Genomic DNA, 72,089 nt, shown 5'->3' with positions numbered 1-72,089 from the left:
ATGCCTCCATCAACCCGCTGATTTCCTCTCACCCTCTCCCTCCCTGCCTGTCAGCTCCTGTGTGTGCGAGCTGTCTCCGCCCGAGTGCGTTCAAACTGGAGTGGTGCGCTTGCAGGATGGTAAAAAAAAGTCCTGCATGCAGCACCTTTGCAGCGCTGTAAGAGCGGTGCATACACCGCTCCTAAAGCGCCTCCGCCCATTGAAATCAATGGGGCAGTGCCGGTTAGAAGTGCCCCGCTAGCGGCCTAATAGCTAAAACGATGGTAAAGCGCCTGTAAAAATAGCGCCGCTTTACCGCCGACGCCCGTCCGCCCGCCCGCCCGCCACAGTGTGAAACTAGCCTAAAGGTAAAGAAATATTACTGCCAGCCCCTCTGTTCTGGCAATCCATCCTACACTGTGTAAAACGATGCCTGTAAATACCATATCTCATATCTTTTATGGCTGGTCAAATGACCTCTGGTCGCTCTCCTCTCCCATCAAAGGGCTGCAGCGGGAGGGGCTGAGCGGCCAGCACATCGATCACGTGACCTCCTCGGCTGACATCAGAGGGGGATCTCAGCCCCTCCCACTCTAGCCTTTAGATCGGAGAAGTTTAAATGTTTCCACTATATCAGAACATGGTAGGTGGTTGCCACATCCCTAAATAATAAAAAATTGGAGATTCCCCCTAGGGTGGGACAACAACACTACCAAAATGATATAATTTTGGTAGTATTGTTGCTGTTTAAAATCCCACCCTAGGTGGAATCTCCAATTTTCTTAGATCGGAGGAGGAGAGCAAACAGAGGCCACGTGACTGGCTATAAAAGATATGAGATATGGTATTTACAGTCATGGTTTTATAAAAAACACTTACACAGTGTAGGATGGATTGATAGAACAGAGGGACTGGCCAATATTTTTCTTTACCTTTACAACCACTTTGAAGCCTGACTTCAGATTTCTGTAACTTTAAAATAATTTGCTTGGACCAAGATGGTCCAAATTAACTATCACCAATACCAAGCCCTATGTGTCCGCTGTGAGCACTGTATAAACTGTATGTAGCATCAGCTACTAGCAGTATACAGTGATCTGTTCTAGCAGCAAGGCTTCCTCTGATTGGATGAGGTGGAGAGGCTGACAGATGGCATCACAATCTGTACCTCAGCCAGAGAAAGCCTTGTATTCAATCAAAAAATACAAGGCTTACTGTGAGTGGCTAAGCAGCACTCAGCCCGACTCGACTTTGTTCCAAGAGCAGCACAAGAAGTCCCTGAACAACTGGCAGAACACAGCGCTATATGCTGTATGTTGCAGATGCTACATACAGTTTATACAGCACTTACATCGGGTGCATCTGTGAAGGAATTAGCTTGATCCAAACTATTTTAAAGTTGCAGAAAACTGGAGGGCTTGGATTTGCATTCACATTTAGTGTTTTGTGTGCATGCCTAAAAACATTTTTTTTTTTTTAGTTTTTTTGCCACATGCATAGGGCAGCATATGGATTTCAATGATGTAGAGCCCCTACAAGTAAACCCAGTAATAGTTAAGACCAGGGCTTTTTTTCATCAGGAACTAGGGGGAACTCAGTTCCACCACCTCTGGCTCAGGTCTTCTGCTCTCTGCTCACCACTATCACTTGGACTGAAGTCCAGCTTCTGCGTTTACAAGTGATAGCTTATCTCCCAGTAACTCCCACAGGTCAGATCCCCTGTGCAGATCCCACTGAGTGCCGGACAAGGGAGATACAGAACAGGTGCCCAGGGTTCAGTGCAGTCATAGGCAGGAGAGGGTGTGTGGTAGGCTGCATCCTCTGTGGTCTCCATTTTTTCCCTGGTGACAAGTTGTTGATGCTCCTACTGCACAATCTCCCTTACAAGTGACTAGTATAGTATAGTATTCTGGGAGGTACTACAGCCGGATAGGTAGTTCAGCTTTATATTGCAACAAAGGTAAGACATATGACTGATGATGGAGCTTTTAAGGAGGGGGGAGAAGATTAGGGCAGTGCAGGGAGGGGGTTGTATGCAGAGGGAAGAGCTATTATTTTATTCCATTTGGCAGGTATGTGTGTGTGGCGGGCATGGTTAAGTTCCTGCACCTATTCTCTGAGAAAAAAAGCCCTGGTTAAGACTAAGCCTTAAATTACTTTACCCCGGCTAACGATATATATGTTTCTGGTTTACAGCAGTTACAAAGATTTGATGAACAAGGTAAAGTGGTTCTAATGCCTAAAGGTTTTTTGCCCTAATGTATTCTATGCATTTAAGTGGTTGTGAAATGTGAACAAAGCATATCCCTCTATAGTGTGTACTTGTCTCAATTAAAAGCTCTAATAGGGCGTACACACGGTCGGACTTTGTTCGGACCTTCCAACAACAAAATCCTAGGATATTTTCCGACGGATGTTGGCTCAAACTTGTCTTGCATACACACGGTCACACAAAGTTGTCGGAAAATCCGATCGTTCTAAACGCGGTGACGTAAAACATGTACGTCGGGACTTTAAACGGGGCAGTGGCCAATAGCTTTCATCTCTTTATTTATTCTGAGCATGCGTGGCACTTTGTCCGTCGGATTTGTGTACACACGATCGGAATTTCCGACAACGGATTTTGTTGTTGGAAAATTTTATCTCCTGCTCTCCAACTTTGTGTGTCGGAAAATCCGATGGAAAATGTGTGATGGAGCCTACACACGGTCGGAATTTCCGACAACAAGGTCCTATCACACATTTTCCGTCGGAAAATCCGACCGTGTGTACGGGGCATTACACACTGTAAACATACTGTATATAGCTGGTTGCTATTCGTGGGTTTCCTCCCAAGGTCCATACAAGGCCTTTCGGGTCTAGTATGGATTCGGAGGGAACCCCCACGCCAACATTTTTTTTAAAAACGGTGTGGGGTCCCCCCAAAATCCATACCAGACTCTTGTCCAAGCATGCGGCCAGGAAAGGCAGGGGACGAGCGCCCCCCTTGAACTATACCAGTCCACATGCCCTCAACATGGGGGGTGCCTTGCCCCCATGTTGAAGAGGGCAAGGGCCTCTTCCCGACAACCCTGAGCGGTGGTTGTCGGGGGCGGGGGGCTTATCGCAATCTGGAAGCCCCCATTAACAAGGAGGCACCCAGATCCCAGCTCCCCCTATGTGAATGAGTATGGGGTACATTGTACCCCTACCCATTCACCATAAAAACTGAAATGTTAACAAAATACAAGAGCCAGTTTTTGACAAATCCTTTATGAAATAAGACGCCTGGAGCCATCTTCTCCCGGAACTGTCATCTCCCGGTGTCATCTTCTTCTTGTGCTGTCTTCTCCTGCGGAGCTGTCTTCTTCCTCGCCACCGGTTACCTGCTAAAAAACAAAAAAAGCCGGTCTTGTCCTGATGCTGTCTTACTCTATTGTGATGTCCCCCCACTGTCTGGCACCTCTTATATAGCCATGGGGTGTGGCCATCCAATAACGTTGCCCGGAGAGCCTGCCCCTTGTGATGTCACGTGACATCGCAAGGGACGGGCTCTTCGGGTGACGTCATTGGATGGCCACCCTGCCCCAAAGCACCCACCCCCCATTTTGAGGACATGTGGACTGGTATGGTTCAGGAGGGGGGCGCTCACCCGTCCCCTCCCTTTTCTGACCTACTGGGCCCCATGCTCGGATAAGGGACTGGTATGGATTTTTGGGGGAACCCCACACAATGTTTTTTAAAAACATTGGTGTGGAGGGTTCCCTCAGAATCCATGCTAGACCCGAAGGGCCTGGTATGGACCTGGGGGGGAACCCCACGCTGTTTTTTTTGCAAATTTTTTTGCCGGCAATATTTTTTTTTTTTCTACATTCAGCTTTCAGTGGAGAAGCCCGCTGACAGCTGATGACTCATCGGTTGTCAAGGACGTGGTGGCCGGCTCCTCCTTAGCAACCAGCTATGTACAGTGTTTTAAACGGAAAGATAAAAACTGCAAAACGCAAAACACATCAAAAATCACATCACAAACACAGCACTTGCGTTTCTGGTGTGATTACATTGAAGTCTATTACAAACAAAACGCAGAAAAAAAGTCCCTGACCCTTGGTGGTGTGATCCACAAATGCACCAGCTGCAAAATGCATAGATGTGAACCTGTACCATAGGAAACCATTTTAAATGAACGATAATGCACTAAAAAACGCATAGGTGTGAACCTAGGGTGAAAGCTGGGTCCCGAAGTTACATAGTTACATGGTTACATAGTTGGTAAGGCTGAAAAAAAGACACAATTCCGTCAAGTCCAACCTGTGTGTGTGCTTTTATGTTAATATTACATTGTATATCCCTGTATGTTGTGATCTTTTAGGTGCCTAATAGTTTTTTGAAATTATCGATGATCCCTGCTGAAATCACTGCTTATGGAAGAGAATTCCACATCCTTACCGCTCTTACAGTTAAGAACCCAGTTTAAGGTTAAATCGATTCTCTTCTAATTTTAGTGAATGGCCGCGTGTCTTTTTAAATTCCCTTGCGCGGAAAAGTTTTATCCCTATTGTGGGGTCACCAGTACGGTATTTGTACATTGAAATCATATCCCCTCTCAAGTGTCTCTTCTCCAGAGGGAATAAGTTCAGTGCTTGCAGTCTTTCCTCATAACTAAAGTCCTCCAGTTCCTTTATTAGCTTTATTGCCCTTCTCTGGACTCTCTCCAGTTCCAGAACATCCCTCCTGAAGACTGGAGCCTAGAACTGGACGGCATACTCCAGGTGCGGTCGGACCAGAGTCTTGTATAGTGGGAGAATTACTGTTTTATTGTGTGTCCCGACCTCACAGCATGCTACCTGAATCTGCCACTACCTCTGCTGGTAGCAAGTACAGTCCATTCATAATTAAATCTCAGGACATTCATATGTAAAAGCAATTTTAAATATTGAGGTATTCATATGTAAATGATGTGCAGTTTATATGCAAATAGCACAGTATTCATATGCAAATTCCGTCCTCCCCCTGAGTTCCCACCCACCATCCCTTCCAATGAATGCTTCCCCAGACGTGGATGCAAACAGAAGCAGGCTTAGCAGGCCTGCCTGCCACTGCCACCACTGAATGTGCTGTCAAGTACAGCATTTAAACATTTCTGTAACACTGTGGCAGAGGTGGAAAGGGGGGTTAGCCATTTGGGTTGCAAAGGTGAGAAAAAAGGGGGACGGAGCACTGGGAATTGGGGTGCAAATGTGAGCAGAGGGGGCATATAGAAACAAGCAGAGAAGGGGGGTTGAGGTACAGAAATTAGCAGGGGGGATTTATGATGCAAAGAATGCAGAGATTATTGGGAAGGAGGGCGGTTAACAGATGGCTGGGAGGCAAAATGTCACCTCCTCACCATCTGTTTTAACTCGAAAATGCCACATTACAGCGTGGCAATCATGTGTCATGCATGTGGTTGCAGAGCAGTTGGGGCACATTAATCTTACAAGGCCTATTAATCTTCAGAGTAATGTCTTCTTAACATAATATTAACATCTACAAAACAATCTTAAAGTGTCCAGTGCTCTATATTTAAAATCATACAGTGTTCAGTGCTTCAACATTCCAAGGTGACCAGTGCCGTGCTTCATCTGCATTTGCAGTAGTCAGTGTTCCAACTTCACACTATTTCCTGGTGGGTGTCAATTTCACACACTGTGCTCCACAACACTCAGTGCCTCCTCTGTGCATCCACCTCTGAGAACTCACCAGAATGTCATGACCCCTTTTTTGATAAAAAAGTGGCTCTATTAGCACCATTATTCCCAAGGGATATATCCCTAATGTCTCTTCCACACGTTCTCTTTAATAAGCCTCATACCATATGTACATCACAGGGAAAGTCACAAAGCCCTTTATAGCATAAAAATGTTTATAAAAAATCACAAAACCAACAGATAAAATCTATAAACTCACAAATTGCCGTGCATTGGCCCAGCACTTGTGTATAAATGACTGCCAGCTCCATTCTCTCTCTCGCTGCATGTGCGGCTTCTGAGTGTGCTGGGTGGGATGACATCAATGAGGCTCCGTTCCAATGCGTTTTGTTTCTAGACGTCTTGAGGAAGATGTCTAGAAATCAGGATCCTGATCAATGTAAATTCTTCCTTATATTGTTGGTCAGTGCAGATATCCCTCATTATTTTGGGGCTGGTGTAAGGTTCCCTACATTAGTAGTCAATGAAGAAATCATTTGAGCCGGGTGGTGACAGCAGGACCACCCATGATTTTAATTTCAGCTGATTCGGCAGGAGTCATGTATAGCCAGTGTACCAGTTGTAGCTAGCTAAACAAATACATAAATACGTTTTTGCTAATGAACATGCCTTTTTAGCAAACCATTCAGTGTATACAGTATTTTAAGATTAAAGTAGCCGTAAAGCCTCAAGTTTTTTCACCTTAATGCATTTTATGCGAGGGAGCGAGGGAAAATGGGTTTTCGTGGGAGCACCAGATGAAGAGAAGGGGCCTGGAGCACTGGCGGGGGACCCCAGAAAAAGAGGATCGGGGCTGCTCTGTGCAAAATGATTGCACAAAGTAGGTAACTATAGGCATGTTTGTTATTTTTATTTTAAAAAACCCCAAGGATTTACAACCCCTTTAAATTGTTTTTAGGCTATTGATGGGGGATTTCTCTTTTAGAACCAAGCTCATTTTAAATGAATGCCCCACCCCTAATTACAGTACATTCTCTACTCACAATGGCTTTCTGGATGTACAGCATAAAATGTATCCCTGGAAATGTTTTTGAAATGTTGGCAACTATGAAATATCTGTAAAAGGCAATTAAAACTGATCACATAAATACTGATATGTGATAAAATGTGTTTTCTGATCTCCACCCATAGGTAAGGTTTCTAATGATTAAGATCTAATCAGACAGATATAAAATAGTAACTTTAGCGATTGATAAATACATAATACACTCTTTTGTCTTAAAAGTGTGCATGTGTCATGGTATCTTAAAAAAACACAAGGAATTTTTATTAAACTGAATTCCGGAAATATATATAACATACATGTTTATAGACTAACCTAAATTCTTGTTTAAGTTTTGCACTTTTTAGGAAGCGTGGGTAAAAATCTACCTAAGGTGTTTCATTTCAGGAAGGGCCATCAATAGGACTGTTCAGCATGTCAAAAGAGAAAAAAAAGTTTGTTCCCTGCTAGATTTCCAGGGAACAAAAACTTTATTTGCGTGCCTTTTTTTTGTTATTAATTAGGAAGCGGATAAAAACAATGGGCTCCAATCACAGACCCAGATCACGTGAGGTATTTACAGTGCCTTAAAAAAGTATTCATACCCCTTGAAATGTTCCACATTTTGTCATGTTACAACCAAAAACATAAATGTATTTTATTGAGATTTTATGTGATAGACCAACACAAAGTGGCACATAATTGTGAAGTGGAAGGAAAATGATAAATTGTTTTCCAAATTTTTTACATGTGAAAAGTGTGGCGTGCATTTGTATTCAGCCCCCCTGAGTCAATACTTCAACCCCCCTGAGTCAGTAGAACAACCTTTCACTGCAATAACAGCTGCAAGTCTTTTTGGGGATGTCTCTACCAGCTTTGCACATCTAGAGAGTGACATTTTTGCCCATTCTTCTTTGCAAAATAGCTCAATCTCTGTCAGATTGGATGGAGAACGTCTGTGAGCAGCAATTTTCAAGTCTTACCACAGATTCTCAATGGGATTTAGGTCTGGACTTTGACTGGGCCATTCTAACACATGATTATGCTTTGATCTAAACCAGTGGTTCTCAACTCCTGTCCTCAGGACCCACTAACAGGCCAGATTTTAAGTATTACCTTGGGGAGATGCAGACTAGAATGCTGCAATCACTGAGCAGCAAATAATATCACCTGTGATGTATTTCAGTTATCTTGCAAACCTGGCCTGTTAGTGGGTCCTGAGGACAGGAGTTGAGAACCACTGGTTTAGATCAAAGCATAATCATCAGTTGAGAACCACTGATCTAAACCATTCCATTGTAGCTTTGGCTGTATGTTTAGGGTCATTGCCCTGCTGGAGGGTGAACCTCCACCCCAGTCTAAAATCTTTTGCAGACTCTAACAGGTTTTCTTCCAAAATTTCCCTGTATTTGGCTCCATCCATCTTCCCATCAACTCTGACCAGCTTCCCTGTCCCTGCTGAAGAAAAGCATCCCCACAATATGATGCTGCCACCACCATGTTTCACTGTAGGGATTAGACAAGTGCAATTAGTTTTGTTTTGAATATGTTTTTCAACAAAATATGACAAATTCGTTAATTCGGAAATATTGGAATTAACGAAAACCCGTTTAACAAATTTTTCCAAAAACAAAAATGAAAAAATCTCTAAATTCTAAAATTCGGAAATTCGAAAATTCGAAAAATCCAATAATTTAAAAATCCAAAAATAAGAATGAAAATACAAAAATTCAAAAGAACAAAAATCCGAAAATAGGAACAAAAATTAGAAAATTTGAAAACCCGAAAATTTGAAAATCTGAAATAATAACTAATTAACTATTAGTAATAACTTTTAAATTATAGGTATTGGAATTTCCTTTCAAATTTGGCTGTTAGTGAATGTAACGAATAGGAATTTATCCGAAGTTACGAATTATCCAAAATACCGCATCTAAACAAATGGATCGTAGCAAATTAATAATAATAAATAAAAATAATAATAAAAACTTTTTATTAATATTATTTATTATTAATTTGTTATGTTCCATTCATTTAGATGCAACATTCATTATTTCGGATAATTCGTAACTTCGGATAAATTTGTTATGTTCATAAACAGACAAATTTGAAAGGAAATTCTAATATCTATAATTTAATAGTTACTTATTATTAGTTAGTTATTATTTCGGATTTCCGAATTTCCAAATTTTCAAATTTCCAAATTTACGAATTTTAAAATTTTCAAATTTACGAATACCGCATCTAAACAAATGGAACATAACAAATTAGAATTTTTCCGAAGTTAGACATTTATTTGAAATAATGTATTTCGATCATAACGAATGACACGAAAAACGAAAAAAAAACCTCAAACAAATGAAATGAAAGCGAACACATTTTTTGGCAGTGCACATGTCTAGTGGTGTTTAGGGTGATGTGCAGTGTTAGTTTTCCGCCACACATAGCGTTTTGCTTTGAGGTCAAAAAGTTCAATTTTGGTCTCATCTGACCAGAGCATCTTCTTCCACTTGTTTGCTGTGTCCACCACATAGCTTCTCGCAAACTGCAAAAGGGACTTCTTATTTTTTTTTATTCAACAATGGCTTTTTTCTTGCCACTCTTCCATAAAGGCCAGATTTGTGGAGTGCACGACTAATAGTTGTCCTGTGGACAGATTCTCCCACCTGAGCTGTGGATCTCTGCAACTCCTCCAGAGTAACCATGGGCCTCTTGGCTGCCTCTCTGTTTAATGCTCTCCTTGCCCGGCCTGTCAGTTTAGGTGGAAGGTCATGTCTTCGTAAGTTTTCAGTTGTGCCATACTCTTTCCATTTTTGGATGATAGATTGAACAGTGCTCTGTGAAATGTTCAAAGTTTGGGATATTTTTTCATAACCTAACCCTGCTTTAAACTTCTCCACAACTTTATCCCTGGCCTGTCTGGTGCATTCCCTGGCCTTCATGATGCTGTTTGTTGACTAAGGTTCTTTAACAAACCTCTGAGGTCTTCACAGAACGGCTGTATTATTATACTGAGATTAAATTACACACAGGTGGACTCTATTTACTAATTAGGTGACTTCTGAAGACAATTGGTTCCACTAGATTTTAGTTAGGGGTATCAACATAAAGGGGGCTGAATACAAATGCACACCACACTTTTCATATATTTATTTGTAAAATATTTTGAAAATGATTTATCATTTTCCTTCCACTTCCACTTATGTGTCACTTTGTGTTGGTCTATCACATAAAATCCCAATAAAATACATTTACATTTTTGGTTGTAACATGACAAAATGTGAAAAATTTCAAGAGGTATGAATACTTTTTCAAGGCACATTTTCCCTAATTATTGCATGCGATCCTGTAACTGTCAATTCATTATACCGGTTTGTGGTATTTACCAAAAACCGCTGAAAACGCTCAGTAAATACCACATGAACAGGCATTAAACTCAATTCTCAGAAGGAAATAAATAATTAAATGCATGCGGTAATTAAGTAGTGGTCCTGGCATGCGGTAATGATGGAAGTGATGACTTTGGTCATCACACCTGAATGGGCATGGCATGGAAATGTTAAAAAAGGACACCTAATCACAATCTAAAGAGCATTTGGCTAGTCTAACCTCATTTGCCAGCTGGACATTGCATTTCTCTCCCTATGTCCCCAATTGAGCTATTTGAGGCCACTTTGTTGGAGTTCCAGGCCATTCTAAGGAGGGTGAGGAGCAGAAGAAGTATGGTTGTCATACGTCCATGTTTCTTTAAGCAGAGGACCTTCCTGGATGATTTCCCTGTAGCAGAAGTGCTCTCTAAATTTCATCCATCTATGGACCTTATTATGCTTCTCTTTGGGAAATTGAGACTTTTTCTACAGTCCGCCAGACTGCGTCATGCCATACCACCCATGACCAAGTTGCTGGCTGTCCTGCACTTTGCGGGCAAGGCCTCTTATCAGATTGTAGCCGGACAGGTGGCGGGGGTATCACAGCCATTTTTCTCACGTTTGCATGCTAAGGCCCTGCAGGGTTTCAGGCAAATTGCCCCCAAATATATCTACCTGCCTAACACTCATCAGGGGTGAGATCAGATCAGATCACTAGCAGAAAAACCGGAGGCTGGATTCCTGGTAAGACACTTTTTATTAGCAAATAAGTCTCAACGCATGCCACATACATCATACATCATACATGGAAGTCTATGTTCATATGTTACACTCCTGTGTTCCCTCTTCACACCTTGCACACTAAATATACATAGCACAGCCTTGGCTGCCAAAGAAATGGCTAAACCAGATCCTTAACCTGGTGTAACCATTTCCAACTAAAGCCACTTTACATATGGCCTAAGGCCTCCACATTACAATCATGTTGAGCAATTAAGAACAAGATGTAGGGAGGAAATGGTCCTGGTATTACCCATTCATCATGATATGCTATTGCTGTCAAAAACATTTCATTTTCAAACTGTATTGTAGGTGTTTCTTGCTATCCTTGTCTGCCTGGCTTCTAACACCACTCTTGGGGTGTACAACATCTGCAGAATCTCGCTACAATGCAGCAATTACTAAGACAAGACATGTCATTGAGCAGACCTTTGGTTCTTAAAAGCAGGTTCTGCTGTATCTGCGCTATAGCCCTGGAAAAGTTGGTGTTTTTGGCCCAGGGGTAGGCAACCTCGGCACTCCAGCTGTGGTGAAACTACAGCTGGAGTGCCTGTGGTGAAACTACAAATCCCATCATGCCTCTGCCTCTAGGAGTTATGCCTGTGATTGTCAGGGTCTTGCAATGTATCATGGAACTTGTAGTTTCAAAACAGCTGGAGGGCCGAGGTTGTCTACCCCTGACGAGCCCATCGTGCATGATTGCTCCAGGAAATTAACGCTCAAGACACTGAGTACCCTGTTCCACCAATCCCTGAATCCTGTCACAATTAGCATGGCCATCAAGTCCATCAGTGCTTCATACAAAGCTATTTTCAAGGCATGCATCAGCTCTTACTCAGTAAATCTTACCAGGTAGTTTAATCTGTTTTGGTGAAAAGGCTGTGGTTGTTACAAAGGAACACAGGAAGTGGCCCCATATCTGACATTCTGCAACCCTCTTACTGCAACACAAGCTGCTGGTTTCACTCCTGTGGAGGCTCTAAGCCCTTGCTTGAACATATGTGACATGTACAGTACTGGCAATACAATCATTTTACACCAAGATCTTTGGAGATATCTTAGGCTTATATTTACGCCACACAAAACCATTCTTGTATGTTTGCTTACAAAAACCTTCATTAAAACAAATTAATAAAAACATAAACCAATATGTTGGCCAGCAATATTATTATTAGGCCAAACAACCAGTGTTAGACTAGAATGGTACAAATCCACTGTATTTACAAGACATAAGGTATATGCCAAAGAAATGTAGGTGTCCCATCCCACTTTGATATACACTGCTGAACATCTCCTCATCTTAATGATAAGGAGATGTTTAGGTTCAAAGAACTAGGCTCAACATTGTCTAGAACAGTGTTTTTCAACCTTTCTTCAGTGAAGGCACCCCTTAGAACTGCACACAATCCTGGGGCACACCAGTCTGAGGGCTCATTCACACAAGGAGGTGTTTTTTTATTAGGCTGCTCTATGCTTGTGAAACAGGCAAAAAGGTGCTGGCATTATTTTTAAATTGAGCCCCACAAAAATAAATGGCTACATCGGGGTGCCATTAAGAATTATTGGCACCCGCACACAACTGCAAAAGGCAACGCATTTTTGTGTGGTACGAGAAAATACATAATTTCACACATGTTACCGCACCATACCTGGTGTGAAAAAGCCCTAAAATGTAGTTTGCAAGGCAGATTTAAGTAGTCAGTAGGTTGTAAATCCTCCCCAATCCCTCCCTTCTAGTACAAATCCCCCCTCCTAGCACAAATCTCTCCCAATCCCATATCCCCCCCCCAGCACAAATCTCCCCTCCTAGCACAAATCCTCCTCCAAAATTCCCCCTCCTAGCACAAATCCCCCCCCCCCCCCAAATCCCTGCTCCTGGTACAAATCCCTCCTTCTTAGCACAAATCCCCCCTCCCTCCCAATTCCATATCTCTCCAGCACAAATCAGCCCTCCTAGCACAAATCCCCTTCCAAAATTCCCCCTCCTAGCACAAATTCCCCCCTCCTAAAGCCTCCCTCTTTGCCCTTGCCACAGCTAAATTACATACAGTCCTGTACTGTCTGATTATTATAGATTTCCACTGTTAACTTTTGTGTACAGAGGAGCAAGAGAGATCACATCCTGCATCCTCTCGGCTCTCTCTTCGTCTATGTTGGTCTGTACATTTGCAGACAAAAGCTATGCAAGCTGCCCGACCTGCCCTTAGCAACCGTGATGTCATCGGTTGGCAGGATGCGGGCGGCCGGTGTTCTGTCGAGAAGTGTCCCCATTGTGCCCGGGCTGAAGGGCACATGCGCAACACATGCGCCATACGTAACAGCACAACAGCTGATTTTAACATCAGCTGTTCTGACGGTGAGACAGCGCAAGCGCACAATAGCAGAATTTTTGTTTTCTGTCAGGTGGTGCCCCGCGCTCCCGTGGCGAGTTCATGTCCATGATGGGTGGATTGTGGGCGGAATTAGATGGCCTATGCTGCAAAGAAATCTAACTTTGTGACGGGCGGATTTTTACATTTCTTGTGGGTGGAATATCTAATTCCGCCCACAATCCACCCACAACGTGTAGAAATCTGCCCATCATGGACATGAACTCGCCACGAGAGTGCGGGGGACCGCGGGGCACAATCTGACAGACAATAAAAATTCTGTAGGCTATTGTTCGCTTGCGACGTCTCGCTGTCACAACAGTTGATGTTAAAATCAGCTGTTGTGCTGTTACGTACGGCGCATGCGTTGCACATATGCCCTTCAGCCCGGGCACTATCCGATGCGGGGCACTTCTCGACAGAACACCGGCTTGCATAGCTTACAGTTTTCCTGGCAAAAGTACAGAGAACACCATAAAGCAGAAGAGAGCCAGGAGGATTCCGAATGTGATCTCTCCTGCTCCTCTGTACACAGAAGTTAACTGTGGAAATCTATAATAATCAGACAGTACAGGGCTGTATGTTATCTTGCCACAGAACTCTTGGGGACTCTTTGTGGCACTCTGGTTGATACACCCTGGACTAGAATGACGATGGTGGAGATTAATAGTGTAACAGTGCAAAACTGATTTTTTTTTCCATTTTGGACACAGTAATGGAATGTTAGAACCCCTGTGAGTCTCTTGTTGCCATCTGGGTCCTGTTGGTGAGATTCACCCTCTCTTGTTTGGATGACAAAACAAATGTTATGTTTTTCAAGTCCTTTCACTCTCACTGATAAGGACAAACAGTGGGAATAGAGAGAGGGAATCTCCCTAACAAGGCACAGACAGCAAGAAAAAAGGGCAGATATTCTAACCCCTCTCTGTTGTATCCAAACAAAAAACATGTCACCTACAGTTACACTTTCTTGCAGTGCAATACAAAAGTCACATATAAAAAAGACACATTAGGCAAAAAAACAGTTGCTAGAGCTTAACTTTATAAATAGGCAACAATAGAGGGAGAGGCAAAATAAGGCGTTGGATTAACGTCACTGAACTTGTTCATCCACTGTCTGAGTAAATCAAGTTTCTTTTGTCAATACTCTGTAGTACTTGTAAAGAATTCCTCCATGCCCTAATTTTGTCTCCAATGGCCTTTAAAGGATCCTCTAAGATTTCACAATGTTCTAGCTGTGCCTGGTGGAACCTCTCACTCTGCTGTTGCTCATAAACAAGTTGCTCTCGGTCCAAATTAAGCATGCAACATATAGTACGCGCACATAGGATGTCTATGGCACGTGGCAATGGCGGTAATATCTACTTAAATTGGTCTATTTGCTTCGGGAACTTGAACAGGGTGGCAGAAGGTTGACTACCTCAACAATGACAGGCTGCTGTTTTTGAGACTGGCTGATGTCATAATTCTTGTCAGATGTACAACCAGCCTGCTGGATTCTCTTTTGATTATTGCTAGCGGCTGCTATAGCCGCTAACAATATTCACTGTCTTCTCCTGCCGCCCCCCCTCCACCGGGAGGAGACAATTGCTGATTCCCCTGTCTGTGTTGATGGGGGAATCATGCAAATTTATTTTCTGCAACCTGTGGTCACCACCACATCGCCACCATGTGACCTATTAAAATGATTCGCAACATTTGTTGGATGGTTCTTCTCAATATCATACACATGGTCATGGAGGCAATCCCGCAGCCTTCTTGTAATTCTGTCAGCATCTTGTATGTGGCAAATTTTGCAGGCGATCAAATATATCAAATGCTTCATGTTACAGTTATGAAGTCCCTAATACCATAATTCCCACCACTGACTGTGGACTTAAACCCCTTTCCCCTCATCAAACGCATGCAGCAGGGACATTGTTTCACTCTGCACCTATAGCTGCCTTTGAAACTAAGCCAGGTTGTTGCCTGCATGCTACTAGATGTAAAATAGCTGGAGGACAGGGGGTTCCCTAGAGAGGGGGTCAGACTCAGCTGGAGGCCAAATGGCAGTTTATAATGGTGCTAAATGTGCTACAACCATGAGCCAAGTGTTTGGCTCACAGTTGTGGCACGGCCCTATTGACTTAAATAGAATTGAGTTTGATAGTCAACTCAATGTGCCCCGTTACATTTTTCTACATTCGTGGCACAAAGTGCCATGGCCACGGCATGTGAACAGCCTCCTTCAGCTGTATTTTAGACTTTAAGTTGGTGGCCAGGGAGCAGTAAAACTAGGACTTAGCCGCCTATTTTACTGCTCCCTGACTGTTCATGTGAAAGAGGCCTTACAAGGGGTCAAATGATCTGCCTGCGAGCGCTGACCCTTTAACCACTTCAGCCCCGGAAGATTTGGCTGCTGAATGACCGGGCCATTTTTTGCAATTCGGCACTGCGTCGCTTTAACTGACAATTGCGCGGTCGTGTGATGCTGCACCCAAACAAAATTGATGTCCTTTTTTCCCACAAATAGAGCTTTCTTTTGGTGGTATTTGATCACCTCTGCGATTTTTATTTTTTGCTATAAACAAAAAAAAAGCGACAATTTTGAAAAAACACACAATATTTTGTACTTTTTGCTATAATAAATATCCCCATTTTTTTAACAGCTAATTTTTTCTCAATTTAGGCCGATATGTATTCTTCTGCATATTTTTGGTAAAAAAAATCGCATAAGCGTATATGGATTGTTTTGCGCAAAAGTTATTGCGTCTGCAAAATAGTGGATAGATTTATAGCATTTTTTTTATTATTATTTTTTTACTAGTAATGGCGGTGATCTGCGATTTTTATCGGGACTGGGACATTATGGCGGAGACATCGGACACCTTTGACACATTTTTGGGACCATTGGCATTTATACAGCGATCAGTGCTGATTACTGTAAAAATGTCACTGTCAGGGAAGGGGTTAACACTAGGGGGCGATCAAGGGGTTAACTGTGTTCCCTGTGTGTGTTTCTAACTGTAGGGGGAGGGGACTGACCTAGAGGAAATGACAGATCATGATTCCTAGCTATTAGAAACACACGATCTGTCACTCCTCACAGAAAAGAACAGGGATTTGTGCGTTTACACACAGACGTCCCTGTTCTGCCTCTCGTGCCCGCGATCGCTCGTGGCCAGTGGTCGTCGCGATCATTGGCCACAAGCAGCGGCACCCCCGCAGTGCAGCGCCGCACCGCCAGGTCCTCTTGCATGAAGAACCGCTAGTAGTGCGGACTAGGATATAGATCAAAGTATAGGGAGTGGCGCTGTGTTAGTAGTGTGAAAATTAACAAAAAGTTCAAGTGCATAAATTAATTATTATTTAAAATTAAAAAAATTGGTATGATCCAGAAATTTCTTACAGGAAATTCTGTTCTTATTTTAGTGAAAACACCTTAATAAGTGAAAAAATGCTACTATATGTGCAAAAAATCGCAAATATTAAACGACACCATTAAATAACATAAATACATCTTCACATTAATAAATATAAAGTGATAAGTGCCAGAAGCAGTGGTTGTCAAACAATAGTGCTTAAATGTGCAATAATCATACGCAATAATAAATCATTAATAGTGTGTCAAAATCGCAACTAAGTATCAAAAAACCATATGTTGTTTAGTGCAAAAATGTTCATAACAATAGTGCAGAGAGTTCTTCTTTGGTGATAAAGTGCCGTGCTGTAACAACTGGTAGTCCCCCCAATGTGGTTGCACTCACCGGAGCGCTCCACCCTTGCAGGGGTACGAGCGTATACTGTTGGTCCTGTCACTCCAGTCCTGTGGATGCCAGTTTCCTTCCACGCGTCCCAATCCCAAAGACAGCTGTGTACACACAGGGAGTTGGGGACTTCCTGTCCCTTGATGTATTAAAGGTCCCCACTGGATATCCACTTAAGTATTAAAAACATTAAAAGAAAGGTATCCACATAGCGTGATTCTGTTTAAAATGTATTCATTTATTTAGATAAAAAACAGTCCAGTCAAAGTAGGCTGATATCACACTAGCGGTTTAAAAAGTATATAAGTGTATCCAAATGGGAGAGAGAGCTCACAGTCTCCTATACTCTCCTCGTAATCCGGGGCCGCAGCGTCAGCGTGAACCGCCGCTTGCGTTCCACCGGTCGAATATCCGGAACCACGATCTGCGGAAATGACGTTGTGCGTGCCAAGATAGGATATAGCCTCTCCCAGCTCAAAACATCCAGTAGGAAAAGGAAGTCCTAAAAGTCCCACATCACAGCAGAACCCTGTGAGGAGGTATATGACAGCCTCAGTCTGGGCTCCAACCAGGCCATGCCCCCAACGTGTTTCAATCCGCCCCCAGAGCGTAATCATGGGGAACATGGTTAAGCTCTGGGCAGAGTAAAACTAGAAAATGAGCTCATTCACACTCCTGCAGAGACTGATGTTTTTCCACACTAGAAATATGTTGATCTCCACAAAGGCACAGAGAAAACAGTAGTTTTCTGTGTGCTCTGTTCACACTCAAACACAGCCTTTGGGTGAGTTGTGGTACTGTGTAGAAATCTGCAACAGGTCTATATTTTTGTCCTGCACTGCAGCTCGAGGGACTGTCCCTGATTTGGTATAAAGCCCTTCTGTCCCTCTTTCCTTCTCATTTGTCTGTCATTTTGGTCTGATCTATATAGTTGTATATAAAATGCACTTTTTATCTTTTAAAAAGTGTTTCCCAGTGCTAAACCTTTCATCCAATTTCTAAATTTCTGCATTTGTAAATTTCAAAAGCCAATATAAATGAATAGTAAAGGTAAAAAAAGCACTTATGGGTTTAATAAATAACTTTTTTGTAGAATTTTACTTTAAGGGGGTGTGACGTTGGGGGGGGGGGGTGTTCTATACCTACATACTTTTGCTAATAGGCGTCCCTCGTTCCCAACTCAGAAAGTTGGGAGGTACGTATAGAAATGAATAAAATATCACACTGAATTTTCAATAAAGTTTAAAAAAATCAAACAGTGCTCTGCTCTGGGTAATGCATCCTCCTCCACGGTAGAACATTGCATTTTACTGTGTGGGAAGTGTGACCAGCCATAAACAATAAACATAAAAGAAGACTAATAAAATATTCAACTCACAGTGTATTTCAGCTTAACCGCTTCAATACCAGACACTTTTACCCCCTTCCTGTCCAGGCCAAATTTCATTTTTTTCACAAAAATAGAGCTTTCTTTTGGTGGTATTTAATCACTGCTGGGTTTTTAATTTATTTAAAAAAAAAAAAGATCAAAAATTGTGAAAAAAAAAAGTTTTCTTAGTCTCTGTCAGAAAAGTTTGTAAATAAATAATTTTTCTCCTTCACTGATGTGCGCTGATGAGGAGGCACTGATGGGCACTGATGAGGAGGCACTAATATGCCGCACTGATAGGCACTGATAGGTGGCACTGATATGCGGCACTGATGAGCACTGATAGGCAGCACTGATAGGTGGCACTGATGGCATTGATAGGAGGCACTTAAGAGCAATGAAAAGCGGCATGGATAGGCGGCATTGATGGACACCGATGGGTGGCACTGATGGGCAGCACTGATAAGCGGCCACTGATGGGCACTGAAATGTAGCACTGACCGGCATCACTGATTGGCACTGATTGGTGTCACTGATGGGCACAGACTGGCATCACTGCTGGGGCTGCACTGATGGTCTCGGCTGTGAGGAGATGCTGCTGATCGGCTCTCTTAGAGTGTGAGGCGAGGAGAACCAATAAAGATCACTTCTGTATTTACATGTGACACAGCTGATCACATGGGTAAAGAGCCACTTCATTGGCATTTTTACCGAGATCGGGGTCACGCCATGTCCTAGGGACACTGTGCGCCCATGATTGCTGTGCTGCGCGCCCCCACGGGCGCGTGAGAGAGGTGACACTGGGGCAACCTCATTTGAGGTTGTCCCAGAATGAAAGGGGATCCCACCCGCTGTCATTTTACTATACGGCGGGCAGGAGGAGGTTAATGAGACACTGCAGTTTTTGCTAGAATTGATTATTACTATTATCATCACTACTGTATCTTATCCCTGCCTGTACTGAGATAAGTACAAGGCTGCCATTGCTGACCTCCTAAATATGTTAGTTGCCTGACAGAACAAGCCTGCAGCTACTGGCATGAGATCAAAGTCACAACTCCTGATGTACATACTTGTTCTTGGTTAGTGGTTTTAAAAATGTTGAAGAACCTGGGCCAGTATACCAGTCTTTTCATTCAAAGTAAGTAACAGGAGGCTGCCGGATTCCATCAGTCTTCACCATTTGTGTAGGGCTGTGTTTTGAGCATTTGTACAGGTGTGTTTTTGCATGTTTCGAAGGGCGTCTAAGGCGTAAGCATTTGTTTTTTTTGGTCAATTGAAAGCTAGTTACTATGAAAACAAATCTGCATGTTTGTGCATTCCAAAGATGCTCCCATTGAATTGTATTAGGGTTGAAAACACTTGAAGCTTGTAGCACACTAGGATCTAATGTACTTTTTCAAGCTACAAGCAGCACTACACTCAGGTTTGAACTGGCACAATTAAAAGCCATGGGATTTTAGATGTTGAGCGCTTTGGAGCTATGAGCTACAAAACACTCTAGTGTAAATGGGGCCTAAAGGGATTTCTAACCAGTACTAAATTTCATAATTCCCCTCTGACTCATACTATCACAATGTGCTCCATATGCAATCTAAACTAGTCAAAGCATATCTAAATCCAAGATCCAGAATTTTATATTTGTAACTTACAAGCCGTGGCCAAAGGTTTTGAGAATGACACAAATATGAATTTTCACAGTCTGCTGCCTCAGTTTTTATGATGGCAATGTGCATATATTCCAGATTAGAATGTTATGAAGAGTGAGCAGATGAATTGCAATTAAGTCCCACTTTGCCATTAAGATAAAAAAAAAAAAAAAAATTTCCACTGCGTTTCAGTCCTGCCACAAAAGGACCAGCTGACATCATGTCAGTCATTCTCTCATTAATGCAGGTGTCAGTGTTGATGAGGGCAAGACTGGAAATCACTCTGTAATGCTAACTGATAACAATGAAGGTGGTGCTTGAAATCATTGTTCTCCCTCTGTTAACCATGGTTACCTGCAAGGACATGTGCAGTCATCATTGCTTTGCACAATAAGGGTTCATAGGCAAGGATATTGCTGCTACTAAGATTGCACCTAAATCAACCATTTATTGGATCATCAAGAACTTCAAGGAGAGAGGTTCAGTTGTTGTGAAGAAGGTCTCTGGGCGCCCAAGAAAGACCAGCAAGCGCCAGGGCTGTCTCCTGCAGTTGATTCAGCTGCGGGATCAGGGAACCACCAGTGCAGAGCTTGCTCAGGAATGGCAGCAGGCAGGTGTGAGTGCATCTGCACACACAGTGAGGCGAAGACTTTTGGAGAATGGTCCGGTGTCAGGAAGGGCAGCAAAGAAGCCACTTCTCTCCAGGAAAAACTTCAGGGACAGACTGATATTCTGCAAATGTACAGGGATTGGACTAAGAACTGGGATAAAGTCATTTTCTCTAATGAACCCCCATTCTGATTGTTTGGGACATCCGGAAAAAACCTTGTCCGGAGAAGAAAAGGTAAGCTCTACCATCAGTCCTGTGTCATGCCAACAGTAAACAATCCTGAGACCATTCATGTGTGGTGTTGCTCCTCAGCCAAGGGAGTGGGCTCACTCACAATTTTGCCTAAGAACACAGCCATGAATAAAGAATGGTATAAAAACATCCTTTGAGAGCAACTTCTCCCAGCCATCCAAGAACAGTTTGGTGATGAACAAAGCCCTTTCCAGCATGATGGAGCACCTTGCCATAAGAGAAAAGTAATACCTAAGTAGCTTAGGGAACAAAACATCGACATTTTGGGTCCATGGCCAGGAAACTCCCCATACCTTAATCACATTGAGAACTTATGGTCAATGCTCAAGAGGTGGGTGAATAAAAAAAACACAAATTCTGACAAACTCCAAACATTGATTATGCAAGAAAGGGCTGCTATCAGTCAGGATGTGGCCCAGAAGTTGATTGACAATGACAACATGCCAGGGCGAATCACAGAGGTCTTGAAAAAGAAGGGTCACCGGAATGGTTAACACTCTCTCAATTCAAACTTATGATCCAACTAATAACGGCTGCAAAACAAACAGTGGCCAAGGCATGGAAATCTCCTACACTGGTACTAGCAGAAACAATTCACAGAATGAATAATACAATGTCCCATGCTAAGATGGTAGCCATCGATCAAAATCAAATTCCAAAATTTGAAAAACTTTGGCATCCTTGGATAAAACAACAGTTCCTGTCAAACTTCAATGACTCTGTCCTGTTGCCGTGGTAACAGATTAAATGACTTACAGAGACACCCATTCTAAGGCTTCAAAGAGAACTAAAAAGAATAATAAACTGACGAGCGGGACAACCTTGTGGACCATACCTCTACCTTTCAACCCTTTTTCTTCTTTCTCTTTCCTTTTCTCCACCTTACGATTAAAGCTCATTATCAGAATTTATTTGACCTATATACACTCTACTTGTAAACAATATGTATAGTAGGTATAAATCATTTAAATACCTACAAAAGTAACTAAGGAAATGATATATATCTTTAATTTAGGTTTACGTGAACCCAATGTTTAATATTTGAAATTTCATGATATTTACCTATATAAACCCTACTGTAAAACAATGAGCTTACTTTATAGATCCTTGTAAACTTACTTTATGTATCTTTATAACATTGTATACTCAATAAACTTCTTTTGACAAGGAAAAAGAAGGGTCAACGCAACAACATTGCAAATATTGACTCTTTCAGTGTTACCAACTGCGCATGAGCAGTGATGTGGCGCCATTGTTTGGATGGAAGATTCTGCGCCTCCAGTAACTCTCTCCTTTGAGTTCTCTCGCTGTTTTTTTCTGCTTCCTGTCTGGTATTGTGCTGGAGATTAGATGTGTGCATCACCCACAAGTGTACCTGGCTCTGCTCATTGATCAGAGCAGCGGGGGGCGGGAGGCTCAGATATGGGAGCTGAGGGCTGGACCACCGGGGGCACTGACAGGGGACAGCCCGACACTGACTGCAACTTGGGTGAGTGTCTGTGTGAGAGAGTGAGGGGCACCTGTTGGAGAGGAGAAGCTCCCTCATTAGTATGTCCATCCCATGATCGTCCTCATCTCCCCACACTGGGCTGCCTGCCTGCGACCAATGCTGGACTTTGACATCAACTTGGGGGGGGCTGACTGCATGGAGTCAGGCAGGTTCTGTGGACACATCACTTCTTGTGTCTTCAGTGGTCAACTCATACCGGCTCCCAGCAGTGCCAGTGCCACACTGACTCAGTAGCTCTGACTGCTTATGTGAAGATGGTAATGTAAAGGGGGCATGGGCGGGGGCGTGGCCTGGAACGCGATGGAGTAGGACGTGGATAGCGGGAGCTCCTCTTGCCGTTTCTCCTGCCTAACATTCTGACCACAAATCCGGACACCTACCTACCCGCAAAGCCATCCCCAGATACAGGGAGCAAAGGACAACATGTCGCCGCGGAAAAAGGTGACGGAAACGGCGGACAAATTAGCTAAATATCGCCGCCATGACAAAGACATGCAGGCCAAAGATGGCACCGACACATGTCCGGATGAGGAGCGCCATACAGCAGACACTGCTAAAGTGCTGGACGCCATAGCCACGCTTCAAGGCACACTCACAGCCAAAATTGATGAAGTGAAGATTGATATATCCCTTCTCTGGCAGGACCTTTCCAAACTTAAAGACAGGGTTACCAAGATGAAAACCCGCATTGGCACAGAAGAAGATATCCTACACCCTCTGTAGCATGCCACCGAGGACATGCAACGACAGAATCAACAGCTCCACTCACACCAAGATGACATGGGTAATAGAATACGCCAATGCAATCTCCGGTTCATAGGACTGCCAGAACGTACAGAAGGTAAAGACCCGGCCGAGTACCTGGAGCACCTCCTTATAACAACCTATGGCAGGGAGGCCTTCTCAGTCATGTTCATGGTAGAGCGAGCACACCTTATAACGGCGAAGCCCCCGCCAGCAGGAGCACCCCCCCCCGAACTTTTATTGCTAAATTCCTCAATTTCAGAGACCGGGACAATATAATGAGGCTCACCAGAGAAAAAGGTAATATACAAGTGGGCAACAGCCACGTGGCAGCCTTTCCTGACTTCTCTAATCAAGTGCAAAGGAAAAGATCCCAGTTTCAAGATGTCAAGCTCCGCCTCCGAGTACTACACCTCAAGTACGCCATGTTACTTCCAGCCAGACTCAGAGTGGCGGAAGATGGCCGGGTACAATTCTTTGAGGATCCAGGCAGGGCCGCGGCCTGGATAGACCGATGGGAGTGCCCAGCCTAGCTGATGTACAGACCGAACACCCCAGTGAGTACAATTGCTGCGTCCCCCTGAACACTGGTATCCCCCTGTGCTCCCCCCCTCCCCCCTCCCAATATACTAGATATGTCTTATTCTTTCCTTGTTTGGACTTGGAACCAGTGCTGCCATACAACAGCAGCCCAAACCTGGGCTGGGGGGATATATGTGACCCAGTCTATGTGGTATATGATACAGTATATATGTGACCCGGGGTCACATATATACTGTATCATATACCACATAGACTGGGATGCTCATATAAGATCTATTTGCAATTATGCTTGGACCGGCGGAGCAACTTTCTGTTCTCTCCTTTATGGCTTCTTGCCCCCTTCTCCCACAGAGCTGAAACTAAACCTGATGACAGGCTTGTCATACTGCATCTTGCATTTTGGAAGCAAGAGACTCACAGCAACGGACTCCCAAGGAGCATTGTTCTCCCCCCACTAACTTACCATGCACTGTGCAGTAAAAAACCACCCCCCTAGAGATGGAGCCCATCATTATTCTATACAAAATATCCCTTTTAAGATATGCGCCTCCAGTCAGGATAATCTGCTGGATGACTGTTTTCATGTTTGGTTTTGGGCACAATATGCTCCCACCAAATTGGGGAGGTATGGAGCTAGGAGGGAGGGATGTTGTCCGAATACGGGACCAAAGTACTGGAATGAACTGTAATGTTGAATGCGAGCTATGTTTTTGGGATGCACTTTTAAACAATTATGAGTACATTTATTTATGTATGTATTTTATAGGTATGTGTTTACTAAGAATGAAGATATTAACCTATTATGATGCTGCCCCCCTGGCCCACTTCTTTATATACCAACCAATACTTAAATGACCATGATTAAATTTATGACTTGGAACGTGAGGGGGTTTGCGTGACAAACTTAAGCTCACTGCAACCCTCACGTATCTTAAGGCACAGAGGGCAAATGTCATGGCGCTAACAGAGACCCATGTCACAGGACATTTGCAATCCGCTTTGAAGCGCCCCTGGATTGGATGGGTATACCATAGTACCTATTCAAATTTGTCCAGGGGGGTCTCTATTTTGGTGACTAAATCAACCCCATTTGAGTTAATATCATTGGTGTCGGACCGGCAGGGCAGATACTTGTTTCTACATGCAACCATAGGGGGATTTCCTATGCTGATAATTGCCTGTTATATCCCCCCCCCCCGTACAGCTCGGAGGTCGCCACAGCTGGTCTGACACTTATGGCTCATCACCTGCTGTATGGATGGAGGATTTCAATATGACCATGAACCCCTTTCTAGATAACCCAGTGCAGTCTGGGAGTCAGGTCAATGAGTCATGACAAACTAGGTCTGCTTTGGTGGATGTGTGGCGGCATAGACACCCTACCGCCAAGGTCAAATCCAAATATAACAGGCCTAAGACGGGGAGACTCCTGGGAAAAAATAGGCTTTTATGCAGACGATACCATACTCTATCTAGCAAATCAAGGACCTTCATTACAAGCAGCATTGGCTATAACAGAAAGGATGGGTGGGTACTCAGGACTACGCATCAATTGGGATAAATCTCAAATTCGTCCCTTGGACCACTTCCATCCACCCCTTATTTTTCTCGAACTACCCTTACTAGAGTGTCAGTGATCAAATACCTGGGAGTGATGGTTACCAGAAGCTTTAGGGACTATATTTCCCTTAATGTGGAACCCTTGTTTGCAGTCCTCAAATCCAAAACTCAAACCTGGTCAAGACTACCTTTGGGAGTGATGGGAAGAATAAATTTAATCAAAATGATTCTTTTACCTAAAATGTTATATATGGTTTGGCACGCCCCCCTATACACCCTCCTAAAAATCTTCAAACAGATGGAAGCTATCCTAAATTCTTTTGTGTGGGGACAGGGTAGACATAAGTTAGCCTGGCATGTTCTCAAAAACTCCACAATGAGGGAAGGGTGCACCCTTCCAGATATCCAAGATTACTATTTAGCTTTACAACTCTCACACCTGTATTATTTTAATACAATAGAGACCCAGCATTACAGAACTCTGGTCTGCGATAAACCAGGTCACTCAATATACACCCCTATCGAAACCATCCTTCGAGGGGGACGAAACAGTAACAGATCCCCCCCCCTATAATGTGGGGATGCTCTCACATCACCAGAGGGTATGGGAAATTGCACTAAAAAAACAAAATGTGTCACAGATCCACTCTCACACCCCACTATGGTTTAATAGTCATTTACCAGAACTAAGTACTGTCCCAGACCCGACACTGTGGGCTTCGTATGGTATATTATATCTGTTCCAAGTCATGTCTGAGTCTGGGCCTAAGACTTTTCAAACGCTCAAAGAACAATTATCACTTCCGAATCACTTACTGTTCAGATACCTACAACTTAGACACGCAGTGCAGGTGCAGTTTATGAGTATTGCTATCACACTTGATACCCCCCACAGTTCTAAACATTATTTTGGGATCAAACCCAACTAAACTCATATCTAACCTATATTAGCTGCTTAAACTTCAAAGGGCGAACACAGTTATCCAGACAGCTAAGATTGCATGGGAACGAGACATGGGACCCATAGGTGACCCAGACTGGGAGGAAATATTGGAAGAAGTCAAGACTGCATCTCCTAAACTCTCAGACAGACTGACACAACTGCACATTATACACCGTGCATATCTAACACCACTGAGACAAGCCAAGTTCCAACCCACACGTCCAATGTGTCCCTTATGTGCACTGGCCCCTGGCTTGTTTTATCATCTGATATGGAACTGCCCAAACATACAGACCTCCTGGATACAGGTGGTCCACTTTCTCCATGACAATATGAGCTCCCCAGTGGTCCTTGACCCAGAGCTATGTCTATTGGGCTTATTGCCTGACACGGAAGTTGACAAATACCAAGCTATATTTATATATGAAACCTTATTCATAGCACGAAAAGTTGTGGCAAGGGTATGGATGCAGGCACTACCCCCTACAATCCAGAGATGGAAGGAAGAAATCAATGATACCCTTACCTATAGGAAAATTATATATACACATAGAGGCTGTACACAAAAATATTCCAGAGTATGGGACAGATGGCTGGAGGACCGTGAAACTTGCACCTAATCAACCCGCACCTAGGTGTGGGAGAAATATAGGAATAAGGATATTGAAAAGAAGTTATACCTATCACACACACTGTAGAATTTAGTACATTTATGTTGACTGTACCTATGTTTACCATGTTTGCATCTCAATAAAGTTGTTTTTTCCAATTAAAATAAAGGGGGCACGGGCAGGCAGCGGAGGGCACACAATACTGTGGGGGGAGAAAGGTGCAGAGGATACTGTAACCGATGTGGAGATGAAGGGGGATAGTGAAGGACTCTACTGTGAAGGGGGCAGAGGTGAACATTGAAGTAGGTGGATGAATGGAGAATAGGAGGACACTACTAGGGGGGGTATATATGAAGGTGTACCATGTCTCCGAAGCCTCTAATCACCTCCTGTACCATGTCCACAGCCTCTAATCACCTCCTGTACCATGTCTCTGCAGCTTCTAATCACCTCCTGTACCATGTCTCTGCAGCTTCTGATCACCTCCTGTACCATGTCTCTGCAGCCTCTGATCACCTCCTGTACCATGTCTCTGCAGCCTCTAATCACCTCCTGTACCATGTCTCTGCAGCCTCTAATCACCTCCTGTACCATGTCTGCAATCTCTGATGGGGTCTGGAGAGGAATCAAGAGTGGGAGCACCACCGGGATGAGGGTCACGGGAGAAGTCAGACATGTGTGGACCAGAGCTGCCAAGCTGGAGCCGTCTGACTGAGCCCTGCACAGTGCACCTGAGAGGAGGTCAGTGACAGCACCGCCAGGCCAGTGTGAGGGGGGCATCACTGATGTAAGGGGAAGGTGAATACAATAATGTAAGGGGGCACTGATATAAAGGTTCCCCCTTATAGCAGGGAACCCCCCCTTACCTTAGTGTATTCACTCTGTAGAAGGTGGTCTCTGGTGACCAGAGTGCCCCCACATCAGAGTTCCTGGCATTCCTCTTTACATCAGAGTCTGCAAAAAGATTGCCCCTTACAGTGCAAGGGCAATGCTGCAGACCCTGATGTAAGTGGGAACCCTGATGTAAGGTGGTCTCTGGTCACCGGAGCCCCCCCTTATATCAGCGTTCCAAACTTAGATCATGATCTGCAGCGTTCCCCTTTACATACAAGTTCCCTTTCACTGTAAGGGGGAATCCTGTAGACTCTGATTTAAAGGGAAACGCTGTGCTGGCTGGGTTATAGTAACCTGACCTTCATGTAAATGGTGAAATATGGTTTTTGACTTTTGTTTAACTTAAACCCATTTCTAATAGCACTAGGTATATGTTTATAGTTAAAATATTGATATTTGCACTGTTTAGCACTGAAAACGGGCATTTTATGTACTTTTTTGTAGTGTCAGTAAAGAATGCGGCTCTGTCAGTAAAATGAATGATTTTTGTCAGTAAAAAATTGGTGCTTTTTTTAGCGTTCGGCCAGTAAATTTCACTTGGGGGGTTGGCAACACTGGACTCTTTGCATAAACTTAATGTAATTGTCAATAAAAGCCTTTGACACTTATGGAATGCTTTATAATTATACTTCAGTATACCATAGTAACATCTAAAAATAAGATCTAAAAACACTGAAGCAGCAGACTTTGTGAAAATTAATATTTGTGTCATTCTCAAAACTTTTGGCCATGGCTGTATATTAGTTTTTTTCCCTTTATATTTACCTGGTGATCTCCTCAATAACACCCTTCCAATGCTAAGGTGACAGGACTAAAATGCCACCCCTGCTACTCTTCTTTATAACATAGAGGGAAGGGGTTCTGTAGTCCTCGGATATAGTTAGGAGCAATGGTGAAGATTTACTAAAAGTGGAGCACTCAGAATCTGGGGCAGATGTGCATGGTAGTCAATCTAACTTCAGCTTCTTCCATTAAGCTTTGACAGCAAAACCTGGAAGCTGATTGGTTTCTATGCACAGCTGCACCAGATTTTACACTCTCTAGTCTTAATAAATAAACCCCAATATGAACACAGCACAGCCAGGTATTTTTTACAGATATTTTTACAGATATAACAAAACCCTTTCAATGTTGTATGTAACAGGTCAAAAGGGTGCAAATAGGAGAAGTTCATTGTTAGGGTGTACATACACTTTAACCACTTAAGCCCCAGACCATTTGGCTGGCCAAAGACCAGAGCACTTTTTGCGATTCGGCACTGCGGCGCTTTAACTGGCAATTGCGCGGTCGTGCGACGTTGCACCCAAACAAAATTGACGTCCTTTTTTTCCCACAAATAGAGCTTTCTTTTGGTGGTGTTTGATCACCTCTGCGGTTTTTATTTTTTGCGCTATAACCAAAAAAAGAGTGACAATTTTGAAAAAAAAAACACAATATTTTTTACTTTTTGCTATAATAAATATCCCCAAAAATATATATATAAAAAAAATTTTTTCCTCAGTTTAGGTTGATACGTATTCTTCTACATATTTTTAGTAAAAAAAATTGCAATAAGCGTATATTGATTGGTTTGCGCAAAAGTTATAGCGTCTACAAATTGGAGATAGTTTTATGGCTTTTTTATTATTAATTTTTTTTTTTTACTAGTAATGGCGGCGATCTGCGATTTTTATCGGGACTGCGACATTATGCAAGTCCGCCACAGAGACCACTTTTATCTTGTAGCTGACCGCCGGCCGAACATGGAGATACCGGGGTTATGGCAGCTGGCTGCTGCCATAACAACGATATCCGTCCTCAAATTGAGGACGTATATCGGCGTTCGGCGGTCGATAAGTGGTTAAGTGCCAAATTTGGAATGTAGATGTGCCATGACCCACTTGTATTTTACAAATGATATTTCTTGGGCATTATACAAGGCACATGAAAAACCACCTTCCATAACCTACAGCACTGCTATATTCAATATTTACTATTTTGAAATAGTGATCTTCTCTGGAAGCTTTCTCACACCATACTTCCTTATCCCCTTACCTCAAACATTGTTCAGTTGATTCCTCCTTTATTTACTAGTTGATTCTTTGGAAGTGAGAGTAACTAGAGATAGTTGGGAAGGTTGCCTTATCTCCAGATAACGCCAAGCCAGGAACTTGGCCCTGGAATTGCCTATTAACTTCCCCTATCTATCTCCATTTTTTGATTTACAAAATTTTTCCGAACCTTACTCTCCTTCAAACTTTATTATAAATTTTATTTCATCTCCTTATCTTTTTAACCCCTATTATTTACGCCTGTTACATCTGTTCGCTGTAACCACTACACATGGTAAATATGCTTAATGTAAATTTTATGTTGGAATTATCCTTACTTTTCATCTAATACTCTCTACGAGATAAGCATTACTATTATTGTATTTTCTTATTTTATCTCTCATAACATTATATTTACAGGAATGATATTGTTTTTCTTTGTATTTTTGAACTATGTTAAACCTTAAAAACAATAAAATATTTAAAAGAAAAAAACACCTTTTTTCAAGACATGCTAGAGTGATCAGGAATCTTTAACCACTTCAATACAGGGCACTTATACACCTTCCTGCCCAAACCAATTTTCAGCTTTCAGCGCTGTCACAGTTTGAATGACAATTGCGCGGTCATACAACACTGTACCCAAACTAAATTTTTATAATTTTGTTCCCACAAATAGAGCTTTCTTTTGGTGGTATTTGATCACCTCGGTTTTTGCTAAACAAATAAAAAAGACCTGAAAATGTTGAAAAAAATAAAAGTTTTGCTTTTGTTTCTGTTAAAAAATGTAAATAAGTAACTTTTCTCTTTCACTGATGGGCACTGATAAGGCGGCACTGACAGGCACTGATAAGGCGGCACCGATGAGGTGGCACCAATGAGTGGGCGCTGACAGGCACTGATGATGGGCACTGATATGCAGCACTGATGGGTGGCACTGATATGCAGCACTGATGGGCATTGATAGGTGGCACTCATGGGTGGCACTGGGTGGTACTGGTGGGCACTGATAGGTGACACTGATGGGCACTGATACGCAGCACTGATAGGCATCCCTGGTGGCACTGGCAGTGGTAGACATTGTGAGTGGGCACTGATTGGCAGCTGCCTGGGGGTCTAGGGGGCATACCTGGTGGTCCAGTGTGGATGGCCATCCTGGTGGTCCTGGACGGCTTCCCTGGTAGTCCTGGGCGGCTTCCCTGGTGGTCCTGGGTGGGATCCGAGGGGGGGCTGTGCTGATAAACAATCAGCACAGACCCTCCCTGTCAGGAGAGCAGCCGATCGGCTCTCCTCTACTCGCGTCTGTCAGACGTGAGTGAGGAAAAGCCGATCACCGGCTCTTATTATTTACATCGTGATCAGCCGTGATTGGACATGGCTGATCACATGGTAAAGAGTCTCCGTCAGAGACTCTTTACCTAGGTCGGAGTTGCGATGTGTCAGACTGACACACCACAACAATGATCGCCGCGATGCGCGCCCCCGTGGGGGGCGCAGCGGCTTAATATCCTGAGGACGCATAGTTACCAACTGTCCCGGATTTCCCGGAACATTCCCGTGATTTAGACTCCATTCCCGATTTTAATGTTTCCCGGGAAATGTCCCGAGAAATCCAGTTCCTCACGGATTTTCGCCGCCGCCTGCCGCTGCTAGAGGTCTGTGGCTGGCGGAGACATTGTCTCCGCCAGCTGCCATTTTAAAGAAGACCAGGAAGACGGCTAGGGGGGGTTGACGGAGCTCCTGCATCGCCGCCCACCCTCCGCCCCACCCCGCCTACCCCCTGCCCCGCTGCCGGTCTGTTATGGAAAGGGGCGGGGGTTATAACTATGCGGCCAGCGGATAGGAGACTAGGACATCTGAGGTAAGGGGGGGCACCGCTGGGGGCATCTGATGTAAGGAGGCTCCACTGGGGACACCTGATGTGAGGGGGGGCTGCACTGGGGACACCTGATGTGAGGGGGGCTCCACTGGGGACCCTGATGTGAGGGGGGCTCCACTGGGGACACCTGATGTGAGGGGAGCTCCACTGGGGACACCTGATGTGAGGGGGGCTCCACTGGGGACACCTGATGTGAGGGGGGGCTCCTTTGGGGACACCTGATGTGAGGGGGGGCTCCACTGGGGACCCTGATGTGAGAGGGGGCTGCACTGGGGACACCTAATGTGAGGGGGGCTCCCCTGGGGACACCTGATGTGAGGGGGGCTCCTTTGGGGACACCTGATGTGAGGGGGGCTCCACTGGGGACAACTGATGTGAGGGGGGCTCCACTGGGGACCCTGATGTGAGGGGGGCTCCACTGGGGACTCCTGGAGTGAGGGGGGGCTCCGCTGGGGACTCCTGATGTGAGGGGGGCTCCGCTGGAGACTCCCGATGTGAGGGGGGGCTCCGCTGGGGACTCCTGATGTGAGGGGGGCTCCGCTGGGGACTCCCGATGTGAGGGGGGCTCCGCTGGGGACTCCCGGTGTGAGGGGGGCTCTGCTGGGGACTCCTGGTGTGAGGGGGCTCCGCTGGGGACTCCTGATTTGAGGGGGGGCTCCGCTGGAGACTCCTGATGTGAGGGGGGCTCCGCTGGGGTCTCCTGCTGTGAGGGGGGCTCCGCTGGGGACTCCTGATGTGAGGGGGGCTCCGCTGGGGACTCCTGATGTGAGGGGGGGCTCCGCTGGGGACTCCTGATGTGGGGGGGCTCCGCTGGGGACACCTGATGTAAGGGGGGCTCCAATGGGGGCATCTGATGTAAGGGGGGCTCCGCTGGGGGCACCTGATGCAAGGACGGACTCTGCTGGGGGCACCTGATGCAAGGACGGACGGCTGGTGGCAGGCAACGTGGCAGGTGACACGCTCAGGGATCCCACTGATTCAGCATTATGGTGAGTTGAATGATTTCATTTATATTACAATGTAATAATAGAAATAATGCACTTCAATCATCCTGACACCATAACAACCATGGTGTGGGGATGATTGAAGTGCTAACACCAGGTGTTGGGAGTATCTTTATCTGCTGATGGTTAAACTTTCTAGAATACACATATTTCCATTGTTGTGTAGGATCTGGGGCTCCTATCCCTCTCCCCCCCTTTCCCTCTCCATCCCTCATTCATCTCAGACTCTAACCACACCCCCTTTGAGCCACTCCCATTTAAGACACGCCCACTATTTCACATAAACCACGCCCATTATTCGCCGTGGCACGCAAAGTGTGCCGCATTTTTGCTTTTCCCCTGTGCCACGCTCACAAATGCATGCCCCACCCCCTAATTATAACAAGACTCTGCCTACAGCCAAAAAAGTGTCCCTAAAATTTTTTTTTACAATGTTGGCAACTATGAGGACGTCATATGACGCCCAGTCAGGATATTGAAACCACTTTGCCGCCGTCATTCTGCTATATGGCGGGCGGCAAGTGGTTAAACTACGGCTCTCCAGCTGTTGCAGAAGTACACCCCATGATGCATTGTAAAACTCTGACATTCACAGACATGACTAGGCATGATAGGAATTATAGTTCCTGAACAACTGGAGGGCCGTAGTTTGAAGACCCCTGTGCTAGACCATTATTATGCCTCCAGAATTGGGAGTGTGGCATCTACCCGACTTCTCTCTGCTGGTGAACACAAGAACACACAATGAAGCAGGAAGCAATATACATTGGCCCGGAAGTGAATCTGTAGACAGGAAGTAGGTGTGTGTTTTGAGGCACCCCCCATCACCCCCCGATCACCCCCTGATCACCCCCCAATCACCCCCCCCCCCCCCGTCACACTGTCACCAAGCAGTTTTTTTTTTTTCTGATTACTGCATTGGTGTCAGTTTGTGACAGTTAGCGTGGTAGGGCAGTTAGTGTTAGCCCCCTTTAGGTCTAGGGTACCCACCTAACCCCCCCTAATAAAGTTTTAACCCCTTGATCACCCCCCATCGCCAGTGTCACTAAGGGATTGTTTTTCTGATCGCTGTATTAGTGTCACTGGTGACGCTAGTTAGGGAGGTAAATATATAGGTTCGCCGTCAGCGTTTTATAGCGTCAGGGACCACCATCTACTACCTAATAAAAGGTTTTAACCCCTTGATTGCACCCTAGTTAACCCTTTCACCAGTGATCACTGTATAACTGTTACGGGTGACGCTGGTTAGTTAGTTTATTTTTTATAGTGACAGGGCACCCGCCGTTTATTACCAAATAAAGGTTTAGCCCCCTGATCGCCTGGCGGTGATATAAGTTAGGTTTTAGGGTCAGATAGGGTCTGCGCTGCCCCAGGCAAGGTCAGGTTAGCTCCAGTAGCGCTAACACCCATGCACGCAGCATACACCTCCCTTAGTGGTATAGTATCTGATCCGATCAGATCTATACTAGCATCCCCAGCAGTTTAGGGTTCCCAAAAACGCAGTGTTAGCGGGATCAGCCCAGATACCTGCTAGCACCTGCGTTTTGCCCCTCCGCCCGGCCCAGCCCAGCCCAGCCCAGCCCACCCAAGTGCAGTATCGATCGATCACTGTCACATACAAAACAATAAACACACATAACTGCAGTGTTCGCAGAGTCAGGCCTGATCCCTGCGATCGCTAACAGTTTTTTTGGTAGCGTTTTGGTGAACTGGCAACACCAGCCCCAGGCAATGTCAGGTTAGGGCCAGTAGCGCTAACACCCACGCACGCACCGTACACCTCCCTTAGTGGTATAGTATCTGAACGGATCAATATCTGATCCGATCAGATCTATACTAGCGTCCCCAGCAGTTTAGGGTTACCAAAAACGCAGTGTCAGCAGGATCAGCCCAGATACCTGCTAGCACGTGCTTTTTGCCCCTCCGCCCGGCCCAGCCCAGCCCAGCCCAACCAAGTGCAGTATCGATCGATCACTGTCACTTACAAAACACTAAACGCATAACTGCAGCGTTCACAGAGTCAGGCCTGATCCCTGCGATCGCTAACAGTTTTTTTTATAGCGTTTTGGTGAACTGGCAAGCACCAGCGGCCTTGTACACCCCGGTCGTAGTCAAACCAGCACTGCAGTAACACTTGGAGATGTGGCGAGTCCCATAAGTGCAGTTCAAGCTGGTGAGGTGGCAAGCACAAGTAGTGTCCCGCTGCCACCAAGAAGAAGACAAACACAGGCCCGTCGTGCCCATAGTGCCCTTCCTGCTGCATTCGCCAATCCTAATTGGGAACCCACCACTTCTGCAGCACCCGTACTTCCCCCATTCACATCCCCAACCAAATGGAGTCGGGTGCATGAGAGGCATTTTCTTTATGTCCTCCCGAGTACCCCAACGAACCCCCCCAAAAAAGATGTCGTGTCTGCAGCAAGCGTGGATATAGGCGTGACACCCACTATTATTTTCCCTCCTGTCCTGACAATTCTGGTCTTTGCATTGGTGAATGTTTTGAACGATACCATTCACTAGTTGAGTATTAGCGTAGGGTACAGCACTACACAGACTAGGCACACTTTCACAGGGTCTCCCAAGATGCCATCGCATTTTGAGAGACCCGAACCTGGAACCGGTTACAGTTATAAAAGTTACAGTTACAAAAAAAAGTGTACAAAAAAAAAAAAAACACAAAAAAATATATACAATAAAAAAAAATAGTTGTCGTTTTATTGTTCTCTCTCTCTCTCTTCTCTCTCTATTGTTCTGCTCTTTTTTACTGTATTCTATTCTGCAATGTTTTATTGTTATTATGTTTTATCATGTTTGCTTTTCAGGTATGCAATTTTTTTATACTTTACTGTTTACTGTGTTTTATTGTTACCATTTTTTTGTCTTCAGGTACGCCATTCACAACTTTGAGTGGTTATACCAGAATGATGCCTTTTAAAGGCTTTTAAAAATTTATTTAGTTTGTTACCACTGCACGTTTGTGCGCAATTTTAAAGCATGTCATGTTTGGTATCCATGTACTCGGCCTAAGATCATCTTTTTTATTTCATCAAACATTTGGGAAATATAGTGTGTTTTGGTGCATTAAAATTTAAAAAAGTGTGTTTTTTCCCAAAAAAATGCGTTTGAAAAATCGCTGTGCAAATACTTTGTGAAAAAAAAAATGAAACACCCACCATTTTAATCTGTAGGGCATTTGCTTTAAAAAAAATACATAATGTTTGGGGGTTCAAAGTAATTTTCTTGCAAAAAAAAAAAAATTTTTCATGTAAACAAAAAGTGTCAGAAAGGGCTTTGTCTTCAAGTGGTTAGAAGAGTGGGTGATGTGGGACATAAGCTTCTAAATGTTGTGCATAAAATGCCAGGACAGTTCAACCCCCCCCCAAATGACCCCATTTTGGAAAGTAGACACCCCAAGCTATTTGCTGAGAGGCATGTCAAGTCTATGGAATATTTTATATTGTGACACAAGTTGCGGGAAAAAGACAACTTTTTTTTTTGCACAAAGTTGTCACTAAATGATATATTGCTCAAACATGCCATGGGAATATGTGAAATTACACCCCAAAATACATTCTGTTGCTTCTCATGAGTACGGGGATACCGCATGTGTGAGACTTTTTGGGAGCCTAGCCGCGCACGGAACCCCGAAAACCAAGCACCGCCTTCAGGCTTTCTAAGGGCATACATTTTTGATTTCACTCTTCACTGCCTATCACAGTTTCGGAGGCCATGGAATGCCCAGGTGGCACAAAACCTCCCCAAATGACCCTATTTTGGAAAGTAGACAACCCAAGCTATTTGCTGAGAGGTATAGTGAGTATTTTGCAGACCTCACTTTTTGTCACAAAGTTTTGAAAATTGAAAAAAGAAAAAATTTTTTTTTTTCTTGTCTTTCTTCATTTTAAAAAACAAATGAGAGCTGCAAAATACTCACCATGCCTCTCAGCAAATAGATTGGGGTGTCTGCTTTCCAAAATGGGGTCATTTGGGGGGGGGGGGGGGTTGTGCCACCTGGGCATTCCATGGCCTCCAAAACTGTGATAGGCAGTGAAGAGTGAAATCAAAAATTTATGCCCTTAGAAATCCTGAAGGCGGTGATTGGTTTTCGGGGCCCCGTACGCGGGTAGGCTCCCAAAAAGTCCCACACATGTGGTATCCCCATACTCAGGAGAAGCAGCTAAATGTATTTTGGGGTGCAATTCCACATATGCCCATGGCCTGTGTGAGCAATATATCATTTAGTGACAACTTTGTGCAAAAAAAAAAAAAATGTGTCACTTTCTCGCAACTTGTGTCAAAATATAAAATATTCCATGGACTCAACATGCCTCTCAGCAAATAGCTTGGGGTGTCTACTTTCCAAAATGGGGTCATTTGGGGGGGGGGGGGTTTGTGCCATCTGGGCATTTTCAGGCCTTCAAAACTGTGATAGGTAGTGAGGAGTGAAATCAAAAATTTACGCCCTTAGAAATCCTGAAGGCAGTGATTAGTTTTCGGGGCCCCATAAGCGGCTAGGCTCCCAAAAAGTCCCACACATGTGGTATCCCCGTACTCAGGAGAAGCAGCTGAATGTATTTTGGGGTGCAATTCCACATATGCCCATGGCCTGTGTGAGCAATATATCATTTAGTGACAACTTTTTGTAATTTTTTTTGTCATTATTCAATCACTTGGGACAAAAAAAAATAATATTCAATGGGCTCAACATGCCTCTCAGCAATTTCCTTGGGGTGTCTACTTTCCAAAATGGGGTCATTTGGGGGGGGGGGGGGGCGTTGTACTGCCCTGCCATTTTAGCACCTCAAGAAATGACATAGGCAGTCATAAACTAAAAGCTGTGTAAATACCAGAAAATGTACCCTAGTTTGTAGACGCTATAACTTTTGCGCAAACCAATAAATATACACTTATTGACATTTTTTTACCAAAGACATGTGGCCAAATATATTTTGGCCTAAATGTGTGACTAAAATTGAGTTTATTGGATTTTTTTATAACAAAAAGTAGAAAATATCATTTTTTTTCAAAATTTTCAGTCTTTTTCCATTTATAGCGCAAAAAATAAAAAACGCAGAGGTGATCAAATACCATCAAAAGAAAGCTCCATTTATGGGAAGAAAAGGACGCAAATTTCGTTTGAGTACAGCATTCCATGACCGCGCAATTAGCAGTTAAATCGACGCAGTGCCAAATTGTAAAAAGTGCTCTGGTCAGGAAGGGGGTAAATCCTTCTGAGGCTGAAGTGGTTAATGTGCAAATAAGGATCATCTCTTCCTCAGAGAACAGTGAGTGGGGCATGGTGGTGGGAAGAAATTAGCAGCAGTACAAGCAACTTCCTGTAGGGGCATGATGTCATTCCTGTGTGCTGGCCACTGCTTCTGGGAACCAGATATGCGCCACGGGTACATACCTCCATGCACACAGTGGTTGCGCATCTCACATATACAGCAGCCGCGCATCTAGATGCATTTGGCGCATCTAGCTGCAGGAACCCAATTTTGTATAGAAATTAATAGTAAAGCAGAAGCAGATTTCCAGGACTGGACTAACAAATGTTTATAGTGAAAGACAACTGGTGTTTTCTATTAAACAAGGTCTAAATGGGCCATTAACATGCATCACAGTTGAAGGAATGTGTCTTTGCAAAGTTAAACTAAATTAAATCCTTTCTTATTTTTGCTTGGGGATAGAGTGCAGAGGGATTAGAAGTCTTGTCAGTTTTTGGGGACAGCTGCACCTCTGATAGGGTGAAGACACCTCCCGAATTTTGCCAGTTTCTCCTTCAAATTTATTCACTTCCTGTCACATAGCCAAACAGGAAGTGAGGGTAAAACCCTACCAATGTCTTTCCTTGGGGACAAACAGGTCAATCTAAATAGTTTCCCCATTAGGTAAATTTCACTCTAGCATTTTGCTTTGTACACCCGAAATTATTAGGTATCTTGGACTTTGGGGTTTATTTACTAAAGGCAAATCCACTTTGCACTAAAAGTGCACTTGGAAGTGCAGTTGCTGGAGATCCGAGTGGGACATGCAATGATGCTTCTACATGATTGGATGATAAAATCACCAGCGCTTCCCTTCAGATTTACAGCAAGTACACCTGTATTGCAGAGTGGATTTGCCTTTAATAAACCCCCAAATACCTAATAATTTGGGGTGTACACAACAAAGTGCTAGAGTGCAATTTTCCTAATGGGGACACTAGTTAGATTGACCTGTGTGTCCCCAAGGAAAGACATTGGTAGGGTTTTACCCTCACTTCCTGTTTGGCTATGTGACAGTAAGTGAAGCTAATTTTCATAAAAGGGACACAAAGCCTAACCTAAAAAAGACATGCAGGGGTTCTAACACTCGCTTGGTTTCCCTCACATGCCCACAATTAGAATAGGATTGTCTTGAGCTAGATTTTAGCTCAGTGCTCTAAATCAGTGGTTCTCAACCCTGTCCTCACGTACCCCCAACAGGCCATGTTTGCAGGTTTTCCTCCATCTTGCACAGGTGCTTTAAATCACAGGACAGCTATTTTAGCTAAGATAAATTCTCAAAACATGTCCTGTCGTGGGTACTTGAGGACTGAGGCTGAGAACCACTGCGCTAAAATGGAGAATTGAATACTTACCGCTCTGTCATTTTTCTTTCCTGGTGCCTATCCACGGCAGCATATGCACAATCCATGCGTGAAGGCACCAGGAAAGTAGCTTTTAGACGAATCTCACCTTTTTTTGTTTTGCCATGCCAATCAGCCTAGTTAAGCTGCAGCTGGGAAATCTGTTGCATGTTTGGGGGGGGGGGGGGGGGGGGCGAGTGTAAAATGCATTACTTGGATTGAGCATGTATCTTTAAAACAAATTAATATCAAAACACATAAAACATAACAATTTGCTACAAATTTTATTGGTCAACAAATCAGGAATTGGAAAAAGTACAGGGAAAGCAAAAAAACACATGTATGTTAATTTGAGATAACACACACACACACACACACACATACTATATAACATAGGTTTGTGTGCTAGTTCACAAAACTTCAGAGTGGGTACACATGTTAAGGATGTCCTTAAATTACTACCCCAAAAAACATACTCTCTGAGCATGCCCAGAAAAATCCAAGTGCTGTTCACACACAAAAAGCACAAACAAAACCCTGAACAACCCAAATGCAGCTAGCACAAAATAAGCCACCCCCTGTCCAAAATTAAGCACATCATCAAGCATGCTACAAAATTACAGATGGAACAAACACCCCACGGTCCGGGGGGGGGGGGGGGGGGGGGGGCATTCAAAGAGCCTAACATGGGCAAAAGTTATACAACAAATACCCTTGCAGTCTATGGGAACTGACTTGGCTGGCTTATATTCTAGTCATTGGCCTTAAAATGGGTATGGGGGCCCAGGAGCCCAGATCCCACCCTGAGGGGCATATATCAATGTCACTAATTTGGACAACCCAACAAGGAGAAGTGCCTTTATAAATGCAAAATTGCTTAAAAGCTAGTAACTTTGGGGGAGGCGCACTCTGCCTGTAAAGTGGTGCATCTGTAGCATGTATCGCTCATCTCGCCCCTTTCCTAGCTGGCCCTGTTGTATGCTCTGAAAAAAGGATGTGGTTTGGATTGGTGAAGGCAGCTCACAGCCTTTTGAAAATGGAGTGGAGTGTAGAGTTCCCCTCTAAAAGCAAAAGTTAGCCCATGGAAATCCAAGTGGTTTGAAAAGCATTCAAAACAAAAAGCATTGGAGAATGGAGTGTGGAGTTCCCCTTTAAAAGCAAAAGCTTTTAAATCATATGCATTAGAGGGGGAAGGTTAAATGCCCTTGTAGGAGGAGCTAGAGCAGCGAGAGTCTTTTTACATAATTTTAACAAGGTGCATGTCACATGTTGGCAACTTATCATGCTAACATGACCTGTGTGCAAATCTCCTTAAAAAAATGCAGGTGAACCAGCGTAAAAAAAATAATTGTCAAGTTTAGAGGTGTGCCCATTCAACCCATGCAATTGCATGTACGTTGCTTAACATTTACTATGATTTTGGCCGCGCAGTGAACAAACGCATGTGAACAAGTGCAAGAGTTGCTTACATTGATCTCCCGCAGTTCTAAACGTACTTGCAGGCACTGCAGGCTTTCTTTGAAAAAGTTACTTTCTCATTCTATTTTGGGCATATTTGTCACTTGGGCAGTTGTTACTAAACTGCCTCACATCACCCCATAATATTGGCACCTCCATCTTCTGTCAATATTGAACTGGAGATGCCCTGCGCCATGTGCATAGTGGCGCACACATTGCATTCTCCCGTGCGCTAATATCGCTATAGTAAATGGGGGATTTGCGTTCTGTTACCAGGGCACCATTTCATAAATATGGAAATGTGCGTTGCGCCTCGCAGTGCGCCTCTACTGATGGCGCACGGCTTTCGTAAATCACACCCAATGTATTCTGCGAAACACATAAGTGAAATGTGAGATTTATTTTTACCCATGGAAAATTTTACTGCTGGCATATTTTAATCCACTTGTTGTAAAAAGTAATTTGATTACTAATTAATGTGCATAGTTCCTATTATTTTTTGCTGATTACTGCTCATTGTTCAATATCCTCATTTGGAGTGCAAAAAACAGGTGTGGTAGTTTCAGAGCCAACTCTTTAGGACATCTCAGAAATAAATTTATCACAATTTAATTATCACTAACTTCAAACTTACCCTAAACTTCAAAGCCAAACCCTGAATCTAACTCTTAATATAAATCTAACAGTATGAACGTATGGGATGACAAGCCTGGGCCTTGCTCCTTCATTTTTTTGCACCAATTATACTGATCCTCCTAGCTCTGTTCAGTAAATGAGCTTTACTGATTGAACAGTGAACAGTGAGTGAATATTTTTACATGGTAATGATGCTACATGATATTAGTGTGGGTGTTGGGGAATTATTGATCTATTATCAGCATAGGCGTGCGCAGGGGAGGGCTAACAACCTTAGTCCTGAGGGGCAAGTCCAGTCAAGTGGCCCGCTGAACCACCGAATCAGCTCACCATCCATCTACACCACATTCCCTGCACAGAGAGAGAGAGAGAGGGAGGGAGACTGTTCCACATTGCATTGCCCAAGAGAGAGAGAAAGACCACTTGACACTGCCTGCCCAGAGAGAGAGAGACTGCTTGAGACTGCCTGCACAGAGAGAGAGAGACCGCTTGACACTGCCTGCCCAGAGAGAGAGAAAGAGACCGCGTAACACTTCCTGCCCAGAGATAGAGAGACCGCTTGAGACTGCCTGCACAGAGAGAGAGAGAGAGACCGCGTAACACTGCCTGCCCAGAGAGAGAGACCGCTTGAGACTGCCTGCACAGAGAGAGAAAGACCGCTTGACACTGCCTGCCAAGAGAGAGAGAGAGACCGCTTGACACTGTCTGCATTGAGAGAGAGACACCGCTTGACACTGCCTGCACAGAGAGAGAGAGACCGCTTGAGACTGCCTGCACAGAGAGAGAAACCGCTTGACACTGCCTGCCCAGAGAGAGATAGAGACCGCTTGACACTGCCTGCACAGAGAGAGAGAGACCGCTTGACACTGCCTGCACAGAGAGAGAGAGACCACTTGACACTGCCTGCCCAGAGAGAGGGGGACCGCTTGCCACTGCCTGCACAGAGAGAGAGAGAAAGACCACTTGACACTGCCTGCACAGAGAGAGAGAGAGACCGCTTGACACTGCCTGCCCAGAGAGAGAGACCACTTGACACTGCCTGGACAGAGAGAGAGACTGCTTGACACTGCCTCTACAGAGAGAGAGACCGCTTGACACTGCTTGCCCAGAGAGAGAGACCATTGACACTGCCTGCACAGAGAGAGAGAGACCGCCTGACACTGCCTGTACAGAGAGAGAGAGACACCGCTTGACACTGCCTGCCCAGAGAGTAAGAGACCGCTTGACATTGTCTGCATAGAGAGAGAGAGAGACTGCTTGACACTGCCTGCCCAGAGAGAGATAGAGACCGCTTGACACTGCCTGCACAGAGAGAGAGAGACCGCTTGACACTGCCTGCACAGAGAGAGAGAGACCGCTTGACACTGCCTGCCCAGAGAGAGGGGGACCGCTTGCCACTGCCTGCACAGAGAGAGAGAGAAAGACCACTTGACACTGCCTGCACAGAGAGAGAGAGAGACCGCTTGACACTGCCTGCCCAGAGAGAGAGACCACTTGACACTGCCTGGACAGAGAGAGAGACTGCTTGACACTGCCTCTACAGAGAGAGAGACCGCTTGACACTGCTTGCCCAGAGAGAGAGACCATTGACACTGCCTGCACAGAGAGAGAGAGACCGCCTGACACTGCCTGTACAGAGAGAGAGAGACACGCTTGACACTGCCTGCCCAGAGAGTAAGAGACCGCTTGACATTGTCTGCACAGAGAGAGAGAGAGACCGCTTGACACTACCTGCCCAGAAGAGAGAGAGGGACCGCTTGACACTGCCTGCACAGAGAGAGACCACTTGACATTGCCTGCCCAGAGAGAGAGGGACCGCTTGCCACTGCCTGCACAGAGAGAGAGAGAGAGAGAGAGAAAGACCACTTGACACTGCCTGCACAGAGAGAGAGAGAGACCGCTTGACACTGCCTGCCCAGAGAGAGAGACCGCTTGACACTGCCTGGACAGAGAGAGAGACCGCTTGACACTGCCTCTACAGAGAGAGAGAGAGTGCTTGACACTGCCTGCCCAGAGAGAGAGAGACTGATTGACACTGCCTGTACAGAGAGCGAGACTGTTGGACACTGCCTGTACAGAGAGCGAGACTGTTGGACACTGCCTGACCAGAGCGAGAGAGACCCCTTGACATTGTCTGCCCAGAGAGAGAGAGAGACCGCTTGACACTGCCTGCACAGAGAGAGAGAGAGAGACCGCTTGATACTGCCTGCACAGAGAGAGACCGCTTGACACTGCCTGCACAGAGAGAGAGACCGCTTGACACTGCCTGCCCAGAGAGAGAGACCGCTTGAAATTGCCTGCAGAGAGAGAGAGAGAGACTGCTTGACATTGCCTGCAAAGAGAGAGACCGCTTGACATTGCCTGCACAGAGAGAGAGACCGCTTGACACTGCCTGTACAGAGAGAGAGAGAGAGAGAGAGAGAGAGAGAGACCACTTGACACTGCCTGTCCAGAGAGAGAGAGACCGATTGACACTGCCTATATAGAGAGAGAGACCGTTTGACACTGCCTGTACAGAGAGAGAGAGACACCGCTTGACACTGCCTGTCCAGAGAGAGAGAGAGAGAGACTGCTTGACACTGCCTGCCTAGAGAGAGATAGAGACCTCTTGACACTGCCTGCACAGAGAGAGAGAGACCGCTTGACACTGCCTGCACAGAGAGAGAGAGACCACTTGACACTGCCTGCCCAGAGAGAGGGGGACCGCTTGCCACTGCCTGCAGAGAGAGAGAGAGAAAGACCACTTGACACTGCCTGCACAGAGAGAGAGAGAGACCGCTTGACACTGCCTGCCCAGAGAGAGAGACCACTTGACACTGCCTGGACAGAGAGAGAGACTGCTTGACACTGCCTCTACAGAGAGAGAGACCGCTTGACACTGCTTGCCCAGAGAGAGAGACCATTGACACTGCCTGCACAGAAAGAGAGAGACCGCCTGACACTGCCTGTACAGAGAGAGAGAGAGACCGCTTGACACTGCCTGCCCAGAGAGTAAGAGACCGCTTGACATTGTCTGCACAGAGAGAGAGAGAGACCGCTTGACGCTACCTGCCCAGAAGAGAGAGAGAGACCGCTTGACATTGCCTGCCCAGAGAGAGAGGGACCGCTTGCCACTGCCTGCACAGAGAGAGAGAGAGAAAGACCACTTGACACTGCCTGCACAGAGAGAGAGAGAGACCGCTTGACACTGCCTGCCCAGAGAGAGAGACCGCTTGACACTGCCTGGACAGAGAGAGAGACCGCTTGACACTGCCTCTACAGAGAGAGAGAGAGCGCTTGACACTGCCTGCTAAGAGAGAGAGAGACTGATTGACACTGCCTGTACAGAGAGCGAGACTGTTGGACACTGCCTGTACAGAGAGACAGAGAGACACCGTTTGACACTGCCTGACCAGAGCGAGAGAGACCCCTTGACATTGTCTGCCCAGAGAGAGAAAGAGACCGCTTGACACTGCCTGCACAGAGAGAGAGAGAGAGAGACCGCTTGACACTGCCTGCACAGAGAGAGACCGCTTGACAGTGCCTGCACAGAGAGAGAGACCGCTTGAAATTGCCTGCACAGAGAGAGAGACTGCTTGACATTGCCTGCAAAGAGAGAGACCGCTTGACATTGCCTGCACAGAGAGAGAGACCGCTTGACACTGCCTGTACAGAGAGAGAGAGAGACCGCTTGACACTGTGTGCACAGAGAGAGAAAGAGAGAGAGAGAGAGAGGGAGACCACTTGACACTGCCTGTCCAGAGAGAGAGAGACCAATTGACACTGCCTATACAGAGAGAGAGACTGTTTGACACTGCCTGTACAGAGAGAGAGAGAGACACCGCTTGACACTGCCTGTTCAGAGAGAGAGAGAGACCGCTTGACATTGTTTGCCAAGAGAGAGAGACTGCTTGACATTGCCTGCACAGAGAGAGAGAGAGACCGCATGAAACTTCCTGTCCAGAGAGAGAGAGAGAGAGACCGCTTGACACTGCCTGCACAGAGAGAGATAGACCGCTTGACACTGCCTGGACAGAGAGAGAGAGAGAGACCGCTTGACACTGCCTGCACAGAGAGAGAGACCGCTTGACATTGCCTGCACAGAGAGAGACCGCTTAACATTGCCTGCACAGAGAGAGAGAGACCACTTGACACTGCCTGCACAGAGAGAGAGAGACCACTTGACACTGCCTGCACAGAGAGAGACACTGCTTGACACTGGCTTCACAGAGAGAGAGACCACTTGACACTGCCTGCACAGAGGGAGAGAGAGAGCACTTGACACTGCCTTCCCAGAGAGAGAGAGATACACCGATTGACACTGCCTGCCCAGAGAGAGAGACCGCTTGACACTGCCTGCACAGAGAGAGAGACTGCTTGACACTGCCTGCACAGAGAGAGAGACCACTTGACACTGCCTGCACAGAGAGAGAGAGAGAGACCATTTGACACTGCCTGCACAGAGAGAGACCACTTGACACTGCCTGCTCAAAGAGAGAGACCGAATGACACTGCCTGCACAGAGAGAAGGAGACCGCTTGATACTGCCTGCACAGAGAGAGAGACCGCTTGACACTGCCTGCACAGAGAGAGAGACAGATTGACACTGCCTGCACAGAGAGAGAGACTGCTTTACAGTGCCTGCGCAGAGAGAGAGACCGCTTTACACTGCCTGTACAGAGAGAGAGAGAGACACTGCGTGACACTGCCTGCCCAGAGAGAGAGACCGTTGACAATGCCTGTCCAGAGAGAGAGACTGCTTGACACTGCCTGCACAGAGAGAGACCGCTTGACGCTACCTGCCCAGAGAGAGAGAGACCGCTTGACACTACCTGCCCAGAGAGAGAGAGACAGCTTGACACTGCCTGCACAGAGAGAGAGCCCACTTGACACTGCCTGCACAGAGAAAGCGAGAGACCGCTTGGCACTGCCTACCCAGAGAGAAAGACCTCTTGACACTGCCTGCACAAAGAGAGAGAGACCGATTGACACTACCTGCCCAGAGAATGTGACTGCTTGACACTGCCTGCACAGAGAGAGAGAGAGAGAGACCACTTGACACTGCCTGCACAGAGAGAGAGAGACCTCTTGGCACTGCCTGCCCAGAGAGAGAGAGAGAGACTTCTTGACACTGCCTGCACAGAGAGAGAGAGACTGCTTGACACTACCTGCCCAGAGAGAGAGAGACCGCTTGACACTGTTTGCACAGAGAGAGAGAGACCGCTTGACACTGCATGCACAGAGAGAGAGACCGCTTGACACTCCCTGCCCAGAGAGAGAGAGAGAGACCGCTTGATACTGCCTGCACAGAGAGAGACCACTTGACACTGCCTTCCCAGAGAGAGAGAGAGACACACACACCACTTGACACTGCCTGCCCAGAGAAAGAGAGACCGCTTGACACTGCCTGCACAGAGAGAGAGAGAGAGAGAGAGAGAGAGAGAGAGAGAGAGAGAGAGAGAGAGAGACCACTTGACACTGCCTGCACAGAGAGAGAGAGACCATTTTACACTGCCTGCACAGAGAGAGACCACTTGACTGCCTGCACATATAGAGAGACCGCTTGACACTACCTGCCCAGAGAGAGAGACCGATTGACACTGCCTGCACAGAGAGAGAGAGACCGCTTGATACTCCCTGCCCAGAGAGAGAGACCACTTGACACTGCCTGCACAGAGAGAGAGAGAGAGAGACCACTTGACACTGCCTGCACAGAGAGAGAGAGACCAATTGACACTGCCTTCCCAGAGAGAGAGAGAGACACACACCACTTGACACTGCCTGCCCGGAGAGAGAGAGGCCACTTGACACTACCTGCACAAAGAGAGACCGCTTGACACTGCCTGCATAGAGAGAGAGACCACTTGACACTGCCTGCACAGAGAGAGAGAGACCATTTGACACTGCCTGCACAGAGTGAGACCACTTGACACTGCCTGCCCAAAGAGAGAGACCGATTGACACTGCCTGCACAGAGAGAGAGAGACCTCTTGACACTGCCTGCACAAAGAGAGAGAGAGACTGATTGACACTGCCTGCACAGAGAGAGAGAGAGACCGACTGAAACTGCCTGCCGAAAGAGAGAGACCTCTTGACACTGCCTGTACAGAGAGAGAGAGACACCGCGACACTGCCTGCCCAGAGCGAGAGAGACCCCTTGACATTGTCTGCCCAGAGAGAGAGAGAGACCGCTTGACACTGCCTGCACAGAGAGAGAGAGAGAGAGAGAGACACCGCTTGACACTGCCTGCACAGAGAGAGAGACCAATTGACACTGCCTTCCCAGAGAGAGAGAGAGAGAGACACACACCACTTGACACTGCCTACCCAGAGAGAGAGAGACCACTTGACACTGCCTGCACGGAGAGAGAGAGAGAGAGACCACTTGACACTGCCTGCACAGAGAGAGCGAGAGACCGCTTGGCACTGCCTACCCAGAGAGAGAGACCTCTAGACACTGCCTGCACAAAGAGAGAGAGACCGCTTGACACTACCTGCCCAGAGAGAGAGACTGCTTGACACTGCCTGCACAGAGAGAGAGAGAGACCACTTGACACTGCCTGCACAGAGAGAGAGACCTCTTGACACTGCCTGCAGAGAGAGAGAGAGAGACTGCTTGACACTACCTGACCAGAGAGAGAGAGACCGCTTGACACTGTTTGCACAGAGAGAGAGAGACCGCTTGACACTGCATGCACAGAGAGAGAGAGAGAGAGAGAGAAACCGCTTGACACTCCCTGCCCAGAGAGAGAGACCACTTGACACTGCCTTCCCAGAGAGAAAGAGAGAGAGACACACCACTTGACACTGCCTGCCCAGAAAAAGAGAGACCACTTGACACTGCCTGCACAGAGAGAGAGAGAGAGAGACCACTTGACACTGCCTGCACAGAGAGAGAGAGACCATTTGACACTGCCTGCACAGAGAGAGACCACTTGACTGCCTGCACATAGAAAGAGACCACTTGACACTACCTGCCCAGAGAGAGAGAGAGACCACTTGACACTGCCTGCACAGAGAGAGAGAGACCACTTGACACTGCCTGCACAGAGAGAGAGAGACCGCTTGACACTCCCTGCCCAGAAAGAGAGACCGCTTGACACTGCCTGCACAGAGAGAGAGAGAGAGAGAGAGAGAGAGACCACTTGACACTCCCTGCCCAGAGAGAGAGAGAGAGAGAGAGAGAGAGACCGCTTGACACTGCCTGCCCAGAGAGAGAGACCACTTGACACTGCCTGCACAGAGAGAGAGAGAGACCATTTGACACTGCCTGCACAGAGAGAAACCACTTGACACTACCTGCCCAAAGAGAGAGACCGATTGACACTGCCTGCACAGAGAGAGAGAGACCGCTTGACACTGCCTGCACAGAGAGAGAGACCGATTGACACTGCCTGCACAGGGAGAGAGACCAATTGACACTGCCTGCCCAAAGAGAGAGACCGCTTGACACTGCCTGTACAGAGAGAGAGACCGATTGACACTGCCTGCACAGGGAGAGAGACCGATTGACACTGCCTGCACAGGGAGAGAGACCGATTGACACTGCCTGCACAGAGAGAGAGACCGATTGACACTGCCTGCACAGAGAGAGGGACCGATTGACACTGCCTGCCCAAAGAGAGAGACCGCTTGACACTGCCTGTACAGAGAGAGAGAGACACCGCGACACTGCCTGCCCAGAGCGAGAGAGACCCCTTGACATTGTCTGCCCAGAGAGAGAGAGATCGCTTGACACTGCCTGCACAGAGAGAGAGAGACCGCTTGACACTGCCTGCACAGAGAGAGAGAGTGAGAGACCGCTTGACACTGCCTGCACAGAGAGAGAGAGACCAATTGACACTGCCTTCCCAGAGAGAGAGAGAGACACACACCCCTTGACACTGCCTACCCAGAGAGAAAGAGACCACTTGACTGCCTGCACATAGAGAGAGACCGTTTGACACTACCTGCCCAGAGAGAGAGAGAGAGAGACCGCTTGACACTACCTGCCCAGAGAGAGAGAGAGAGAGACCGCTTGACCAGGGCCGGTCCTGGGCAGGTGCATGGGGTGCACTGCACCCCGGCGCCGCAGAGCGGGGGGCGCCAAAGTGCCAGGGTATCATCAGTCCCGTCCCGAGTGTGCTGTCTCGCGCCCGCAGCAGTGTGCATATTCCCTGCCCCCCCGGCGCGCCCGCGGCACTGTGTATAAATTAGCATATTCCCTGCCCCACGGGGAGTGTTCAGATAGCATATTCCCCTAATCCCCGCCCAACGGCAGTGTGCATATAGCATATTACCACCCGCGCTCCCCGCCCGCTTCACATCCCTCGCCCGGCGCCCGCTGTATATTCAGTACGAGGAGGAGGTAGGCTAGGTCTGCCCCACCTCCTCCCCATGTCCCCCCTGTGCCCGCCCACAACCCCTTCATGCAGCCAAACTGTGCCTGGGAAAGGAGTGTGGGCGGGAGGTTTCAAATCAGCAGTGAGCCAGCGATCCTGCCTGATGTCGCTGCCTGAGTGCCTGTGCCTCTGAAGACAATGCAGCCTGGCTGAGTGATCTCTCCCCTCTCTCTTTTTTCTAAATGTGCCATAGTGTTCCAAGCTTCCATGTATAGTCTTCCATGTGCCATAGCCTTCCATGTTCCATAGCCTTCCAGCCTTTCATGTTCCATAGCCTTCCATGTTCCATAGCCTTCCAGCCTTTCATGTTCCATAGCCTTCCATGTTCCATAGCCTTCCAGCCTTTCATGTTCCATAGCCTTCCAGCCTTCCATGTGCCATAGCCTTCCATGTGCCATAGCCTTCCAGCCTTCCATGTTCCATAGCCTTCCAGCCTTCCATGTTCCATAGCCTTCCAGCCTTTCATGTTCCATAGTCTTCCAGCCTTCCATGTGCCATAGCCTTCCATGTTCCATAGCCTTCCAGCCTTCCATGTTCCATAGTCTTCCAGCCTTCCACGTTCTATAGCCTTCCAGCCTTCCATGTTCCATAGTCTTCCAGCCTTCCATGTTCCATAGTCTTCCAGCCTTCCATGTGCCATAGCCTTCCATGTTCCATAGCCTTCCAGCCTTCCATGTTCCATAGCCTTCCATGTTCCATAGCCTTCCAGCCTTCCATGTTCCATAGCCTTCCAGCCTTCCATGTTCCATAGTCTTCCAGCCTTCCATGTGCCATAGCCTTCCATGTGCCATAGCCTTCCAGCCTTCCATGTCCCATAGCCTTCCATGTGTCAGTCTTCCAGCCTTCCATGTATCATAGTGATCCTTCCTGCCTTCCATATACCATAGTGGTTCTTCCTTCCTGCCTTCCATGTGCCATAGTGATCCCTCTTTCCTGCCTTCCATGTACCATAGTAATTCTTCCTGCCTTCCAGGTGTCACAGTGATCCTTCCTGCCTTCTGTGTGCCATAGTGGTCCTTCCTTCCTGCCTTTCATGTGCCATAGTGATCCTTCTTTCCTGCCTTCCATGCACCATAGTAATCCTTCCTGCCTTCCAGGTGTCATAGTGATCCTTCCTGCCTTCTGTGTGCCATAGTGGTTCTTACTTCTTGCCTTCCATGTGCCATAGTGATCCCTCTTTCCTGCCTTCCATGTACCATAGTAATCCTTCCTGCCTTCTATGTGCCATAGTGATCCTTCCATGTACCATTGTGATCCTTCCTGCCTTCTATGTACCATAGTGATCCCTCCTTCCTTTCTTCCATGTATCATAGTGATCCTTCCTGCCTTCCATGTACCATAGTGAGTCCTCTTTCCTTTCTTCCATGTACCATAGTGATCCTTCCTGACTTCTGTGTGCCATCGTGGTCCTTCCTTCCTGCCTTCCATGTGCTATAGTGATCCCTCTTTCCTGCCTTCCATGTAGCATAGTAATCCTTTCTGCCTTCCAGGTGTCATGGTGACCCTTCCTGCCTTCTGTGTGCCATAGTTATCCTTCCTTCCTGCCTTCCATGTGCCATAGTGATCCCTCTTTCCTGCCTTCCATGTACCATAGTAATCCTTCCTGCCTTCCAGGTGTCATAGTGATCCTTCCTGCCTTCTGTGTGCCATAGTGGTCCTTCCTTCCTGCCTTCCATGTGTCATAGTGATCCCTCTTTCCTGCCTTCCATGTACCATAGTAATCCTTCCTGCCTTCTGGGTACCATAGTGTTTCTTCCTTCCTGCCTTCCATAAAGCATAGTGATCCCTCCTTCCTTTCTTCCATGTACCATAGTGATCCCTCCTTCCTTTCTACCATGTGCCATAGTGATCCCTCCTTCCTGCCTTCCATGTACCATAGTGATTCCTCCTTCCTTTCTTCCATAGTGATCCTTCCTTCCTGCCTTCAAGGCTGCATTTGGTGGGCACAGGTAGGCTACAATTGGTGGGCACTGGTAGGCTGCAATTGATGGGCACTGGTGAGGCTGCATTTGATGGGCACTGGTAGGCTACAATTGGTGGGCACTGGTAGGCTGCAATTGGTAGGCACTGGTAGGCTGCAATTGGTGGGCACTGGTAGGCTGCAATTGGTGGGCACTGATAAGGCTGCAATTGGTGGGCACTGGTAGGCTGCATTTGATGGGCACTAATGAGGCTACATTGAACTCTTGTATCATGTCTGCAATCTTTGACCATCTCCTGTATCATGTCTGCAGTCTCTGACCATCTCCTGTATCATGTCTGCAGTCTCTGGCCATCTATTGTATCATGTCTGCAGTCTCTGACCATCCATTGTACCATGTCTGCAGTCTCTGACCATCCATTGTATCATGTCTGCAGTCTCTGACCATCCATTGCATCATGTCTGCAGTCTCTGACCATCCATTGTATCATGTCTGCAGTCTCTGACCATCCATTGTATCATGTCTGCAGTCTCTGACCATCCATTGTATCATGTCTGCAGTCTCTGGCCATCTATTGTATCATGTCTGCAGTCTCTGGCCATCCATTGTATCATGTCTGCAGTCTCTGGCCATCCATTGTATCATGTCTGCAGTCTCTGACCATCCATTGTATCATGTCTGCAGTCTCTGACCATCCATTGCATCATGTCTGCAGTCTCTGACCATCCATTGCATCATGTCTGCTGTCTCTGACCATCCATTGCATCATGTCTGCAGTCTCTGACCATCCATTGTATCATGTCTGCAGTCTCTGGCCATCCATTGTATCATGTCTGCAGTCTCTGACCATCCATTGTATCATGTCTGCAGTCTCTGACCATCCATTGCATCATGTCTGCAGTCTCTGACCATCCATTGCATCATGTCTGCAGTCTCTGACCATCCATTGCATCATGTCTGCTGTCTCTGACCATCCATTGCATCATGTCTGCAGTCTCTGACCATCCATTGTATCATGTCTGCAGTCTCTGACCATCCATTGTATCATGTCTGCAGTCTCTGACCATCCATTGTATCATGTCTGCAGTCTCTGGCCATCTATTGTATCATGTCTGCAGTCTCTGGCCATCCATTGTATCATGTCTGCAGTCTCTGACCAGCTATTGTATCATGTCTGCAGTCTCTGACCATCTATTGTATCATGTCTGCAGTCTCTGGCCATCTATTATATCATATCTGCAGTCTCTGGCCATCCATAGTATCATGTCTGTAGTCTCTGACCATCTATTGTATCTTGTCTGCAGTCTCTGACAATCTATTGTATCCTGTCTGCAGTCTCTGACCATCTATTGTATCCTGTCTGCAGTCTCTGACCATCTATTGTAGTATGTCTGGTGGCTCCATGTACATTAGAGAGACTCCTCCTCCAGGTCCCATTAGAGTACTTCGCTTCTGTTTCTGTATTTTGTTTATTGTTAAGAGATCATGGGAGGATCCCAGGGTAGCGAAGACTCCTTAGGGGAGCATCTCTGTGTTTGAGTCGTTGCTATAGAAACATTTGTAAAGGGGAGGAGTTAGTAAGATAACCACGCCCATGTGAGGGTGCCAGAAATATTTCTGCACCCAGGCGTCTGTGACCCTAGGATCGGCCCTGCGCTTGACACTGCCTGCACAGAGAGAGAGAGACCGCTTGACACTCCCTGCCCAGAGAGAGAGACCGCTTGACACTGCCTGCACAGAGAGAGAGAGAGAGAGAGAGAAAGAGAGACCACTTGACATTCCCTGCCCAGAGAGAGAGACCGCTTGACACTGCCTGCACAGAGAGAGTGAGAGAGAGACCGCTTGACACTCCCTGCCCAGAGAAAGAGACCGCTTGACACTGCCTGCACAGAGAGAGAGAGAGAGAACACTTGACACTGCCTGCACAGAGAGAGAGATACCAATTGACCCTGCCTTCCCAGAGAGAGAGAGAGACACACCACTTGACACTGCCTGCCCGGAGAGAGAGAGGCCACTTGACACTGCCTGCACAGAGAGAGACCGCTTAAAACTGCCTGCATAGAGAGAGACCACTTGACACTGCCTGCACAGAGAGAGAGACCATTTGACACTGCCTGCACAGAGAGAGACCACTTGACACGGCCTGCCCAAAGAGAGAAACCGATTGACACTGCCTGCAGAGAGAGAGAGAGAGACCGCTTGACACTGCCTGCACAAAGAGAGAGAGAGACCAATTGACACTGCCTGCACAGAGAGAGAGACCGATTGACACTGCCTGCCCAAAGAGAGAGACCGCTTGACACTGCCTGTACAGAGAGAGAGAGACACCGCGACACTTCCTGCCCAGAGCGAGAGAGACCCCTTGACATTGTCTGCCCAGAGAGAGAGAGACCTCTTGACACTGCCTGCACAGAGAGAGAGAGACCGCTTGACACTGCCTGCACACAGAGAGAGAGACCAATTGACACTGCCTTCACAGAGAGAGAGAGAGAGAGACACCACTTGACACTGCATACCCAGAGAGAGAGAGACCACTTGACACTGCCTGCACAGAGAGAGAGACTGCTTGACACTGCCTGCACAGAGAGATAGAGACCACTTGACACTGCCTGCACAGAGAGAGCGAGAGACCGCTTGGCACTGCCTACCCAGAGAGAGAGACTTCTTGACACTGCCTGCACAAAGAGAGAGAGACCGCTTGACACTACCTGCCCAGAGAGAGACCACTTGACACTGCCTGCCCAAAGAGAGAGACCGATTGACACTGCCTGCACAGAGACAGAGAGACCGCTTGACACTGCCTGCACAAAGAGAGAGAGAGACCGATTGACACTGCCTGCACAGAGAGAGAGACCGATTGACACTGCCTGCCCAAAGAGAGAGACCACTTGACACTGCCTGTACAGAGAGAGAGACACCGCGACACTGCCTGCCCAGAGCGAGAGAGACCCCTTGACATTGTCTGCCCAGAGAGAGAGAGACCGCTTGACACTGCCTGCACAGAGACAGAGAAAGACCGCTTGACACTGCCTGCACAGAGAGAGAGAGAGAGACCAATTGACACTGCCTTCCCAGAGAGAGAGAGAGAGAGAGACACACACCACTTGACACTGCCTACCCAGAGAGAGAGACCACTTGACTGCCTGCACATAGAGAGAGACCGCTTGACACTACCTGCCCAGAGAGAGAGAGAGAGACAGCTTGACACTGCCTGCACAGAGAGAGAGACCGCTTGACACTCCCTGCCCAGAGAGAGAGACCACTTGACTGCCTGCACATAGAGAGAGACCGCTTGACACTACCTGCCCAGAGAGAGAGAGAGAGAGACCGCTTGACACTGCCTGCACAGAGAGAGAGAGAGACCGCTTGACACTCCCTGCCCAGAGAGAGAGAGACCGCTTGACTCTGCCTGCACAGAGAGAGAGAGACCACTTGACACTGCCTGCACAGAGAGAGAGACCAATTGACACTGCCTTCCCAGAGAGAGAGAGAGACACACCACTTGACACTGCCTGCCCATAGAGAGAGAGGCCGCTTGACTCTGCCTGCACAGAGAGAGACCGCTTGACACTGCCTGCACAGAGAGAGAGACCATTTGACACTGCCTGCACAGAGAGAGACCACTTGACACTGCCTGCCCAAAGAGAGAGACCGATTGACACTGCCTGCACAGAGAGAGAGAGACCACTTGACACTGCCTGCACAGAGAGAGAGAGAGACCGATTGACACTGCCTGCACAGAGAGAGGGACCGATTGACACTGCCTGCCCAAAGAGAGAGACTGCTTGACACTGCCTGTACAGAGAGAGAGAGACACTGCGACATTGCCTGCCCAGAGCGAGAGAGACCCCTTGACATTGTCTGCCCAGAGAGAGAGAGACCGCTTGACACTGCCTGCACAGAGAGAGAGAGAGTGAGAGACTGCTTGACACTGCCTGCACAGAGAGAGAGAGACCAATTGACACTGCCTTCCCAGAGAGAGAGAGAGACACACACCACTTGACACTGCCTACCCAGAGAGAAAGAGACCACTTGACTGCCTGCACATAGAGAGAGACCGCTTGACACTACCTGCCAAGAGAGAGAGAGAGAGAGACTGCTTGTCACTGCCTGCACAGAGAGAGAGAGACCGCTTGACACTCCCTGCCCAGAGAGAGAGAGCGCTTGACACTGCCTGCACAGAGAGAGAGAGAAAGAGAGACCACTTGACATTCCCTGCCCAGAGAGAGAGACCGCTTGACACTGCCTGCACAGAGAGAGTGAGAGAGAGACCGCTTGACACTCCCTGCCCAGAGAGAGAGAGACCGCATGACACTGCCTGCACAGAGAGAGAGAGAGAACACTTGACACTGCCTGCACAGAGAGAGAGAGACCAATTGACACTGCCTTCCCAGAGAGAGAGAGAGAGACACACACCACTTGACACTGCCTGCCCGGAGAGAGAGAGGCCACTTGACACTGCCTGCACAGAGAGAGACCGCTTGACACTGCCTGCATAGAGAGAAAGACCACTTGACACTGCCTTCCCAGAGAGAGAGAGAGAGAGACACACCACTTGACACTGCCTGCCCGGAGAGAGAAAGACCGCTTGACACTACCTGACCAGAGAGAGAGAGACCGCTTGACACTGCCTGCACAGAGAGAGAGAGACCGCTTGACACTCCCTGCTCAGAGAGAGAGACCGCTTGACACTGCCTGCACAGAGAGAGAGAGAAAGAGAGACCACTTGACATTCCCTGCCCAGAGAGAGAGACCGCTTGACACTGCCTGCACAGAGAGAGCGAGAGAGAGACCGCTTGACACTCCCTGCCCAGAGAGAGAGACCGCATGACACTGCCTGCACAGAGAGAGAGAGAGACCGATTGACACTGCCTGCACAGAGAGAGACCACTTGACACTGCCTGCACAGAGAGAGAAAGAGACCGATTGACACTGCCTGCACAGAGAGAGGGACCGATTGACACTGCCTGCCCAAAGAGAGAGACCGCTTGACACTGCCTGTACAGAGAGAGAGAGACACCACGACACTGCCTGCCAAGAGCGAGAGAGACCCCTTGACATTGTCTGCCCAGAGAGAGAGACCACTTGACACTGCCTGCACAGAGAGAGAGAGTGAGAGACTGCTTGACACTGCCTGCACAGAGAGAGAGACCGCATGACACTGCCTGCACAGAGAGAGAGAGAACACTTGACACTGCCTGCACAGAGAGAGAGAGACCAATTGACACTGCCTTCCCAGAGAGAGAGAGAGAGACACACCACTTGACACTGCCTGCCCGAAGAGAGAGAGGCCACTTGACACTGCCTGCACAGAGAGAGACCGCTTGACACTGCCTGCATAGAGAGAAAGACCACTTGACACTGCCTGCACAGAGAGAGAGACCATTTGAAACTGCCTGCACAGAGAGAGACCACTTGACACGGCCTGCCCAAAGAGAGAGACCGCTTGACACTGCCTGCAGAGAGAGAGAGAGACCGCTTGACACTGCCTGCACAAAGAGAGAGAGAGACCGATTGACACTGCCTGCACAAAGAGAGAGACCGCTTGACACTGCCTGCATAGAGAGAAAGACCACTTGACACTGCCTTCCCAGAGAGAGAGAGAGAGAGACACACCACTTGACACTGCCTGCCCGGAGAGAGAAAGACCGCTTGACACTACCTGCCCAGAGAGAGAGAGAGAGACCGCTTGACACTGCCTGCACAGAGAGAGAGAGACCGCTTGACACTCCCTGCCCAGAGAGAGAGACCGCTTGACACTGCCTGCACAGAGAGAGAGAGAAAGAGAGACCACTTGACATTCCCTGCCCAGAGAGAGAGACCGCTTGACACTGCCTGCACAGAGAGAGTGAGAGAGAGAGACCGCTTGACACTCCCTGCCCAGAGAGAGAGACCGCATGACACTGCCTGCACAGAGAGAGAGAGAGACCGATCGACACTGCCTGCACAGAGAGAGACCACTTGACACTGCCTGCACAGAGAGAGAGAGAGACCGATTGACACTGCCTGCACAGAGAGAGGGACCGATTGACACTGCCTGCCCAAAGAGAGAGACCGCTTGACACTGCCTGTACAGATAGAGAGAGACACCACGACACTGCCTGCCCAGAGCGAGAGAGACCCCTTGACATTGTCTGCCCAGAGAGAGAGAGAGACCACTTGACACTGCCTGCACAGAGAGAGAGAGTGAGAGACTGCTTGACACTGCCTGCACAGAGAGAGAGACCGCATGACATTGCCTGCACAGAGAGAGAGAGAGACCACTTGACACTGCCTGCACACAGAGAGAGAGTGAGAGACTGCTTGACACTGCCTGCACAGAGAGAGAGAACACTTGACACTGCCTGCACAGAGAGAGAGAGACCAATTGACACTGCCTTCCCAGAGAGAGAGAGAGACACACCACTTGACACTGCCTGCCCGGAGAGAGAGAGAGGCCACCTGACACTGCCTGCACAGAGAGAAACCGCTTGACACTGCCTGCATAGAAAGAAAGACAGACCACTTGACACTGCCTGCACAGAGAGAGAGACCATTTGAAACTGCCTGCACAGAGAGAGACCAGTTGACACGGCCTGCCCAAAGAGAGAGACCGCTTGACACTGCCTGCAGAGAGAGAGAGAGACCGCTTGACACTGCCTGTACAAAGAGAGAGAGAGACCGATTGACACTGCCTGCACAAAGAGAGAGACCGATTGACACTGCCTGCCCAAAGAGAGAGACCGCTTGACACTGCCTGTACAGAGAGAGAGAGACGCCGCGACACTGCCTGCCCAGAGCGACAGAGACCCCTTGACATTGTCTGCCCAGAGAGAGAGAGACCGCTTGATACTGCCTGCACAGAGAGAGAGAGACCGCTTGACACTGCCTGCACAGAGAGAGAGAGAGACCAATTGACACTCCCTGCCCAGAGAGAGAGAGACCTCTTGACATTGTCTGCCCAGAGAGAGAGAGAGACCACTTGACACTGCCTGCACAGAGAGAGAGAGTGAGAGACCGCTTGACACTGCCTGCACAGAGAGAGAGAGAGAACACTTGACACTGCCTGCACAGAGAGAGAGAGACCAATTTACACTGCCTTCCCAGAGAGAGAGAGAGACACACCACTTGACACTGCCTGCCCGGAGAGAGAGAGGCCACTTGACACTGCCTGCACAGAGAGAGACCGCTTGACACTGCCTGCATAGAGAGAAAGACCACTTGACACTGCCTGCACAGAGAGAGAGACCATTTGACACTGCCTGCACAGAGAGAGACCTCTTGACACGGCCTGCCCAAAGAGAGAGACCGATTGACACTGCCTGCAGAGAGAGAGAGAGAGACCGCTTGACACTGCCTGCACAAAGAGAGAGAGAGACCGATTGACACTGCCTGCACAAAGAGAGAGACCGCTTGACACTGCCTGCATAGAGAGAAAGACCACTTGACACTGCCTTCCCAGAGAGAGAGAGAGAGACACACACCACTTGACACTGCCTGCCCGGAGAGAGAAAGACCGCTTGACACTACCTGCCCAGAGAGAGAGAGAGAGACCGCTTGACACTGCCTGCACAGAGAGAGAGAGACCGCTTGACACTCCCTGCCCAGAGAGAGAGACCGCTTGACACTGCCTGCACAGAGAGAGAGAGAAAGAGAGACCACTTGACATTCCCTGCCCAGAGAGAGAGACCGCTTGACACTGCCTGCACAGAGAGAGTGAGAGAGAGAGACCGCTTGACACTCCCTGCCCAGAGAGAGAGACCGCATGACACTGCCTGCACAGAGAGAGAGAGAGACCGATTGACACTGCCTGCACAGAGAGAGACCACTTGACACTGCCTGCACAGAGAGAGAGAGAGACCGATTGACACTGCCTGCACAGAGAGAGGGACCGATTGACACTGCCTGCCCAAAGAGAGAGACCGCTTGACACTGCCTGTACAGATAGAGAGAGACACCACGACACTGCCTGCCCAGAGCGAGAGAGACCCCTTGACATTGTCTGCCCAGAGAGAGAGAGAGAGCACTTGACACTGCCTGCACAGAGAGAGAGAGTGAGAGACTGCTTGACACTGCCTGCACAGAGAGAGAGACCGCATGACATTGCCTGCTCAGAGAGAGAGAGAGACCACTTGACACTGCCTGCACAGAGAGAGAGAGTGAGAGACTGCTTGACACTGCCTGCACAGAGAGAGAGAACACTTGACACTGCCTGCACAGAGAGAGAGAGACCAATTGACACTGCCTTCCCAGAGAGAGAGAGAGACACACCACTTGACACTGCCTGCCCGGAGAGAGAGAGGCCACCTGACACTGCCTGCACAGAGAGAAACCGTTTGACACTGCCTGCATAGAAAGAAAGACAGACCACTTGACACTGCCTGCACAGAGAGAGAGACCATTTGAAACTGCCTGCACAGAGAGAGACCACTTGACACGGCCTGCCCAAAGAGAGAGACCGCTTGACACTGCCTGCAGAGAGAGAGAGAGACCGCTTGACACTGCCTGCACAAAGAGAGAGAGAGACCGATTGACACTGCCTGCGCAAAGAGAGAGACCGATTGACACTGCCTGCCCAAAGAGAGAGACCGCTTGACACTGCCTGTACAGAGAGAGAGAGACGCCGCGACACTGCCTGCCCAGAGCGACAGAGACCCCTTGACATTGTCTGCCCAGAGAGAGAGAGACCGCTTGATACTGCCTGCACAGAGAGAGAGAGACCGCTTGACACTGCCTGCACAGAGAGAGAGAGAGACCAATTGACACTCCCTGCCCAGAGAGAGAGAGACCTCTTGACATTGTCTGCCCAGAGAGAGAGAGAGACCACTTGACACTGCCTGCACAGAGAGAGAGAGTGAGAGACCGCTTGACACTGCCTGCACAGAGAGAGAGAGAGAACACTTGACACTGCCTGCACAGAGAGAAAGAGACCAATTTACACTGCCTTCCCAGAGAGAGAGAGAGACACACCACTTGACACTGCCTGCCCGGAGAGAGAGAGGCCACTTGACACTGCCTGCACAGAGAGAGATCGCTTGACACTGCCTGCATAGAGAGAAAGACCACTTGACACTGCCTGCACAGAGAGAGAGACCATTTGACACTGCCTGCACAGAGAGAGACCACTTGACACGGCCTGCCCAAAGAGAGAGACCGATTGACACTGCCTGCAGAGAGAGAGAGAGACCGCTTGACACTGCCTGCACAAAGAGAGAGAGACACCGATTGACACTGCCTGCACAAAGAGAGAGACCGATTGACACTGCCTGCCCAAAGAGAGAGACCGCTTGACACTGCCTGTACAGAGAGAGAGAGACGCCGCGACACTGCCTGCCCAGAGCGAGAGAGACCCCTTGACATTGTCTGCCCAGAGAGAGAGAGACCGCTTGACACTGCCTGCACAGAGAGAGAGAGACCGCTTGACACTGCCTGCACAGAGAGAGAGAGAGACCAATTGACACTCCCTGCCCAGAGAGAGAGAGACCTCTTGACATTGTCTGCCCAGAGAGAGAGAGAGACCACTTGACACTGCCTGCACAGAGAGAGAGAGTGAGAGACCGCGTGACACTGCCTGCACAGAGAGAGAGAGAGAACACTTGACACAGCCTGCACAGAGAGAGAGAGACCAATTTACACTGCCTTCCCAGAGAGAGAGAGAGACACGCCACTTGACACTGCCTGCCCGGAGAGAGAGAGGCCACTTGACACTGCCTGCACAGAGAGAGACCGCTTGACACTGCCTGCATAGAGAGAAAGACCACTTGACACTGCCTGCACAGAGAGAGAGACCATTTGACACTGCCTGCACAGAGAGAGACCACTTGACACGGCCTGCTCAAAGAGAGAGACCGATTGACACTGCCTGCAGAGAGAGAGAGAGACCGCTTGACACTGCCTGCACAAAGAGAGAGAGAGACCGATTGACACTGCCTGCACAAAGAGAGAGACCGATTGACACTGCCTGCCCAAAGAGAGAGACCGCTTGACACTGCCTGTACAGAGAGAGAGAGACGGCGCGACACTGCCTGCCCAGAGCGAGAGAGACCCCTTGACATTGTCTGCCCAGAGAGAGAGAGACCGCTTGACACTGCCTGCACAGAGAGAGAGAGACCGCTTGACACTGCCTGCACAGAGAGAGAGAGAGACCAATTGACACTCCCTGCCCAGAGAGAGAGAGACCGCTTGACACTGCCTGCACAGAGAGAGAGAGAGAGAGACCACTTGAAACTGCCTGCACAGAGAGAGAGAAAGACCAATTGACACTGCCTTCCCAGAGAGAGAGAGAGACACACCACTTGACACTGCCTGCACAGAGAGAGAGAGACCGCTTGACACTCTCTGCCCAGAGAGAGAGAGACCGTTTGACACTGCCTGCACAGAGAGAGAGAGAGAGAGAGAGAGACCACTTGACACTGCCTGCACAGAGAGAGAGACCAATTGACACTGCCTTCCCAAAGAGAGAGAGAGAGAGACACCACTTGACACTGCCTGCCCGTAGAGAGAGAGGCCGCTTGACTCTGCCTGCACAGAGAGAGACCACTTGACACTGCCTGCACAGAGAGAGACCACTTGACACTGCCTGCCCAAAGAGAGAGACCAATTGACATTGCCTGCACAGAGAGAGACCACTTGACACTGCCTGCACAGAGAGAGAGAGAGACCGATTGACACTGCCTGCACAGAGAGAAGGACCGATTGACACTGCCTGCCCAAAGAGAGAGACCGCTTGACACTGCCTGCACAGAGAGAGACCACTTGACACTGCCTGCACAGAGAGAGAGACCATTTGACACTGCCTGCACAGAGAGAGACCACTTGACACTGCCTGCCCAAAGAGAGAGACCAATTGACATTGCCTGCACAGAGAGAGACCACTTGACACTGCCTGCACAGAGAGAGAGAGAGACCGATTGACACTGCCTGCACAGAGAGAGGGACCGATTGACACTGCCTGCCCAAAGAGAGAGACCGCTTGACACTGCCTGTACAGAGAGAGAGAGACACCACGACACTGCCTGCCCAGAGCGAAAGATACCCCTTGACATTGTCTGCCCAGAGAGAGAGAGACCACTTGACACTGCCTGCACAGAGAGAGAGAGTGAGAGACCGCTTGACACTGCCTGCACAAAGAGAGAGAGAGACCGATTGACACTGCCTGCACAAAGAGAGAGACCGATTGACACTGCCTGCCCAAAGAGAGAGACCGCTTGACACTGCCTGTACAGAGAGAGAGAGACGCCGCGACACTGCCTGCCCAGAGCGAGAGAGACCCCTTGACATTGTCTGCCCAGAGAGAGAGAGACCGCTTGACACTGCCTGCACAGAGAGAGAGAGACCGCTTGACACTGCCTGCACAGAGAGAGAGAGAGACCAATTGACACTCCCTGCCCAGAGAGAGAGAGACCTCTTGACATTGTCTGCCCAGAGAGAGAGAGAGACCACTTGACCCTGCCTGCACAGAGAGAGAGAGAGTGAGAGACCGCGTGACACTGCCTGCACAGAGAGAGAGAGAGAACAATTGACACTGCCTGCACAGAGAGAGAGAGACCAATTTACACTGCCTTCCCAGAGAGAGAGAGAGACACGCCACTTGACACTGCCTGCCCGGAGAGAGAGAGGCCACTTGACACTGCCTGCACAGAGAGAGACCGCTTGACACTGCCTGCATAGAGAGAAAGACCACTTGACACTGCCTGCACAGAGAGAGAGACCATTTGACACTGCCTGCACAGAGAGAGACCACTTGACACGGCCTGCTCAAAGAGAGAGACCGATTGACACTGCCTGCAGAGAGAGAGAGAGAGACCGCTTGACACTGCCTGCACAAAGAGAGAGAGACCGATTGACACTGCCTGCACAAAGAGAGAGGCCGAGTGACACTGCCTGCCCAAAGAGAGAGACCGCTTGACACTGCCTGTACAGAGAGAGAGAGACGCCGCGACACTGCCTGCCCAGAGCGAGAGAGACCCCTTGACATTGTCTGCCCAGAGAGAGAGAGACCGCTTGACACTGCCTGCACAGAGAGAGAGAGACCGCTTGACACTGCCTGCACAGAGAGAGAGAGAGAGCAATTGACACTCCCTGCCCAGAGAGAGAGAGACCGCTTGACACTGCCTGCACAGAGAGAGAGAGAGAGACCACTTGAAACTGCCTGCACAGAGAGAGAGAGAGACCAATTGACACTGCCTTCCCAGAGAGAGAGAGAGACACACCACTTGACACTGCCTGCACAGAGAGAGAGAGACCGCTTGACACTCCCTGCCCAGAGAGAGAGAGAGACCGTTTGACACTGCCTGCACAGAGAGAGAGAGAGAGAGACCACTTGACACTGCCTGCACAGAGAGAGAGACCAATTGACACTGCCTTCCCAAAGAGAGAGAGAGAGAGACACCACTTGACACTGCCTGCCCGTAGAGAGAGAGGCCGCTTGACTCTGCCTGCACAGACAGAGACCGCTTGACACTGCCTGCACAGAGAGAGACCACTTGACACTGCCTGCACAGAGAGAGAGACCATTTGACACTGCCTGCACAGAGAGAGACCACTTGACACTGCCTGCCCAAAGAGAGAGACCAATTGACATTGCCTGCACAGAGAGAGACCACTTGACACTGCCTGCACAGAGAGAGAGAGACCGATTGACACTGCCTGCACAGAGAGAGGGACCGATTGACACTGCCTGCCCAAAGAGAGAGACCGCTTGACACTGCCTGCACAGAGAGAGACCCCTTGACACTGCCTGCACAGAGAGAGAGACCATTTGACACTGCCTGAACAGAGAGAGACCACTTGACACTGCCTGCCCAAAGAGAGAGACCAATTGACATTGCCTGCACAGAGAGAGACCACTTGACACTGCCTGCACAGAGAGAGAGAGAGAGACCGATTGACACTGCCTGCACAGAGAGAGGGACCGATTGACACTGCCTGCCCAAAGAGAGAGACCGCTTGACACTGCCTGTACGGAGAGAGAGAGACACCACGACACTGCCTGCCCAGAGCGAAAGATACCCCTTGACATTGTCTGCCCAGAGAGAGAGAGACCACTTGACACTGCCTGCACAGAGAGAGAGAGTGAGAGACTGCTTGACACTGCCTGCACAGAGAGAGAGACCGCATGACACTGCCTGCACAGAGAGAGAGAGAACACTTGACACTGCCTGCACGGAGAGAGAGAGACCAATTGACACTGCCTTCCCAGAGAGAGAGAGAGACACACCACTTGACACTGCCTGCCCGGAGAGAGAGAAGCCACTTGACACTCCCTGCACAGAGAGAGACCGCTTGACACTGCCTGCATAGAGAGAAAGACCACTTGACACTGCCTGCACAGAGAGAGAGACCATTTGACACTGCCTACACAGAGAGAGACCACTTGACACGGCCTGCCCAAAGAGAGAGACCGATTGACACTGCCTGCAGAGAGAGAGAGACCGCTTGACACTGCCTGCACAAAGAGAGAGAGAGACCGATTGACACTGCCTGCACAAAGAGAGAGACCGATTGACACTGCCTGCCCAAAGAGAGAGACCGCTTGACACTGCCTGTACAGAGAGAGAGAGACGCCGCGACACTGCCTGCCCAGAGCGAGAGAGACCCCTTGACATTGTCTGCCCAGAGAGAGAGAGACCACTTGACACTGCCTGCACAGAGAGAGAGAGACCGCTTGACACTGCCTGCACAGAGAGAGAGAGAGACCAATTGACACTCCCTGCCCAGAGAGAGAGAGACCGCTTGACACTGCCTGCACAGAGAGAGAGAGAGAGAGAGAGAGACCACTTGACACTGCCTGCACAGAGAGAGAGAGACCAATTGACACTGCCTTCCCAGAGAGAGAGACACACACACCACTTGACACTGCCTGCACAGAGAGAGAGACCAATTGACACTGCCTTCAAAAAAGAGAGAGAGAGAGAGACACCACTTGACACTGCCTGCCCGTAGAGAGAGAGGCAGCTTGACTCTGCCTGCACAGAGAGAGACCGCTTGACACTGCCTGCACAGAGAGAGACCACTTGACACTGCCTGCCCAAAGAGAGAGACCGATTGACACTGCCTGCACAGAGAGAGAGAGACCACTTGACATTGCCTGCACAGAGAGAGAGAGAGACCGATTGACACTGCCTGCACAGAGAGAGGGACCGATTGACACTGCCTGCCCAAAGAGAGAGACCGCTTGACACTGCCTGTACAGAGAGAGAGAGACACCGCGACACTGCCTGCCCAGAGTGAGAGAGACCCCTTGACATTGTCTGCCCAGAGAGAGAGAGACCACTTGACACTGCCTGCACAGAGAGAGAGAGAGTGAGAGACCGCTTGACACTGCCTGCACAGAGAGAGAGACAGCATGACACTGCCTGCACAGAGAGAGAGAGAGAACACTTGACACTGCCTGCACACAGAGAGAGAGACCAATTGACACTGCCTTCCCAGAGAGAGAGAGACACACACACCACTTGACACTGCCTACCCAGAGAGAGAGAGGCCACTTGACACTGCCTGCACAGAGAGAGACCACTTGACACTGCCTGCATAGAGAGAAAGTCCACTTGACACTGCCTGCACAGAGAGAGAGACCATTTGACACTGCCTGCACAGAGAGAGACCACTTGACACGGCCTGCCCAAAGAGAGAGACCGATTGACACTGCCTGCAGAGAGAGAGAGAGACCGCTTGACACTGCCTGCACAAAGAGAGAGAGAGACTGATTGACACTGCCTGCACAAAGAGAGAGACCGATTGACACTGCCTGCCCAAAGAGAGTGACCCAAAGAGAGAGACCGCTTGACACCGCTTGACACTGCCTGTACAGAGAGAGAGAGACACCGCGACACTGCCTGCCCAGAGCGAGAGAGACCCCTTGACATTGTCTGCCCAGAGAGAGAGAGACCGCTTGACACTGCCTGCACAGAGAGAGAGAGACCGCTTGACACTGCCTGCACAGAGAGAGAGAGACCAATTGACACTGCCTGCCCAGAGAGAGAGAGAGACCGCTTGACACTGCCTGCACAGAGAGAGAGAGAGACCACTTGACACTGCCTGCACAGAGAGAGAGAGACCAACTGACACTGCCTTCCCAGAGAGAGAGAGAGAGACACACCACTTGACACTGCCTGCCCGTAGAGAGAGAGGCCGCTTGACTCTGCCTGCACAGAAAGAGACCGCTTGACACTGCTTGCACAGAGAGAGAGAGACCACTTGACACTGCCTGCACAGAGAGAGAGAGACCATTTGACACTGCCTGCACAGAGAGAGACCACTTGACACTGCCTGCCCAAAGAGAGAGACCGATTGACACTGCCTGCACAGAGAGAGAGAGACCACTTGACACTGCCTGCACAGAGAGAGAGAGAGACCGATTGACACTGCCTGCACAGAGAGAGGGACCGATTGACACTGCCTGCCCAAAGAGAGAGACCGCTTGACACTGCCTGTACAGAGAGAGAGACACCGCGACACTGCCTGCCCAGAGCGAGAGAGACCCCTTGACATTGTCTGCCCAGAGAGAGAGAGACCACTTGACACTGCCTGTACAGAGAGAGAGAGTGAGAGACCGCTTGACACTGCCTGCACAGAGAGAGAGAGACCACTTGACACTGCCTGCACAAAGAGAGAGAGAGACTGATTGACACTGCCTGCCCAAAGAGAGTGACCGCTTGACACTGCCTATACAGAGTGAGAGAGACGCCGCGACACTGCCTGCCCAGAGCGAGGGAGACCCCTTGACATTGTCTGTCCAGAGAGAGAGAGACCGCTTGACACTGCCTGCACAGAGAGAGAGAGACCGCTTGACACTGCCTGCACAGAAAGAGAGAGAGACCAATTGACACTCCCTGCCCAGAGAGAGAGAGACTGCTTGACACTGCCTGCACAGAGAGAGAGAGAGAGAGAGACCACTTGACACTGCCTGCACAGAGAGAGAGAGACCAACTGACAATGCCTTCCCAGAGAGAGAGAGAGAGACACACCACTTGATACTGCCTGCACAGAGAGAGAGAGACCGCTTGACACTCCCTGCCCAGAGAGAGAGAGACCGCTTGACACTGCCTGCACAGAGAGAGAGAGAGAGAGACCACTTGACACTGCCTGCACAGAGAGAGAGACCAATTGACACTGCCTTCCCAAAGAGAGAGAGAGAGAGACACCACTTGACACTGCCTGCCCGTAGAGAGAGAGGCCGCTTGACTCTGCCTGCACAGAGAGAGACCGCTTGACACTGCTTGCACAGAGAGAGAGACCACTTGACACTGCCTACACAGAGAGAGAGAGAGACCATTTGACACTGCCTGCACAGAGAGAGACCACTTGACACTGCCTGCCCAAAGAGAGAGACCGATTGACACTGCCTGCACAGAGAGAGAGAGAGACCACTTGACACTGCCTGCACAGAGAGAGAGAGAGACCGATTGACACTGCCTGCACAGAGAGAGAGAGAGACCGATTGACACTGCCTGCCCAAAGAGAGAGACCGCTTGACACTGCCTGTACAGAGAGAGAGAGACACCGCGACACTGCCTGCCCAGAGCGAGAGAGACCCCTTGACATTGTCTGCCCAGAGAGAGAGAGACCACTTGACACTGCCTGTACAGAGAGAGAGAGTGAGAGACCGCTTGACACTGCCTGCACAGAGAGAGAGAGACCAATTGACACTGCCTTCCCAGAAATAGAGAGAGACACACCACTTGACACTGCCTACCCAGAGAGAAAGAGATCACTTGACTGCCTGCACATAGAGAGAGACCGCTTGACACTACCTGCCCAGAGAGAGAGAGAGAGACCGCTTGACACTGCCTGCACAGAGAGAGAGAGACCGCTTGACACTCCCTGCCCAGAGAGAGAGAGAGACCGCTTGACACTGCCTGCAGAGAGAGAGAGAGAGAGAACACTTGACACTGCCTGCACAGAGAGAGAGAGACCAATTGACACTGCCTTCCCAGAGAGAGAGACACACACACCACTTGACACTGCCTGCACAGAGAGAGAGACCAATTGACACTGCCTTCAAAAAAGAGAGAGAGAGACACCACTTGACACTGCCTGCCCGTAGAGAGAGAGGCAGCTTGACTCTGCCTGCACAGAGAGAGACCGCTTGACACTGCCTGCACAGAGAGAGACCACTTGACACTGCCTGCACAGAGAGAGAGAGACCATTTGACACTGCCTGCACAGAGAGAGACCACTTGACACTGCCTGCCCAAAGAGAGAGACCGATTGACACTGCCTGCACAGAGAGAGAGAGACCACTTGACATTGCCTGCACAGAGAGAGAGAGAGACCGATTGACACTGCCTGCACAGAGAGAGGGACCGATTGACACTGCCTGCCCAAAGAGAGAGACCGCTTGACACTGCCTGTACAGAGAGAGAGAGACACCGCGACACTGCCTGCCCAGAGTGAGAGAGACCCCTTGACATTGTCTGCCCAGAGAGAGAGAGACCACTTGACACTGCCTGCACAGAGAGAGAGAGAGTGAGAGACCGCTTGACACTGCCTGCACAGAGAGAGAGACAGCATGACACTGCCTGCACAGAGAGAGAGAGAGAACACTTGACACTGCCTGCACACAGAGAGAGAGACCAATTGACACTGCCTTCCCAGAGAGAGAGAGACACACACACCACTTGACACTGCCTACCCAGAGAGAGAGAGGCCACTTGACACTGCCTGCACAGAGAGAGACCACTTGACACTGCCTGCATAGAGAGAAAGTCCACTTGACACTGCCTGCACAGAGAGAGAGACCATTTGACACTGCCTGCACAGAGAGAGACCACTTGACACGGCCTGCCCAAAGAGAGAGACCGATTGACACTGCCTGCAGAGAGAGAGAGAGACCGCTTGACACTGCCTGCACAAAGAGAGAGAGAGACTGATTGACACTGCCTGCACAAAGAGAGAGACCGATTGACACTGCCTGCCCAAAGAGAGTGACCCAAAGAGAGAGACCGCTTGACACCGCTTGACACTGCCTGTACAGAGAGAGAGAGACACCGCGACACTGCCTGCCCAGAGCGAGAGAGACCCCTTGACATTGTCTGCCCAGAGAGAGAGAGACCGCTTGACACTGCCTGCACAGAGAGAGAGAGACCGCTTGACACTGCCTGCACAGAGAGAGAGAGACCAATTGACACTGCCTGCCCAGAGAGAGAGAGAGACCGCTTGACACTGCCTGCACAGAGAGAGAGAGAGAGAGACCACTTGACACTGCCTGCACAGAGAGAGAGAGACCAACTGACACTGCCTTCCCAGAGAGAGACAGAGACACACCACTTGACACTGCCTGCCCGTAGAGAGAGAGGCCGCTTGACTCTGCCTGCACAGAAAGAGACCGCTTGACACTGCTTGCACAGAGAGAGAGACCACTTGACACTGCCTGCACAGAGAGAGAGAGACCATTTGACACTGTCTGCACAGAGAGAGACCACTTGACACTGCCTGCCCAAAGAGAGAGACCGATTGATACTGCCTGCACAGAGAGAGAGAGACCACTTGACACTGCCTGCACAGAGAGAGAGAGAGACCGATTGACACTGCCTGCACAGAGAGAGGGACCGATTGACACTGCCTGCCCAAAGAGAGAGACCGCTTGACACTGCCTGTACAGAGAGAGAGACACCGCGACACTGCCTTCCCAGAGCGAGAGAGACCCCTTGACATTGTCTGCCCAGAGAGAGAGAGACCACTTGACACTGCCTGTACAGAGAGAGAGAGTGAGAGACCGCTTGACACTGCCTGCACAGAGAGAGAGAGACCGCTTGACACTGCCTGCACAAAGAGAGAGAGAGACTGATTGACACTGCCTGCACAAAGAGAGAGACCGATTGACACTGCCTGCCCAAAGAGAGTGACCGCTTGACACTGCCTGTACAGAGTGAGAGAGACGCCGCGACACTGCCTGCCCAGAGCGAGGGAGACCCCTTGACATTGTCTGTCCAGAGAGAGAGAGACCGCTTGACACTGCCTGCACAGAGAGAGAGAGACCGCTTGACACTGCCTGCACAGAAAGAGAGAGAGACCAATTGACACTCCCTGCCCAGAGAGAGAGAGACTGCTTGACACTGCCTGCACAGAGAGAGAGAGAGAGAGACCACTTGACACTGCCTGCACAGAGAGAGAGAGACCAACTGACAATGCCTTCCCAGAGAGAGAGAGAGAGACACCACTTGATACTGCCTGCACAGAGAGAGAGAGACCGCTTGACACTCCCTGCCCAGAGAGAGAGAGACCGCTTGACACTGCCTGCACAGAGAGAGAGAGAGAGAGACCACTTGACACTGCCTGCACAGAGAGAGAGACCAATTGACACTGCCTTCCCAAAGAGAGAGAGAGAGAGACACCACTTGACACTGCCTGCCCGTAGAGAGAGAGGCCGCTTGACTCTGCCTGCACAGAGAGAGACCGCTTGACACTGCTTGCACAGAGAGAGAGACCACTTGACACTGCCTACACAGAGAGAGAGAGAGACCATTTGACACTGCCTGCACAGAGAGAGACCACTTGACACTGCCTGCCCAAAGAGAGAGACCGATTGACACTGCCTGCACAGAGAGAGAGAGAGACCACTTGACACTGCCTGCACAGAGAGAGAGAGAGACCGATTGACACTGCCTGCACAGAGAGAGAGAGAGACCGATTGACACTGCCTGCCCAAAGAGAGAGACCGCTTGACACTGCCTGTACAGAGAGAGAGAGACACCGCGACACTGCCTGCCCAGAGCGAGAGAGACCCCTTGACATTGTCTGCCCAGAGAGAGAGAGACCACTTGACACTGCCTGTACAGAGAGAGAGAGTGAGAGACCGCTTGACACTGCCTGCACAGAGAGAGAGAGACCAATTGACACTGCCTTCCCAGAAAGAGAGAGAGACACACCACTTGACACTGCCTACCCAGAGAGAAAGAGATCACTTGACTGCCTGCACATAGAGAGAGACCGCTTGACACTACCTGCCCAGAGAGAGAGAGAGAGACCGCTTGACACTGCCTGCACAGAGAGAGAGAGACCGCTTGACACTCCCTGCCCAGAGAGAGAGAGAGACCGCTTGACACTGCCTGCAGAGAGAGAGAGAGAGAGAACACTTGACACTGCCTGCACAGAGAGAGAGAGACCAATTGACGCTGCCTTCCCAGAGAAAGAGAGAGAGAGACACACCACTTGACACTGCCTGCCCGGAGAGAGGGAGGCCACTTGACACTGCCTGCACAGAGAGAGACCGCTTGACACTGCCTGCATAGAGAGAGAGACCACTTGACTCTGTCTGCACAGAGAGAGAGACCATTTGACACTGCCTGCCCAAAGAGAGAGACCGCTTGACACTGCCTGTACAGAGAGAGAGAGACACTGCGACACAGCCTGCCCAGAGCGAGAGAGACCGCTTGACATTGTCTGCCCAGAGAGAGAGAGACCGCTTCACACTGCCTGCACAGAGAGAGAGAGACCGCTTGACACTGCCTGCACAGAGAGAGAGAGACCAATTGACACTGCCTGCCCAGAGAGAGAGAGAGAGACCGCTTGACACTGCCTGCACAGAGAGAGAGAGAGAGAGACCAGTTGACACTGCCTGCACAGAGAGAGAG

This window comes from Aquarana catesbeiana, linkage group LG03 (assembly GCF_042186555.1).
Source record: "Aquarana catesbeiana isolate 2022-GZ linkage group LG03, ASM4218655v1, whole genome shotgun sequence".
NCBI lineage: Eukaryota > Metazoa > Chordata > Amphibia > Anura > Ranidae > Aquarana > Aquarana catesbeiana.
This window is presented reverse-complemented; position numbering follows the sequence as displayed.